The sequence below is a fragment of the Phyllobates terribilis genome, unplaced genomic scaffold, assembly GCF_046119375.1.
Source record: "Phyllobates terribilis strain yellow unplaced genomic scaffold, ASM4611937v1 Scaffold_2__4_contigs__length_985480577, whole genome shotgun sequence".
NCBI classification, from domain to species: domain Eukaryota; kingdom Metazoa; phylum Chordata; class Amphibia; order Anura; family Dendrobatidae; genus Phyllobates; species Phyllobates terribilis.
This window is the reverse complement of record NW_027362762.1, coordinates 565,459,873-565,531,961: the sequence shown is the minus strand read 5'-3', so window position 1 is coordinate 565,531,961 and position 72,089 is coordinate 565,459,873.

The window sequence follows — 72,089 nt, the reverse complement described above, 5'->3', positions numbered from 1 at the left end:
TGCCATCCCACGGTAAAAAATCTCTATTATTCAGCTTTTGGTAGTTTTTTCCGTAAAGAAAAACAATAGTGTCTCCTGACTGTCGTGACACAAAAATATATCTGTTGAAAATAGTCTTGTGTAGGCCCGACATCCCAGTGTGGTTTCGCAGTTCCACGGGTCAAATCGCTGTACTATCCAGTTTTGAGCCTTTGGTATCTAAAAAAAAAGCAGTTTGAGTGAGTCGCTCACTGTTCAGTCGCAAATATCTCTATTTAAAAAAGTGTGGTATACCCCAGTAAACAATAACTGTGGTTTAGCCTCCCACGGTAAAAAATCTCTATTATTCAGCTTTTGGTAGTTTTTTCCGTAAAGAAAAACAGTAGTGTCTCCTGACTGTTGTGACACAAAAATATATCTGTTGAAAATAGTCTTGTGTAGGCCCGATATCACAGTGTGGTTTCGCAGTTCCATGGGTCAAATCGCTGTACTATCCAGTTTTGGGCCTTTGGTATCTAAAAAAAAAGCAGTTTGAGTGTGTCGCTCACTGTTCAGCTGCAAATATCTCTATTTAAAAAAGTGTGGTATACCCCAGTAAACAATAACTGTGGCTTTGCCATCCCACGGTAAAAAATCTCTATTATTCAGCTTTTTGTAGATTTTTCCGTAAAGAAAAACAGTAGTGTCTCCTTACTGTTGTCACACAAAAATATATCTGTTGAAAATAGTCTTGTGTAGGCCCGACATCCCAGTGTGGTTTCGCAGTTCCATGGGTCAAATCGCTGTACTATCTAGTTTTGGGCCTTTAGTATCTAAAAAAAAAGCAGTTTGAGTGTGTCGCTCACGGTTCAGCCGCAAATATCTCTATTTAAAAAAGTGTGGTATACCCCAGTAAACAATAACTGTGGTTTTGCCATCCCACGGTAAAAAATCTCTATTATTCAGCTTTTGGTAGTTTTTTCCGTAAAGAAAAACAGTAGTGTCTCCTGACTGTTGTGACACAAAAATATATCTGTTGAAAATAGTCTTGTGTAGGCCCGATATCCCAGTGTGGTTTCGCAGTTCCATGGGTCAAATCGCTGTACTATCCAGTTTTGGGCCTTTGGTATCTAAAAAAAAAGCAGTTTGAGTGTGTCGCTCACTTTTCAGCCGCAAATATCTCTATTTAAAAAAGTGTGGTATACCCCAGTAAACAATAACTGTGGTTTTGCCATCCCACGGTAAAAAATCTCTATTATTCAGCTTTTGGTAGTTTTTTCCGTAAAGAAAAACAGTAGTGTCTCCTGACTGTCGTGACACAAAAATATATCTGTTGAAAATAGTCTTGTGTAGGCCCGACATCCCAGTGTGGTTATGCAGTTCTACGGGTCAAATCGCTGTACTATCCAGTTTTGAGCCTTTGGTATCTAAAAAAAAAGCAGTTTGAGTGTGTCGCTCACTATTCAGCCGCAATATCTATATTTAAAAAAGTGTGGTATACCCCAGTAAACAATAACTGTGGTTTTGCCATCCCACGGTAAAAAATCTCTATTATTCAGCTTTTGGTTGTTTTTTCCGTAAAGAGAAACAGTAGTGTCTCCTGACTGTTGTGACACAAAAATATATCTGTTGAAAATAGTCTTGTGTAGGCCCGACATCCCAGTGTGGTTTCGCAGTTCCACGGGTCAAATCGCTGTACTATCCAGTTTTGGGCCTTTGATATCTAAAAAAAAAGCAGTTTGAGTGTGTCGCTCACTGTTCAGCCGCAAATATCTCTATTTAAATAACTGTGGTTTTCCTCTTCCACGGTTCTAATCTACTCTTTATTACCCTTTTTCCATTGATAGTGCAAGTGTAAGCAATTTTACTTCATTTACAATGGGCAAGGCGCGTGGCAAGGGACGTGGAAGTGGATGTTCTGGTGATGGTTTGTGCAGAAGACGGGGCCGTGGCCAAGGTGAAAATGTGCCACAACCAACAGCCACATCTTCTCGCTCCCACTTCTTGACCGAATTTCTAGGGAAGCACAGAACAACACCAGTATTGAGAACTGATCAGTGTGAACAGGTTATTAATTGGATAGCAGATAATACTTCCAGTTACCTGGGCACCACCACCTCCGGTCTGTCTTCCACACGGTCAACTCTTAGTAGCCGTGAGTCTCGACCGCATGCTCCTCCTCACCCTGTTGCTCCTTCCTCCCACCATGCCGAGTGTCGTCAGACAGCAAGTGATCCCACACTTGGACACTCTGAAGAGCTGTTCACTGGTCCATTTCCATATTTCGGCCCCTCGCCTGATACGCTTGAAGTGGTGGAAGAGGAGATCCCATGTTGCGATGCCCATATATTTGATCAGTCACGGCCACAGGAAGTCGACGTTGGCAATCTGTCACAAGAGGTGGACGATGACGAGACACACTTGCCAGGAAGTGAGGAGGAGGATCGTGGTGCCCAAGTGGAAGAGGAGGAGGTGGTGGATGATCTAGTAACTGACCCAACGTGGAAGGAGGACATGCAGAGTGAGGCCAGCAGCACACAGGGGGAGGGAGGCAGAGTACCCCAACAGGCAGGAAGAAGCAGTGTGGTGGCTGCAGACAGAAGGCAGGCAACCGTTCCCCGTAACACCAACACGAGGGACGTTGCCAGTACAAGCGGTAGGTCTTCCAGAGTCTGGAATTTTTTTAAAGACTCTGCTGATAACCCCAAAAAGGCCATATGTTCCACCTGCCATGCCAGCATCAGCAGGGGTGACAAAACCACCAGCCTGACCACCACCAGCATGATCAGGCACATGGCTGCAAAGCACCCGACTTTGTGGGGCGAAACCCAGGGTCCACGACCAGTGTCAGCGGGTGTCAACACTGCTTCTTCCACTGTTGTGCGTGCAATAGAACCCCTGTTGTGTGTGCAAGGCAATCCCCTGTCCATACTGCATGTAAAGATGCCCCCTCCTCTCAGTCTTCACTTGTTATGGCAGTTTCTCAAGAAACAGCATCAACGTCCACGTCCACGTCCCACCGCAGCGTTCATTTGTCCATATCCCAGACCTTTGAACAAAAGCGGAAATTCGCAGCTAACGCCCCACAGGCCACAGTCCTAAATTCGCACATTTCACGACTGCTTGCATTGGAAATGCTGCCTTTTAGGCTGGTGGAGACGGAATCCTTCCACAATCTTATGGCGGTGACCGTCCCTCTGTACTCGGTCCCCAGCCGACACTATTTTGCCCGGTGTGCCATCCCCGCACTACAGAATCACGTGTCCCAAAGCATCTGCCATGCCCTCAACAACACAGTTACTGGGAGAGTCCACCTGACAACGGACACGTGGACAAGTGCTTGTGGCCAGGGACGGTACATCTCTCTGACGGCACACTGGGTAAACATAGTGGAAGCCAGGACCCAGTCGGACCTTGGGACGCAACACATCCTCCCCACACCGAGGATTGCGGGCCCTATGTCAGTCAGAGTTGCCCCCACAGTGTACAGCTCCTGCGCATCCTCCTCCTCCTCCTCATGCTCAGCCTCCATCTCAGATATCACCACATCAGTTACAAGCTGGAAGCATTGCAGTACTGCCTCCGCCAAGCGGCAACAGGCTGTGCTGAAACTCATAAGCTTAGGTGATAAACCTCACACTGCTTGTGAGTTGTGGACAGCTGTGAAAGAGCAGGCAGATCTGTGGCTGAGACCGCTGAACCTACATCCCGGAATGGTCGTGTGTGACAATGGCCGTAACCTGGTGGCTGCTCTGAGGCGAGGTGAGATCACACACGTACCATGCCTGGCTCATGTGCTTAACCTCGGGGTTCAGCGGTTTCTTAAATCGTACCCCGAGTTGCCAGATCTGCTCGTGAAAGTACGCCGCCTGTCAGCTCATTTTCGCAAGTGGGCTACAGCTTCCGCCGCCCTTGCTGTGTTGCAGCAGCGTTTGCAGCTTCCGGCACACCGACTGGTGTGTGATGTCCCCACACGTTGGAACTCTACCCTCCACATGTTGCAAAGGATTTGTGAGCAGAAGAGAGCAGTTGTGGAGTACCAGCTGCAACAAGGCCGTCGATGTTCAGGTCAGACTCCACACATAAGACCTCAGGAGTGGACCTGGATGTCTGACATATGTACCATCCTGACAAACTTTGAGGAGGCCACCAAGATGGTGAGTGGCGATGACGCCATCATTAGTGTCAGCATCCCACTTGTCTGTCTCTTGCAACGCTCTCTGCAGAGAATTAAAGAGGAGGCATTGCAGCCAGAGTATGATGAGATGGATCAAGAAGCCGTAGCGGGCAATTACACACAGCCCAGCCTCATCTCATCCCAACGTGCATTGGGGGACAATGAGAGAGAGGAGGAGGAGGAAGAACAGGAGCTGCTATCATGCATTGTAGACGGTAGTACCTGTACAAGTGTCATACCGTCGGTTCAGCGTGGGTGGCCTGAGGACAGGGGGGAGGAGGAAGAGGAGGAGGAGGAGAGCATGGTCAGTCGTCATCTTGGTGAGGACATGGAAGTCTTGCCCGTTACCAGTCTGGCACGCATGGCTGACTTTATGTTACGCTGCCTTAACCGTGACCCTCGCATTGTCAAAATGTTGGGTGACAGTCATTACTGGTTGGTGACACTTGTAGACCCCCGCTACAAGGAGAACTTTCACTCTCTTATTCCTGAGGTGGAGAGGTCTACAAAAATGGGGCAGTACCAGAAGGCCCTTGCTGCAGAACTCTTAAAAAAATTCCCATCTGAACACGCTTGCAGCAGAGGTCACAGTTCGTTGCCCAACCAAGGCGTACAGGCGCGAGAGATGCAACTCCAATCCAGCAGAGGCAGGGGAACACTGTCAACGTTCTGGGACAGTTTTCTGACACCCGCCCAGCTTACAGGCCCTGAGGCGCGGGGTACTCTCACAATGAGTGGAAAGTTTCAAAAGATTGTGAGGGAGTACAATGCTGACCGTACCAGCGTCCTCTGTGATTCCTCTGTGCCTTTTAATTATTGGGTATCCAAGCTGGACACTTGGAATGAACTCGCTCTGTACACCTTGGAGGTCCTGGCCTGCCCTGCCGCTAGCGTGTTATCGGAGCGTGTTTTTAGTGCCGCTGGGGGAATTATAACTGATAAGCGCACTCGCCTGTCAACTGACAATGCTGACCAGATAACCCTTATCAAAATGAACAAGGGCTGGATTGGGCCAGACTTCTCATCACCACCAAATGACAGCAGAGTAACATAAATTCAAATCCACTGTGTTATTTCGGGAGGTGTATTCACATGCACCGCTTCACACCCACACATGGGTATACGCTTCCTCGTTTTGGCTATTTTATATTCTTCTCCATATCCTCAGCCTCCACCACCACTATACCACCAGGGTGCCAGCATTGCAAGTTCCTCCGTCCTTATTTTTGGCAGCTTTTGCTTGCAAGGCATAAGCAAATACTATGGGACACCCACTCCCCAATAATGGGACTTATGTTTGTAATATGCTGTACTGCATGGCTCTTGTAATGGGCATTGCAAGTTGCTCCATCCTAATTTTTGGCAGCTTTTGCTTGCAAGGCATAAGCAAATACTATGGGAGACCCACTCCCCAATAATGGGACTTATGTTTGTAATATGCTGTACTGCATGGCTCTTGTAAGGGGCATTGCAAGTTGCTCCGTCCTAATTTTTGGCAGCTTTTGCTTGGAAAGCATAAGCAAATACTATGGGACACCCACTCCGCAATAATGGGACTTATGTTTGTAATATGCTGTACTGCATGGCTCTTGTAAGGGGCATTGCAAGTTGCTCCGTCCTAATTTTTGGCAGCTTTTGCTTGCAAGGCATAAGCAAATACTATGGGAGACCCACTCCCCAATAATGGGACTTATGTTTGTAATATGCTGTACTGCATGGCTCTTTTAAGGGGCATTGCAAGTTGCTCCGACCTAATTTTTGGCAGCTTTTGCTTGCAAGGCAAATGCAAATACTATGGGAGACCCACTCCCCAATAATGGGACTTATGTTTGTAATATGCTGTACTGCATGGCTCTTGTAAGGGGCATTGCAAGTTGCTCCGTCCTAATTTTTGGCAGCTTTTGCTTGCAAGGCATAAGCAAATACTATGGGAAACCCACTCCCCAATAATGGGACTTATGTTTGTAATATGCTGTACTGCATGGCTCTTGTAAGGGGCATTGCAAGTTGCTCCGTCCTAATTTTTGGCAGCTTTTGCTTGGAAAGCATAAGCAAATACTATGGGAGACCCACTCCCCAATAATGGGACTTATGTTTGTAATATGCTGTACTGCATGGCTCTTGTAAGGGGCATTGCAAGTTGCTCTGTCCTAATTTTTGGCAGCTTTTGCTTGCAAGGCATAAGCAAATACTATGGGAAACCCACTCCCCAATAATGGGACTTATGTTTGTAATATGCTGTACTGCATGGCTCTTGTAAGGGGCATTGCAAGTTGCTCCGTCCTAATTTTTGGCAGCTTTTGCTTGGAAAGCATAAGCAAATACTATGGGAGACCCACTCCCCAATAATGGGACTTATGTTTGTAATATGCTGTACTGCATGGCTCTTGTAAGGGGCATTGCAAGTTGCTCCGTCCTAATTTTTGGCAGCTTTTGCTTGGAAAGCATAAGATAATACTATGGGAGACCCATTCCCCAATAATGGGACTTATGTTTGTAATATGCTGTACTGCATGGCTCTTGTAAGGGGCATTGCAAGTTGCTCCGTCCTAATTTTTGGAAGCTTTTGCTTGCAAGGCATAAGCAAATACTATGGGAGACCCACTCCCCAATAATGGGACTTATGTTTGTAATATGCTGTACTGCATGGCTCTTGTAAGGGGCATTGCAAGTTGCTCCGTCCTAATTTTTGGCAGCTTTTGCTTGGAAAGCATAAGCAAATACTATGGGAGACCCACTCCCCAATAATGGGACTTATGTTTGTAATATGCTGTACTGCATGGCTCTTGTAAGGGGCATTGCAAGTTGCTCCGTCCTAATTTTTGGCAGCTTTTGCTTGGAAAGCATAAGATAATACTATGGGAGACCCATTCCCCAATAATGGGACTTATGTTTGTAATATGCTGTACTGCATGGCTCTTGTAAGGGGCATTGCAAGTTGCTCCGTCCTAATTTTTGGCAGCTTTTGCTTGCAAGGCATAAGCAAATATTATGGGAGACCCACTCCCCAATAATGGGACTTATGTTTGTAATATGCTGTACTGCATGGCTCTTGTAAGGGGCATTGCAAGTTGCTCCGTCCTTATTTTTGGCAGCTTTTGCTTGCAAGGCATAAGCAAATACTATGGGAGACCCACTCCCCAATAATAGGGCTTATGTTAGTAATATGCTGTACTGCATGGCTCTTGTAAGGGGCATTGCAAGTTGTTCAGTCCTAATTTTTGGCAGCTTTTGATTGCAAGGCATACGCAAATACTCTGGGAGACCCACTCCCCAATAATGGGACTTATGTTTGTAACATGCTCTACTGCATGGCTCTTGTAAGGGGCATTGCAAGTTGTTCCGTCCTAATTTTTGGCAGCTTTTGCTTGCAAGGCATAAGCAAATACTATGGGAGACCCACTCCCCATTAATGGGACTTATATTTGTATTATGCTGTACTGCATGGCTCTTGTAAGGGGCATTGCAAGTTGCTCCGTCCTAATATTTGGCAGCTTTTACTTGCAAGGCATCAGCAAATACTATGGGAGACCCACTCCCCAATAATGGGACTTATGTTTGTAATATGCTGTACTGCATGGCTCTTGTAAGGGGCATTGCAATTTGCTCCGTCCTAATTTTTGGAAGCTTTTGCTTGGAAAGCATAAGCAAATACTATGGGACACCCACTCCCCAATAATGGGACTTATGTTTGTAATATGCTGTACTGCATGGCTCTTGTAAGGGGCATTGCAAGTTGCTCCGTCCTAATTTTTGGAAGCTTTTGCTTGGAAAGCATAAGCAAATACTATGGGAGACCCACTCTCCAATAACAGGACCTATGTCTGTAATATGCTGTACTGCATGGCTCTTGTAAGGGGCATTGCAAGTTGCTCAGTCCTAATTTTTGGCAGCTTTTGCTTGCAAGGCATAAGCAAATACTCTGGGAGACCCACTCCCCAATAATGGGGCTTATGTTTGTAATATGCTGTACTGCATGGCTCTTGGAAGGGGAATTGCAAGTTGTTCCGTCCTAATTTTTGGCAGCTTTTGCTTGCAAGGCATAAGCAAATACTATGGGAGACCCACTCCTCAATAATGGGACTTATGTTTGTAATATGCTGTACTGCATGGCTCTTGTAAGGGGCATTGCAAGTTGCTCCGTCCTAATTTTTGGCAGCTTTTGCTTGCAAGGCATAAGCAAATACTATGGGAGACTCACTCTCCAATAATGGGACTTATGTTTGTAATATGCTGTACTGCATGGCTCTTGAAAGGGGCATTGCAAGTTGCTCCGTCCTAATTTTTGGCAGCTTTTGCTTGCAAGGCATAAGCAAATACTATTGGAGACCCACTCCCCAATAATGGGACTTATGTTTGTAATATGCTGTACTGCATGGCTCTTGTAAGGGGCATTGCAAGTTGCTCCGTCCTATTTTTTGGCAGCTTTTGCTTGGAAAGCATAAGCAAATACTATGGGAGACCCACTCCCCAATAATGGGACTTATGTTTGTAATATGCTGTACTGCATGGCTCTTGTAAGGGGCAATGCAAATTGCTCAGTCCTAATTTTTTTCAGCTTTTGCTTGCAAGGCATAAGCAAATACTCTGGGAGACCCATTCCCCAATAATGGGACTTATGTTTGTAACATGCTGTACTGCATGGCTCTTGTAAGGGGCATTGCAAGTTGTTCCGTCCTAATTTTTGGCAGCTTTTGCTTGCAAGGCATAAGCAAATACTATGGGAGACCCACTCCTCAATAATGGGACTTATGTTTGTAATATGCTGTACTGCATGGCTCTTGTAAGGGGCATTGCAAGTTGCTCCGTCCTAATTTTTGGCAGCTTTTACTTGCAAGGCATAAGCAAATACTATGCGAGACCCACTCCCCAATAATGGGACTTATGTTTGTAATATGCTGTACTGCATGGCTCTTGTAAGGGGCATTGCAAGTTGCTCCGTCCTAATTTTTGGCAGCTTTTGCTTGCAAGGCATAAGCAAATACTATGGGAGACTCACTCTCCAATAATGGGACTTATGTTTGTAATATGCTGTACTGCATGGCTCTTGAAAGGGGCATTGCAAGTTGCTCCGTCCTAATTTTTGGCAGCTTTTGCTTGCAAGGCATAAGCAAATACTATTGGAGACCCACTCCCCAATAATGGGACTTATGTTTGTAATATGCTGTACTGCATGGCTCTTGTAAGGGGCATTGCAAGTTGCTCCGTCCTATTTTTTGGCAGCTTTTGCTTGGAAAGCATAAGCAAATACTATGGGAGACCCACTCCCCAATAATGGGACTTATGTTTGTAATATGCTGTACTGCATGGCTCTTGTAAGGGGCAATGCAAATTGCTCAGTCCTAATTTTTTTCAGCTTTTGCTTGCAAGGCATAAGCAAATACTCTGGGAGACCCATTCCCCAATAATGGGACTTATGTTTGTAACATGCTGTACTGCATGGCTCTTGTAAGGGGCATTGCAAGTTGTTCCGTCCTAATTTTTGGCAGTTTTTGCTTGCAAGGCATAAGCAAATACTATGGGAGACCCACTCCCCAATAATGGGACTTATGTTTGTAATATGCTGTACTGCATGGCTCTTGTAAGGGGCATTGCAATTTGCTCCGTCCTAATTTTTGGCAGCTTTTACTTGCAAGGCATAAGCAAATACTATGGGAGACCCACTCCCCAATAATGGGACTTATGTTTGTAATATGCTGTACTGCATGGCTCTTGTTAGGGGCATTGCAAGTTGCTCTGTCCTAATTTTTGGCAGCTTTTGCTTGGAAAGCATAAGCAAATACTATGGGACACCCACTCCCCAATAATGGGACTTATGTTTGTAATAAGCTGTACTGCATGGCTCTTGTAAGGGGCATTGGAAGTTGCTCTGTCCTAATTTTTGGCAGCTTTTGCTTGGAAAGCATAAGCAAATACTATGGGAGACCCACTCCCCAATAATGGGACTTATGTTTGTAATATGCTGTACTGCATGGCTCTTGTAAGGGGCATTGCAAGTTGCTCTGTCCTAATTTTTGGCAGCTTTTGCTTGCAAGGCATAAGCAAATACTTTTGGACACCCACTCCCCAATAATGGGACTTATGTTTGTAATATGCTGTACTGCATGGCTCTTGTAAGGGGCATTGCAAGTGGCTCCGTCCTAATTTTTGGCAGCTTTTGCTTGGAAAGCATAAGCAAATACTATGGGACACCCACTCCCCAATAATGGAACTTATGTTTGTAATATGCTGTACTGCATGTGACGCGCCCCCTGGGACGTGTCTACACGTGTGTGGGATACCCGGTGCCGGGTCTCTTTGGTCTGTAGTCTCCGTGGCGGTGACCCGCTCAGGCTGGTCAAACCAGTGGCAGTCTTTCTTAGGTTTTGAGGTTAATTATCCGACTGCGCCACCCGTGAATTGCGGTCAGGGAGTACCACCGCTGCAAGGCAGACCGCTGAGGCTGGTGCTTTGTGCGCAGCAGAGAATGGGATAACTCCCCACGGGAGGAGTATAGCTCAGGGCAGTGAGTGTGGATGATGGGGGTGATGGTGCACAAGCACAGCAGGAACGACTCAGAGTCTTTGCAGTGCAGTTCAGGGTCTTTACTGATGATTATATGGTAGACCCTCCCGGGAGTACTGGCTAGCATAAGAGGCCTGGTCAGTCTGTGAGCAATCAGGAGTTCCCCGGGCCAGGTGGAGTTGTAGGCCTCCCCGTCTGTCTGCACTCTTCCTGGCTACCTTGCTGTAAGCGGGTAGAAGTAGCCCACGTCCCTGAGTGTACCGTGTAGTTCTTACCCGTATGGCTGGTGACTTGGGGCCTTCTGTTAGCCTGCGCTCCACGACGGCGGTGCTGGTCCCTTGCTTATGACTGAGCTTCCAGGCTTCTATGGCCAGAGGACCTGAAATCCCCTGCCGGCTGGTTTCTGCTGCTGGATATATAAGTCCTCACAGCCTCGGACTCGTGTCCGGTTCCTATTGTCTTCTGCCAGGGCGAGCTCTGCTCAGCTTCCAGTCCCTGGTCTTTAGCTCCTAGCTCCTTCAGAGCTCCTTGCTGTTACTTTCCCTTGCTCTCACTCTGACTCTGACTGTTCTCTGTTCTCTGACTCACTCAACCCCACCCCAGATCCAGTTTATAAGGGCAGAATTCTCCCTTCCCAGGACTGGGGCAGGAGGATGTTGCATGTTTAAGGGATCCTGACCAGGAAACCTCCCACTTGCTCTCTATTACTGTGGTGACCAGCCCCCTGGGATGCCACACATGGCTCTTGTAAGGGGCATTGCAGTTCCTCATAATTTTTGGAAAGCCTTCCATTCACTGCTTAGGCCAACAGTGCACAGGAGACCCAGTTGCTATAAATGGAAAAAAAGGTTGAGTTAACGCCCTCTGACCTCCATGTCATTTCCAAGGGGCATTGGAGTGCCTCGAAATTTTTGGTAGGCATTGCACTCACTGTATGCCCTATAACTGTGTAGCCAAACCGCTCCTTTTGTTACAGAAACATATCCTACAAGACATATCTGGTTGACTGGCCTGATATTGATGTGAATGGTCCCTGTTCCTCCTGCTCTTTCTCCTTTGCCACTACCTCATCCATCATTTATCACCTGAAGCTTTATTTTAACAGGAGTCATAGAACTTGGATAGTAGCAGGAAAACATCCAGCAATCCTCGGAGGAGGTAGGATATGCGCCAAAACTCTGACCACCTCAGGCCTAGCCGCTACTACATACATGCGCTTGCATTACAACAAAACATAGCAGATGCTAACTTCTATCATCCTCATCATGCTCCTCACCTTGGCACTCTCAACTCCCCTGATGGAGAAGCCAGGGCCCACCGGAGGAGTCTGATAGTCCGGTGGGCTCGGCCAATGCTGCCCTAAAGCAGGCCAGGCTAAGAAAAGTGTGGAAAGGTTACCGGGACAAATAGGGGTGGCTGGGGACTGAGTATAGACACCCGGCCACCCCCTGGAGGCTGGGGAGCAAGCGGGGACACCCGGCCACCAGGCGGCTGGGGACTGAGTATGGATACCAGGCCGCCGACACAGCCATGGCGTGGTGGCCAGATTCCGCTTCCACATGCCTAAAAGGCCCAATTTAAAGTGCAAGCAAGCAGTATGGTATTGCAGCCTGGGGGTGGGTGGGTGGCAGGCTGCATACTTGCGCTTGCATTAAAAGAAAACATAGCAGATGCTAACTTCTGTCATCATCATCATGCTCCTCACCTTGGCACTCTCAACTCCACCGATGGAGAAGTCAGGGTCCACCGGAGGAGTCTGGTTCTCTGGTGGGCTCGTCCAATGCTGCCTAAAGCAGGCCGGGATAAGAAAAGTGTGTGGGGGGATGTTCCAAGGAGAAATAGGGGCGGCTGGGGACCGTTTATGGACACCCGGCTGCCCCCAGGCGGCTGGGGACCGTGTGTGGACACCCGGAAGCGGGGCGGCTGTGGACCGAGTATGGACACCCGGCCTCCGGGTGGCTGGGGACTGAGTATGGATTCCATGCCGCCAACACAGCCATGACATGGTGGCCAGATTCCGCCTCCACATGCCTAAAAGGCCCAATTTCAAGTTCAAGCAAGCAAGCAGTATGGTATTGCAGCCTAGGGGTGGGTGGCAGACTGCATACATGCACTTGTATTGCAAGGAATGGGGAAGGTACAATTGAACACTGCCCTGGGACTAGAACTTGCATGGAGATAGTTGCAAGTCTGCATCTTCTGATGCGGCAAGGATCACTTATGATGGGCACACTTTTAGACAGTGACCTGGGAGTCTGAGATGCTTCCAGGTGTCTTCCCCATGCTGTTCCCATGTCATTTCAGCACTTTATGCATGTGTCACACAGCACATGGCCAGATAAGGTTGTAAAATGTTAAAATGACATTTCCCAGTGAATGCATTTGTCATAGTTGAAAGCAATACAAAAGTGCAAAAACGCATAAAAAATGCTACTTGTGAACATAGCCGAAGGTGTGGAGGAGTATTTTTGTTTTTGGTCATTTATTTTAACTTATACACAAGTCTTTTCCCTGGAAAGGATGTTACTTAACATATTTCACAGGAAAAATGTTTCACTTTCGTTTTTGAACGTTTTATTGTGAGCCCGTAAAAGTGGCTTAATACCTCTGACCACGTTGTTGACAGCAGTGACCTGGGGGTCAGAAATGCTTCCTGGGGCGATCCCCATGCTGTCCCCATGTCATTTGAGCACTGTCACTATTGTTTTGGGCACTTGTTAGGCTTTTAAAAGACTGCCGGGGGTGCCACCGCAAAAATGCTCGAGTCTCCCATAGACTAACATTGGGCTCGTTGCTCGGGTCGAGCACCCGAGTATCACGACGAGCTCGGCCCGAGCTTCGAGCACCCGAGCTTTTTAGTGCTCGCTCAACACTAATTATTACCTCATTTAGTGGATATTTTCACAAACAAGTGAAATTTTCAAAAACTCAGAAAATTGGCTGAAAACGACTAAATATCAATGACTCATCGGGCGAATCGCTCTGGAACTGAAATCGGAACGCTCACTGACATTTCCCCTATCTAAAAGTTTGATAAATGCCGGAAAAATGACTAAGTCCAAAAAAAAATTTTTTTCAACTTTTTTCAATTTTACTCCCATAGGATATATATTCTCCGCACGCACATTTGGAACTATCCTGGGGTACCCTCACACATATTATTCCCTCATTCAGTAGATATTTTCACAAAAAAGTGAAATTTTCAAAAATTCAGAAAATTGGCTGAAAACTACTAAATATCAAGGACTTATCGGGCGAATCGCTCTAGAACTGAAATCGGAATGCTCACTGGCATTTCCTCTATCTAAAAGTCTGATAAACGCCGGAAAAATGACTAAGTCCAAAAAAAAATTTTTTCAACTTTTTTCAATTTTACCCCCGTGGGATATATATTCTACCCACATTTGGGACTCTCCTGGGGTACCCTCACACATGTTATTACCTCATTTAGTGGATATTTTCACAAACAAGTGAAATTTTCAAAAATTCAGAAAATTGGCTGAAAATGACTAAATATCAAGGACTCATCGGTAGAGATGAGCGTTGTTCTACTCGAACTGTTCGCCAATCTCAAATTCGAGCTGTTTTGGGCGGTGTTCGAGCCGTTCGGCGAACACGAACAATTTGAGAAAATTCGGCTGTTCGAGGTTATGTTCGATAACTGTTCGTGCACCAAAATCATAACTGGATTTTTTCTCAGTAATGATGAAAATTAATGTTAATACGCAGTTTGAGTGTACAGCGGGGTGGGGGGAGGGGCAGGGGATGGATCTCTGCAGGAACAATGAAGATCTCCATTTTTTTTTCTCTTTCCCGCATTTACAGTGGGGAGGTGCAATCTGTCAGCCTATCAGCAGCGCACACACGGAGCGAAGTGCTTTTTTTCACACAAGCAAGGGCATGTGTCATTAGCAGTGTATGTCACATGTCCTTGCCCTATAAGACCAAGCCATTTTCCCCGTCGCCACCATTTTCTCACTGCTGCAGCTGCGTGTTAGACGGCACCGCTGTTGCTGTGTGCGCTATAGCTTGGGAGTAGGGAATAGTTGTGATTGCAGTCCTTTTAAGGACTAAGTTACAGCATTTCCTACGACTTTTATCAGGCAGGTCTGTGCTGTTAAATAGATAGATTGTGGGAGTAAAGACTAATTGTAATTGGAGTCCTTTTCAGGACTAGGTTACATCAGTTCCTATCAGTTTTTGCCAGGCAGGTCTGTGCCAGTGCTGTGCAAGTTTTTTTCACAGCATTTGGCTGAATCTAGCAAAGCTAATCCTTTTTGGCCTATTGCAGAGTGTGTTAGTCAGTGGAGTAGCCTATCTGTGTTGCAAGATATACCACCTGTGTATAGAATACCAATTTTTTTACTGCACCTAGTGAAGTAAAATCTTTTGGGCATAGCATCATTCTATTAGACCATCTATACTGACCTCCATCAGGTTGCAAATTGAATATAATTTTTTTCTGCATCTAGCTCTGAAAAAATATTGGGCTTCTAGCTGTGTGTGGGACTTGTTGTATTAGTCCATCTATACTGACCTCCATCAGGTTGCAAACTGCATATATTTTTTTCTTCATCTACCTCTGAAAAAATATTGGGCTTCTAGCTGTGTGTGGGACTTGTTGTATTAGTCCATCTATACTGACCTCCATCAGGTTGCAAACTGAATATATTTTTTTCTGCATCTACCTCTGAAAAAATATTGGGCTTCTAGCTGTGTGTGGGACTTGTTCTATTAATCCATCTATACAGACCTCCATCAGGTTGCAAACTGAATATATTTTTTTCTGCATCTACCTCTGAAAAAATATTGGGCTTCTAGCTGTGTGTGGGACTTGTTGTATTAGTCCATCTATACAGACCTCCATCAGGTTGCAAACTGAATATATTTTTTTCTGCATCTACCTCGGAAAAAAATATTGGGCTTCTAGCTGTGTGTGGGACTTTCTCTATTAGTCCATCTATACTGACCTCCATCAGGTTGCAAACTGAATATAATTTTTTTCTGCATCTAGCTCTGAAAAAATATTTGGCCTTCTAGCAGTGTATGGGACTTTCTCTATTAGTCCATCTATACTGACCTCCATCAGGTTGCAAATTAAAAATAATTTTTATCAGCATCTAGCTCTGAAAAAATATTTGGGCTTCTAGCTGTGTGTGGGACTTGTTCTATTACTCCATCTATACTGACCTCCATCAGGTTGCAAATTGAATATAATTTTTTTCTGCATCTAGCTCTGAAAAAATATTGGGCTTCTAGCTGTGTGTGGGACTTGTTGTATTAGTCCATCTATACTGACCTCCATCAGGTTGCAAACTGAATATATTTTTTTCTGCATCTACCTCTGAAAAAATATTGGGCTTCTAGCTGTGTGTGGGACTTGTTCTATTAATCCATCTATACAGACCTCCATCAGGTTGCAAACTGAATATAATTTTTTTCTGCATCTAGCTCTGAAAAAATATTTGGCCTTCTAGCAGTGTGTGGGACTTTCTCTATTAGTCCATCTATACTGACCTCCATCAGGTTGCAAACTGAATATAATTTTTTTCTGCATCTAGCTCTGAAAAAATATTTGGCCTTCTAGCAGTGTGTGGGACTTTTTCTATTAGTCCATCTATACTGACCTCCATCAGGTTGCAAACTGAATATAATTTTTTTCTGCATCTAGCTCTGAAAAAATATTTGGCCTTCTAGCAGTGTGTGGGACTTGTTCTATTAGTCCACCTATACTGACCTCCATCAGGTTGCAAATTCAAAATAATTTTTTGTCTGCATCTAGCTCTGAAAAAATATTTGGCCTTCTAGCAGTGTGTGGGACTTTCTCTATTAGTACATCTATACTGACCTCCATCAGGTTGCAAACTGAATATATTTTTTTCTGCATCTACCTCTGAAAAAATATTTGGGCTTCTAGCTGTGTGTGGGACTTGTTCTATTAGTCCATCTATACTGACCTCCATCAGGTTGCAAATTGAATATAATTTTTTTCTGCATCTAACCCAGCCAATAGTTTTGGCCTAATACCACAGTTTGGCCACTCAGCTCTGCTCGGTTCCCATCCATTGTTTTTTTGTGCAAACAACTCCAGAGTTGTGAATTAGTTAACCACCAAAATGAGTGGAAAAAGGCCTGCTGCTGGTGGAAAGGGGAATAGGCGTGTTGGGAAGAGGAAAAAAGGTTGTGTCCGTGGGGTAGGTGTTAAAGCAACACTAACATCTGCAGAAGAAAGACCGTCTTCCAGCCAAACTAAAATGTCTACTTCTTTTAGCGGACAATGTGATAAGATCCCTTTCTTACGGCCACGCCAATCGCTACAAATTCCAGATGAGGCACAAAAACAGCAGGTGCTTCAACGGATATCAAGTGCTCCTTTAAGTGGGCTCTCCTCCACATCAACTTCAGCATCACAAATACTCCAGTCCTCAAAGGTGTCACCCCAATCGCACTTGCTTCCTCACAGCTCCCAAATCTCCAGCTGCCCGTCTGAGTATGAGGTAGAACAGATGGTTGAGTCTGCAGAGCTGTTTACTCATACTGTAGCCTGGGAATCAGAGGTTGACTCCAACGCTTCTGTGAATCCAGACGAGGAAATGATCTGCACTGATGCCCAGAATCTTTATGAGTCGGATCCAGGACCAGACGCAGAAGGTTCTGACCATAATGTAGACCCTCTTTCCCAAACTGTAACGCCTGTTGGTGGAGACAATGAGGAAGACGATGATAAGACTCAAATACCTGATTGGAGCGACAACTTTAGTTTTTTGTCAGGGCAGGAACAGGTTGGCTCTGAGGACGACGGGTGTGATAACGCACAGGGTGATGATGATGAGGTTGGAGATCCCACTTACTGTCAACCCACAGTCAGCCAAGAGATGAGGTCAGCAGAGGAGGTGGAGGAAGATGCTAGTGACGACGAGGTCAGGTTGCGCCTTCCTGGACAGAGACGTAGTACTGGAAGCACGTCAACAACTGCATCCTCAAACACAACTCTGCCTCTCACCACAAGTCGTGGTGGCTCTTCAGGTCGCATGGGTGCTAAGCCTTGCATAGCCTGGGCATTTTTTCAGATCGATAAAGATGACCCAACTCGTGTTATCTGTAACATTTGTCAGCAAAAGATAAGTAGAGGCCAAAAAATACATAGTTTGAGTACTTCATGCATGAACCGGCACATGGACATGAAGCATAAGTTGCAGTGGGAAGCTCAGTGTGCTACAATGCGGCCTTGCCGGCCGGGCCAACCACCGTCTGCCATATCTTTTGCATCCGCGGCCTCTTCATCCTCTGTGACTGGTGGGACAGCAGTCACACCTGTTTTGGGGCGCAGACCTGCCACCTCTTTACCCGCAACAGCCAGCGTGATTGGCAGGTCATCATTTTCTTTGGAGGTGGTAACACCAGCTGGTGTTGAGCGCTGTCCGACATCGATAGCACCACCTTTGGATCAAGGCAACCTAACATGTCCACCTGCATCTTCCTCACAGACCGGCAGTTTGCCGGGGACACCCTTATCAACCCCGTCTAAGCACAATAGCCAGCCCTCGGTCCCTCAGATGTGGACAAGTAAAAGACCATTTCCTCCTAGCCATGAGAAAGCTAAGAGGTTGAATTTCACCATCTGCAAGTTCTTGGCTACAGAAATGCTGCCTTTCCGCCTGGTGGACACAGAGGATTTTCGAGACCTTATGTCCGTCGCAGTGCCCCAGTACCAGATGCCCAGTCGGCACTACTTCTCAAAAAAAGGTGTGCCTGCGCTCCACCAGCATGTCGCACACAACATCACCGCTTCTTTGAGAAACTCTGTGTGTGACAGGGTGCATTTCACCACAGACACTTGGACGAGTAGGCATGGACAGGGGCGTTACATGTCGCTGACTGGGCACTGGGTAACTATGGTGACAGCAGGACAAGGGGCTGCTGTCCAAGTCTTGCCGTCCCCACGAGTTGTGCATCAATCCTCTTTATGTCAAAGTTCCTCCACTGCTTCTGCCTCCTCAACCTCCTCTCGGTCTTCCACCTGCACCCAAAGCCTGTCTGGTCATGCCACAAGCTTTCTAACTGCGCAGAAGGGATCCTGCACACCTCCTTACTATGCTGGCAGTAGGGCTCAACGTCATCAGGCGGTTTTTACATTGAAATGTCTGGGAAATGTGAGTCACACAGCTGAGGAGTTGTGGTCAGCTCTGGAGAACCAATTTCATGAATGGTTGTCTCCACTGGACCTGAAACCAGGGAAGGCCGTGTGCCACAATGCTGCAAACCTGGGTGCGGCCCTTCGCCAGGGCAATGTCACACACGTGCCTTGTATGGCTCACGTGTTGAACCTGGTTGTCCAGCAATTTTTAGCCCACTATCCCAGACTAGATGGCCTTCTGCAGAGGGCACGGTCGCTGTGTGCTCACTTTCGCCGTTCGCATCCCGCAGCTCAGCGACTTACATCTCTACAGAAGTCGTTGGGCCTGCCACTTCACCGGCTAAAATGCGATGTGCCTACCCGGTGGAATTCAACTCTGCACATGTTGCAGCGACTGTGGCAGCACCGACAAGCCCTGGTGCAATACGTTCTGACGTATAGCCTGGGCCAACGAGATCCAGAGGTGGGGCAAATCACGCTGGAGGAGTGGTCTCAAATCAGGGACCTATGCACCCTTCTGCACAGTTTTGAAATGGCGACGAAGATGTTTAGTGCTGACGATGCCATTATCAGCATGACTATTCCGGTGATTTACATGCTGGAGCACATGTTAAACAGAATTCGGAGTCAGGTGGTGGCACAAGAGGAGGTGGAGGAAGTAGAGGAGGAGGAGTTGTATGCGGAAGGGCTAACATCTGCAAGGTCCAGACGGTCGGCAGCACCAAGGCGGCAGGCATGTGAGGGTGGGGGAGATGGTTTTACCAGGGCGCATGGTAGCAGCCAAACTAGTGAGGAAGGTGCAGGAGCCCAGGAAGAAGTGGAGGACGAACTGATGGAAAGCTCATCAGATGAGGGAGACCTTGATCACATTTCTGTTGTGCGAGGTTGGGGGGAGAGGACAGAGGAAGGAAGCATGATTGTTACCTCGCCACCAACACAACAGGGACTTGGTGCTCCTGGATGCGCAACACACATGAGTGCCTTCTTGCTGCACTACCTGCAACATAACCCTCGAATTGTGAGAATTAGAAATAATCCTGACTACTGGGTTGCCACACTGTTAGATCCCCGGTACAAAAGTAAATTTGCAGAAATTATTCCTGCCATAGAAAGGGATGCACGCATGCAGGAGTATCAGCAGAGACTGTTGCAGAATCTTACATGTGCTTTTCCACAAAATACCAGTGGTGCACGTATTGAATCTCACAGTTCCAACTTGCCAACCGTGGGACCGTCAAGTGTTCAGCACTCAAACCGTAACAGAACCACAGTATCTGCTGGTAACATCAATTTTGCGGAATCATTTCACCACTTTTTTAGCCCATCCTTTGCAAGGCCACAGGAGACAAGAAGTCTAACACATAGTCAACGCCTAGAGACGATGGTACAGGAGTATCTCCAAGTAAACATTGAAGCCACGACTGTGTCACTGGACCCTTGCTCATTTTGGGCTTCCAATCTGGATAAATGGCCGGAGCTAGCCACTTATGCCTTGGAGATCTTGTCATGCCCCGCAGACAGCGTTCTGTCTGAACAAGTGTTCAGCGCTGCTGGTGGTGTGCTGACAGATAAGCGCACGCGGCTCTCCACTGATAATGTAGACAGACTCACGTTCATAAAGATGAACAAATCATGGATCCGAAACGACTTTTCTACCCCTGTGTCATCCTGGGGAGAGTAAAAGCTTGATGATTGGTTAAAATCACTCTACCAACCGTTTTTAGCTTTCAAATTACTAATCATGTTTATCTGTATCTTGGCTGGAAAATAATTTGGGCTTTGTAGCAGTGTGCAGCACTGATTCTATTAGGCCATCTATAATAAGCTCCACCAGATTTAAAATTACTAATCATGTTTATCTGTATCTTGACTGGAAAATAATTTGGGCTTTGTAGCAGTGTGCAGCACTGATCCTATTAGGCCATCTATACTAAAGCTTCACCAGATTTAAAATTAATAATAATTTTTAGCTGCATCTAGCCCGGAAAATAATTTTGGGGCTCCGAGATGCGCAAGACACATAAGTGCCTTCTTGCTGCACTACCTGCAGCATGACCCTCATATTGTCAGAATTCGAAGTAATCATGACTACTGGGTTGCCACACTCTTAGATCCCCCAAACTTTTCGATCAACCTTTTCATTTTAATAAAGACCAAAAAAATGGTCATTTTTGAAATTATAAGCATTAGCAGGTTGTTAGAAACTGAAATCAAACAGTTTTCAACTCAAAACTTTATTCTACGTGATGTTACATTTTCACATAGGACCCCTTGTTCGAAAGGAGCTTCTGAACTCTCTCGTCCATTGAATTTGTCAGGTTTTGGATGGTTTCTGCTTCAATTGTTTTGCATGAGGACAGAATACCCTCCCAGAGCTGTTGCTTAGATGTGAACTGCCTCCCGCCATCATAGACACTCCTTTTAATGATGCTCCAAAGGTTCTGAATGGGGTAGAGGTCAGGGGAGCATGGGGGTCACACCATAAGTTTGTCCCCTTTTATGCCCATATCAGCCAGAGATGCAGATGTTTTATGTGCAGCATGAGATGGTGCATTATCATGCAGAAAAATGATCTTGCTGTGAAATACACGGTTCTTCTTCTTGAACCATGGCAGGAAGTGCTGTTTGAGAAAATCCACATACATTATGGAGTTCATCTTTAGCGCCTTCAGGGATCCTAAAGGGGCCGACAATCTCTCTCCCCATGATTCCAGCCCAAAACATTACTCCTCCTCCTCCTTGTTGGCGCTGTAGCCGTGTTTGCGTGGGGTGTCCATCAACCAGCCATCCTCCACTCCATCCATCTGGACCATCGAGCGCTGCACGGCACTCATCCGTGAACAAAACAGTTTTGAAATCAGTCTTCATGTAATGTTTGGCCCACTGGAGCCATTTCTGCTTGTGTGAAGTGGATAGAGGAGGTCGACAGGATGGCGTATGCACAGCTGCAAACCTCTGAAGGACCCTGCATCTTGTTGTTCGGGGGACGTTGGAGGCACAAGCAGCTTCAAAAACTTGTCTGCTGCTATGACAAGGCTTTTTTGCCGCTGCTCTTTCAACCTGACGTAATTGCCTGTAGGAAAGAGTCCTCAATTTGCCCTTATCAGCACGCACACGTGTGTACTGTGAATCAGCTACATACTTCTTGATTGCCAAGACACTTCATCCTGATCATCGCACAATGTTGATTGTAGTCATGCCTTGACCTAAACACTCCACAATTTGTTGCTTCTCAGCAGCCGACACATCCTTTTTCTTTCCCATTTTGGCAGAAAATGTAGGCTGCTTAATAATGTGAGACAGCCTTCTTAAGTAGTCTTGCCTTTCATTGGACACACCTGCCAAACTAATTAGCACAGGTGTCTGCAATTGCTTACAGTGATATAAAGAGCCCTGACACACATCACCATCAATGAGTTTAACTGACAAACAAACAAATTCTTCCCTTATCACTCCTAAACACTTTTTGCATAATAATTTGGAATACAGTGTACATGTGCTTTTCCACAAAACACCAGTGGTTCACGTAGTGAATCTTACAGTTCTAACTTGCCAACCGTGGTCTGTATGGAGTTGTTCAATAAAGGGCCCAAAATTAAGATAACATAGATGGGAGAGGTCTCTATGAAAAGGAATTCCTAAGTATTTGATACCCTGTGAGGGCCAGGCAAAGGGAAAGTTGGACTGGATGGAATCCTATATGGATTTGGGGAGGGAGACATCGAGGGCCTCAGACTTCGCTGCATTGATTTTAAAATTTGACCATGTAACAAAGTGATCTATTTCAGCCATAACAGCATGGATGGATATATGTGATTGAGAGATATATACTAGGACATCATCAGCAAATAGAGAGCACTTGTACTCGGTGCCTCCCACCTCAATCCACCTAATATTGGGGTTATGGCGAATTGATGAGAGCAGGTGCTCCGTCACTAGGATGTATAAGAGAGGGGACAGAGAACATCCCTGCCTTGTCCCATTGGTGATTGTGAAAGGTGATGAAAATGTTCTGACGCGCCCCCTGGGCCTTGGGACACCCGGAGCCGGACCCTTTTTGGTGAATGCTGGTGGTTGTAGTCTCCGTGGCGGCAACCCGGTTCCGTGGCTCAGGGCAGTCAAACCAGTGGCGGAACTATTTATGTGGTTTTGATGTTTAAATGTCCGACTACGCCACCCGTGGATTGCGGCCAGAGTGAACCGCCGCTCCAGGGCAGACCGCTGAGGCTGGTGTTGTGGGTGCAGCAGAGCGTAGCATAACTCCCCACGGGAGGAGTATAGCCTCAGGGCAGTGTATGCGGAGGATGGGAGTGATGGTGCAGGGCAGCAGCAGTAATGACACGGAGTCAGTGATGCAGTCCAGGGCCTTTACTCACAGTTCTTATTATCCAGACCACGTCTGCAGGTAACGGCTGCCCACGTCGTACTGTGCTCACCAGGTGAGGGGCTCAGACAACTCCCAGATAACTTTGGAGTGCTTCACAGGACCCCCTTTGTGTGTCCTTTGTCTGGCCTTTCTTACCAACCCTTCTGTCCGGCTGCCTCGGGCCTCCTCTTGGTAAACTTGGCGCCAGTTTCCCTGACCCTATGTGGTGCCTTCCTAGTGGGTGTAGCGAGGGGCTGCGCCACATAAAATGTCACAGCCTCCTGTTTCTAGCTGAGGGTCGTTTCCTGCCTCCACTAGTTTCGGGGACCGGTCTCCCCCTTTGGCCTGACCCCTCCACGCAGGTGGATTCGGGCGTGCGGTGGCGACTCGCCCGTCCGCACCCCAGAGATCCCTTCGTTCCTCGTTCCTGGAGCCATCTCCGCTCCTCTTCCTTCCTTCTCCCTCTTCCAGGCCTGGGCCTCTGTTACTAGGCCCGCCTCCGGAGCAAAGCTCATGCAGAGCCCCTGCTCCCTGCCACTTCTGCTCAGACTTCTCTGCACTGAACTAAGATGGTGCCCACCTTTTATACTCCCTTCTCAATGCACCCAGGAACTGCTTCCTCCCTGCTCCTGCACTACAGGGTTCCCCGTCCTCAGTGTTCCCTCCCCCCACTCCAGCCAGGGACAGGGACTGTCGTGCCCATCTCAGGGGCATATTGGTCGCCCTGCCCCACGGCAATGTGGTGTAATGCATGCAGGTGTCGGGTCCTGATCCACACTACATCCTTACCTGAGAGTGAGATATCACACCTCTGGGTGAGGTGCAATACCTCTGTAGCAACCGAGCCCTCAGGGTGCTACAGTTCCATTTATCTTCAGCCTAGGTGACGTATTGCGATACAGGGCCGTGATTTTGGCTATAAAAGGGTCCCCTAGACCCCTACCCCAAGCTTTTTAAGAGAATCATATATGGCGTGCCAGGAGACTCTATGGAATGCTTTCTCAGCATCCAACGAGAGTATCTAATTACAAATTTTTAACTGCATCTAGCCCAGGAAATACTTTGTGCCTAGTAGCAGTGTCTGCTAGTCAGCGGATTATCCCGGCTGTTAAGCAAGCTACACCACCTGTAGTTTGGACACTTAATTTTTTCAAAGGAAATGCTTCGGGACCACGGGATACTCAGTGAAGGAGGCACCCCAAGGCATAGGGGCTGGGACTGGCAGTAGGATGCCTTGCGGTGGACAGCCGAGCTCGATCCTTATAAAAGCTTTTTAACTGCAGCAGCTTTAGTGGACGCTACTGGAGCTGGAATTACGCGGCTGCTGGCATGAGACTTGCCCTCCAATAGATCCTTGTAAATGGATTTAAAGTGTATTCATTCAAATTAGAGAGACAATTTAAATTAAAAAGCTTAGAGCTGCCTCCAGCACAGGGGGGCTCGCTCGACCCACCAGCGGACAGGCACCAGTATTGGGAGAGGGGGGCTGGCCGTCAGGGTTCACCGCGGCTCTCACTTTTTGGATTTTAGAAGGGCATGACATGCCTATATTTGTGTCTCCCCCTCCTTTTACTCCTCCACCTCTTTTCTTTTCGCATGACTATATGTACTTGTCACTTTTCCATGTGTTAGTTGTGTCTTCTGAGCAGTTTGTCAGCTTTTGGACACCTTTGAAGGTGTTTTCTATGTGTTTCTATGTGTTTTTGTTTGCCTGCCATTGGTTTTAATGGTGTTCGAAGGTGTTCGACGAACAGTTCGACGAACAGTTCGGCGAACACACGGGTGTTCGACGAACCAAACTCGAACACTACGGGGGTGGCTCAACACTACTCATCGGGCGAATCGCTCTGGAACTGAAATCGGAACGCTCACTGACATTTCCCCTATCTTAAAGTCTGATAAACGCCGGAAAAATGACTAAGTCCAAAAAAAAAATTTTTTCAACTATTTTCAATTTTACTCCCGTGGGATATATATTCTACCCACGCACATTTGGAACTCTCCTGGGGTACCCTCACACATTTTATTCAATCATTTAGTGGATATTTTCACAAAAAAATGAAATTTTCCAAAATTCTGAAAATTGGCTGAAAATGACTAAATATCAAGGACTCATCCGACGAATCGCTCTGGAACTGAAATTGGAATGCTCACTGACATTTCCCCTATCTGAAAGTCTGATAAACGCAGGAAAAATGACTACGTCCAAAAAAAAATTTTTTTCAACTTTTTTCAATTTTACCCCCGTGGGATATATATTCTACCCACACACATTTGGAACTCTCCTGGGGTACCCACACACATATTATTACCTCATTTAGTGGATATTTTCACAAACAAGTGAAATTTTCAAAAATTCAGAAAATTGGCTGAAAACGACTACATATCAAGGACTCATTGGGAGAATCGCTCTGGAACTGAAATCGGAACGCTCACTGACATTTCCCCTATCTGAAAGTCTGATAAACGGCGAAAAAATGACTAAGTCCAAAAAAAAAATTTTTTTCAACTTTTTTCAATTTTACCCCCGTGGGATATATATTCTACCCACACACATTTGGAACTCTCCTGGGGTACCCACATACATATTATTACTAGAGATGAGCGTTGTTCTACTCGAACTGTTCGCCAATCTCAAATTCGAGCTGTTTTGGGCGGTGTTCGAGCCGGTCGGCGAACACGAACAATTTGAGAAAAATTCGGCTGTTCGAGGTTATGTTCGATAACTGTTCGTGCACCAAAATCATAACTGGATTTTTTCTCAGTAATGATGAAAATTAATGTTAATACGCAGTTTGAGTGTACAGCGGTGCGGGGGGAGGGGCAGGGGATGGATCTCTGTAGGAACAATGAAGATCTCCATTTTTTTTTCTCTTTCCCGCATTTGCAGTGGGGAGGTGCAATCTGTCAGCCTATCAGCAGCGCACACACGGAGCGAAGTGCTTTTTTTCACACAAGCAAGGGCATGTGTGATTGGCAGTGTATGTCACTTGTCCTTGCCCTATAAGACCAAGCCATTTTCCCCGTCGCCACCATTTTCTCACTGCTGCAGCTGCGTGTTAGACGGCACCGCTGTTGCTGTGTGCGCTATACCTTGTTAATTTCAAGCCAATTTTCGCACAAATCTACAGATAGCTTGGGAGTAGGGAATAGTTGTGATTGCAGTCCTTTTAAGGACTAGGTTACAGCATTTCCTACGACTTTTATCAAGCAGGTCTGTGCTCTTAAATAGATAGATTGTGGGAGTAAAGACTAATTGTAATTGGAGTCCTTTTCAGGACTAGGTTACATCAGTTCCTATCAGTTTTTGCCAGGCAGGTCTGTGCCAGTGCTGTGCAAGTTTTTTTCACAGCATTTGGCTGAATCTAGCAAAGCTAATCTTTTTTGGCCTATTGCAGAGTGTGTTAGTCAGTGGAGTAGCCTATCTGTGTTGCAAGATATACCACCTGTGTATAGAATACCAATTTTTTTACTGCACCTAGTGAAGTAAAATCTTTTGGGCATAGCATCATTCTATTAGTCCATCTATACTGACCTCCATCAGGTTGCAAACTGAATATAATTTTTTTCTGCATCTAGCTCTGAAAAAATATTTGGGCTTCTAGCAGTGTGTGGGACTTGGTCTATTAGTCCATCTATACTGACCTCCATCAGGTTGCAAATTAAAAATAATTTTTTTCTTCATTTAGCTCTGAAAAAATATTTAGGCTTCTAGCAGTGTGTGGGACATGTTCTATTAGTCCTTCCATACTGACCTCCAGCAGGTTGCAAATTGAATATAATTTTTTTCTGCATCTAGCTCTGAAAAAATATTTGGGCTTCTAGCGGTGTGTGGGACTTGGTCTATTAGTCCATCTATACTGACCTCCATCAGGTTGCAAATTAAAAATAATTTTTTTCTGCATCTAGCTCTGAAAAAATATTTGGGCTTCTAGCAGTGTGTGGGACTTGGTCTATTAGTCCATCTATACTGACCTCCATCAGGTTGCAAATTGAATAAAAAAAATTTCTGCATCTAGCTCTGAAAAAATATTTGGGCTTCTAGCGGTGTGTGGGACTTGGTCTATTAGTCCATCTATACTGACCTCCATCAGGTTGCAAATTGAATAAAAAAATTTTCTGCATCTAGCTCTGAAAAAATATTTGGGCTTCTAGCGGTGTGTGGGACTTGGTCTATTAGTCCATCTATACTGACCTCCATCAGGTTGCAAACTGAATATAATTTTTTTCTGCATCTAGCTCAGAAAAAATATTTGGGCTTCTAGCAGTGTGTGGGACTTGGTCTATTAGTCCATCTATACTGACCTCCATCAGGTTGCAAATTAAAAATAATTTTTTTCTTCATTTAGCTCTGAAAAAATATTTGGGCTTCTAGCAGTGTGTGGGACTTGTTCTATTAGTCCTTCTATACTGACCTCCAGCAGGTTGCAAATTGAATATAATTTTTTTCTGCATCTAGCTCTGAAAAAATATTTGGGCTTCTAGCGGTGTGTGGGACTTGGTCTATTAGTCCATCTATACTGAACTCCATCAGGTTGCAAATTAAAAATAATTTTTTTCTGCATCTAGCTCTGAAAAAATATTTGGGCTTCTAGCAGCGTGTGGGACTTGGTCTATTAGTCCATCTATACTGACCTCCATCAGGTTGCAAATTGAATAAAAAAAATTTCTGCATCTAGCTCTGAAAAAATATTTGGGCTTCTAGCGGTGTGTGGGACTTGGTCTATTAGTCCATCTATACTGACCTCCATCAGGTTGCAAATTAAAAATAATTTTTTTCTGCATCTAGCTCTGAAAAAATATTTGGGCTTCTAGCAGTGTGTGGGACTTGGTCTATTAGTCCATCTATACTGACCTCCATCAGGTTGCAAATTGAATAAAAAAAATTTCTGCATCTAGCTCTGAAAAAATATTTGGGCTTCTAGCGGTGTGTGGGACTTGGTCTATTAGTCCATCTATACTGACCTCCATCAGGTTGCAAATTAAAAATAATTTTTTTCTTCATTTAGCTCTGAAAAAATATTTGGGCTTCTAGCAGTGTGTGGGACTTGTTCTATTAGTCCTTCTATACTGACCTCCAGCAGGTTGCAAATTGAATATAATTTTTTTCTGCATCTAGCTCTGAAAAAATATTTGGGCTTCTAGCGGTGTGTGGGACTTGGTCTATTAGTCCATCTATACTGACCTCCATCAGGTTGCAAATTAAAAATAATTTTTTTCTGCATCTAGCTCTGAAAAAATATTTGGGCTTCTAGCAGTGTGTGGGACTTGGTCTATTAGTCCATCTATACTGACCTCCATCAGGTTGCAAATTGAATAAAAAAAATTTCTGCATCTAGCTCTGAAAAAATATTTGGGCTTCTAGCGGTGTGTGGGACTTGGTCTATTAGTCCATCTATACTGACCTCCATCAGGTTGCAAATTAAAAATAATTTTTTTCTGCATCTAGCTCTGAAAAAATATTTGGGCTTCTAGCAGTGTGTGGGACTTGGTCTATTAGTCCATCTATACTGACCTCCATCAGGTTGCAAATTGAATAAAAAAATTTTCTGCATCTAGCTCTGAAAAAATATTTGGGCTTCTAGCGGTGTGTTGGACTTGGTCTATTAGTCCATCTATACTGACCTCCATCAGGTTGCAAATTGAATAAAAAAAATGTCTGCATCTAGCTCTGAAAAAATTTTTGGGCTTCTAGCGGTGTGTGGGACTTGGTCTATTAGTCCATCTATACTGACCTCCATCAGGTTGCAAATTGAATAAAAAAATTTTCTGCATCTAGCTCTGAAAAAATATTTGGGCTTCTAGCGGTGTGTGGGACTTGGTCTATTAGTCCATCTATACTGACCTCCATCAGGTTGCAAACTGAATATAATTTTTTTCTGCATCTAGCTCTGAAAAAATATTTGGGCTTCTAGCAGTGTTTGGGACTTGGTCTATTAGTCCATCTATACTGACCTCCATCAGGTTGCAAATTAAAAATAATTTTTTTCTTCATTTAGCTCTGAAAAAATATTTGGGCTTCTAGCAGTGTGTGGGACTTGTTCTATTAGTCCTTCTATACTGACCTCCAGCAGGTTGCAAATTGAATATAATTTTTTTCTGCATCTAGCTCTGAAAAAATATTTGGGCTTCTAGCAGTGTGTGGGACTTGTTCTATTAGTCCTTCTATACTGACCTCCAGCAGGTTGCAAATTGAATATAATTTTTTTCTGCATCTAGCTCTGAAAAAATATTTGGGCTTCTAGCGGTGTGTGGGACTTGGTCTATTAGTCCATCTATACTGACCTCCATCAGGTTGCAAATTGAATAAAAAAATTTTCTGCATCTAGCTCTGAAAAAATATTTGGGCTTCTAGCGGTGTGTGGGACTTGGTCTAATAGTCCATCTATACTGACCTCCATCAGGTTGCAAATTGAATAAAAAATTTTTCTGCATCTAGCTCTGAAAAAATATTTGGGCTTCTAGCGGTGTGTGGGACTTGGACTAATAGTCCATCTATACTGACCTCCATCAGGTTGCAAATTAAAAATAATTTTTTTCTGCATCTAACCCAGCCAATAGTTTTGGCCTAATACCACAGTTTGGCCACTCAGCTCTGCTCGGTTACCATCCATTGTTTTTTTGTGCAAGCAACTCCAGAGTTGTGAATTAGTTAACCACCAAAATGAGTGGAAAAAGGCCTGCTGCTGGTGGAAAGGGGAATAGGCGTGTTGGGAAGGGGAAAAAAGGTTGTGTCCGTGGGGTAGGTGCAGAAGAAAGACCATCTTCCAGCCAAACTAAAATGTCTACTTCTTTTAGCGGACAATGTGATAAGATCCCTTTCTTACGGCCACGCCAATCGCTACAAATTCCAGATGAGGCACAAAAACAGCAGGTGCTTCAGCGGATATCAAGTGCTCCTTTAAGTGGGCTCTCCTCCACATCAACTTCAACATCACAAATACTCCAGTCCTCAAAGGTGTCACCCAAATCGCACTTGCTTCCTCACAGCTCCCAAATCTCCAGCTGCCCGTCTGAGTATGAGGTAGAACAGATGGTTGAGTCTGCAGAGCTGTTTACTCATACTATAGCCTGGGAATCAGAGGTCGACTCCAGCGCTTCTGTGAATCCAGACGAGGAAATGATCTGCACTGATGCCCAGAATCTTTATGAGTCGGATCCAGGACCAGACGCAGAAGGTTCTGACCATAATGTAGACCCTCATTCCCAAACTGTAACTCCTGTTGGTGGAGACAATGAGGAAGACGATGATAAGACTCAAATACCTGATTGGAGCGACAACTTTAGTTTTTTGTCAGGGCAGGAACAGGTTGGCTCTGAGGACGACGGATGTGATAACGCACAGGGTGATGATGATGAGGTCGGAGATCCCACTTACTGTCAACCCACAGTCAGCCAAGAGATGAGGTCAGCAGAGGAGGTGGAGGAAGATGCTAGTGACGACGAGGTCAGGTTGCGATTTCCTGGACAGAGACGTAGTACTGGAAGCACGTCAACAACTGCATCCTCAAACACAACTCTGCCTCTCACCACAAGTCGTGGTGGCTCTTCAGGTCGCATGGGTGCTAAGCCTTGCATAGCCTGGGCATTTTTTCAGATCGATAAAGATGACCCAACTCGTGTTATCTGTAACATTTGTCAGCAAAAGATAAGTAGAGGCCAAAAAATACATAGTTTGAGTACTTCATGCATGAACCGGCACATGGACATGAAGCATAAGTTGCAGTGGGAAGCTCAGTGTGCTACAATGCGGCCTAGCCGGCCGGGCCAACCACCGTCTGCCATATCTTGTGCATCCGCGGCCTCTTCATCCTCTGTGACTGGGGGGACAGCAGTCACACCTGTTTTGGGGCGCAGACCTGCCACCTCTTTACCCGCAACAGCCAGCGTGATTGGCAGGTCATCATTTTCTTTGGAGGTGGTAACACCAGCTGGTCTTGAGCGCTGTCCGACATCGATAGCACCACCTTTGGATCAAGGCAACCTAACATGTCCGCCTGCATCTTCCTCACAGACCGGCAGTTTGCCGGGGACACCCTTATCAACCCCGTCTAAGCACAATAGCCAGCCCTCGGTCCCTCAGATGTGGACAAGTAAAAGACCATTTCCCCCTAGCCATGAGAAAGCTAAGAGGTTGAATTTCACCATCTGCAAGCTCTTGGCTACAGAAATGCTGCCTTTCCGCCTGGTGGACACAGAGGATTTTCGAGACCTTATGTCCGTCGCAGTGCCCCAGTACCAGATGCCCAGTCGGCACTACTTCTCAAAGAAAGGTGTGCCTGCGCTCCACCAGCATGTCGCACACAACATCACCGCTTCTTTGAGAAACTCTGTGTGTGACAGGGTGCATTTCACCACAGACACTTGGACGAGTAGGCATGTACAGGGGCGTTACATGTCGCTGACTGGGCACTGGGTAACTATGGTGACAGCAGGACAAGGGGCTGCTGTCCAAGTCTTGCCGTCCCCACGAGTTGTGCGTCAATCCTCTTTATGTCAAAGTTCCTCCACTGCTTCTGCCTCCTCAACCTCCTCTCGGTCTTCCACCTGCACCCAAAGCCTGTCTGGTCATGCCACAAGCTTTCTAACTGCGCAGAAGGGATCCTGCACACCTCCTTACTATGCTGACAGTAGGGCTCAACGTCATCAGGCGGTTTTTACATTGAAATGTCTGGGAAATGTGAGTCACACAGCTGAGGAGTTGTGGTCAGCTCTGGAGAACCAATTTCATGAATTGTTGTCTCCACTGGACCTGAAACCAGGGAAGGCCGTGTGCGACAATGCTGCAAACCTGGGTGCGGCCCTTCGCCGGGGCAATGTCACACATGTGCCTTGTATGGCTCACGTGTTGAACCTGGTTGTCCAGCAATTTTTAGCCCACTATCCCAGACTAGATGGCCTTCTGCAGAGGGCACGGTCGCTGTGTGCTCACTTCCGCCGTTCGCATCCCGCAGCTCAGCGACTTACATCTCTACAGAAGTCGTTGGGCCTGCCACTTCACCGGCTAAAATGCGATGTGCCTACCCGGTGGAATTCAACTCTGCACATGTTGCAGCGACTGTGGCAGCACCGACAAGCCCTGGTGCAATACGTTCTGACGTATAGCCTGGGCCAACGAGATTCAGAGGTGGGGAAAATCACGCTGGAGGAGTGGTCTCAGATCAGGGACCTATGCACCCTTCTGCACAGTTTTGAAATGGCGACGAAGATGTTTAGTGCTGACGATGCCATTATCAGCATGACTATTCCGGTGATTTACATGCTGGAGCACATGTTAAACAGAATTCGGAGTCAGGTGGTGGCACAAGAGGAGGTGGAGGAAGTAGAGGAGGAGGAGTTGTATGCGGAAGGGCTAACATCTGCAAGGTCCAGACGGTCGGCAGCACCAAGGCGGCAGGCATGTGAGGGTGGGGGAGATGATTTTACCAGGGCGCATGGTAGCAGCCAAACTAGTGAGGAAGGTGCAGGAGCCCAGGAAGAAGTGGAGGACGAACTGATGGAAGACTCATCAGATGAGGGAGACCTTGATCACATTTCTGTTGTGCGAGGTTGGGGGGAGAGGACAGAGGAAGGAAGCATGATTGTTACCTCGCCACCAACACAACAGGGACTTGGTGCTCCTGGATGCGCAACACACATGAGTGCCTTCTTGCTGCACTACCTGCAACATGACCCTCGAATTGTGAGAATTAGAAATAATCCTGACTACTGGGTTGCCACACTGTTAGATCCCCGGTACAAAAGTAAATTTGCAGAAATTATTCCTGCCATAGAAAGGGATGCACGCATGCAGGAGTATCAGCAGAGACTGTTGCAGAATCTTACATGTGCTTTTCCACAAAATACCAGTGGTGCACGTAGTGAATCTCACAGTTCCAACTTGCCAACCGTGGGACCGTCAAGTGTTCAGCACTCAAACCGTAACAGAACCACAGTATCTGCTGGTAACATCAATTTTGCAGAATCATTTCACCACTTTTTTAGCCCATCCTTTGCAAGGCCACAGGAGACAAGAAGTCTGACACATAGTCAACGCCTAGAGAAGATGGTACAGGAGTATCTCCAAGTAAACATTGAAGCCACGACTGTGTCACTGGACCCTTGCTCTTTTTGGGCTTCCAATCTGGATAAATGGCCGGAGCTAGCCACTTACGCCTTGGAGATCTTGTCATGCCCCGCAGCCAGCGTTCTGTCTGAACGTGTGTTCAGCGCTGCTGGTGGTGTGCTGACAGATAAGCGCACGCGGCTCTCCACTGATAATGTAGACAGACTCACGTTCATAAAGATGAACAAATCATGGATCCGAAACGACTTTTCTACCCCTGTGTCATCCTGGGGAGAGTAAAAGCTTGATGATTGGTTAAAATCACCCTACCAACCGTTTTAAGCTTTCAAATTACTAATCATGTTTATCTGTATCTTGACTGGAAAATAATTTGGGCTTTGTAGCAGTGTGCAGCACTGATCCTATTAGGCCATCTATAATAAGCTTCACCAGATTTAAAATTAAAAATAATTTTTAGCTGCATCTAGCCCGGAAAATAATTTTGGGGCTCCGAGATGCGCAAGACACATAAGTGCCTTCTTGCTGCACTACCTGCAGCATGACCCTCATATTGTCAGAATTCGAAGTAATCATGACTACTGGGTTGCCACACTCTTAGATCCCCCAAACTTTTCGATCAACCTTTTCATTTTAATAAAGACCACAAAAATGGTCATTTTTGAAATTATAAGCATTAGCAGGTTGTTAGAAACTGAAATCAAACAGTTTTCAACTCAAAACTTTATTCTAGGTGATGTTACATTTTCACATAGGACCCCTTGTTCGAAAGGAGCTTCTGAACTCTCTCGTCCATTGAATTTGTCAGGTTTTGGATGGTTTCTGCTTCAATTGTTTTGCATGAGGACAGAATACCCTCCCAGAGCTGTTGCTTAGATGTGAACTGCCTCCCGCCATCATAGACACTCCTTTTAATGATGCTCCAAAGGTTCTGAATGGGGTAGAGGTCAGGGGAGCATGGGGGTCACACCATAAGTTTGTCCCCTTTTATGCCCATATCAGCCAGAGATGCAGATGTTTTATGTGCAGCATGAGATGGTGCATTATCATGCAGAAAAATGATCTTGCTGTGAAATACACGGTTCTTCTTCTTGAACCATGGCAGGAAGTGCTGTTTGAGAAAATCCACATACATTATGGAGTTCATCTTTAGCGCCTTAAGGGATCCTAAAGGGGCCGACAATCTCTCTCCCCATGATTCCAGCCCAAAACATTACTCCACCTCCTCCTTGTTGGCGCTGTAGCCGTGTTTGCGTGGGGTGTCCATCAACCAGCCATCCTCCACTCCATTCATCTGGACCATCGAGCGCTGCACGGCACTCATCCGTGAACAAAACAGTTTTGAAATCAGTCTTCATGTAATGTTTGGCCCACTGGAGCCGTTTCTGCTTGTGTGAAGTGGATAGAGGAGGTCGACAGGATGGCGTATGCACAGCTGCAAACCTCTGAAGGACCCTGCATCTTGTTGTTCGGGGGACGTTGGAGGCACAAGCAGCTTCAAAAACTTGTCTGCTGCTATGACAAGGCTTTTTTGCCGCTGCTCTTTCAACCTGACGTAATTGCCTGTAGGAAAGAGTCCTCAATTTGCCCTTATCAGCACGCACACGTGTGTACTGTGAATCAGCTACATACTTCTTGATTGCCAAGACACTTCATCCTGATCATCGCACAATGTTGATTGTAGTCATGCCTTGACCTAAACACTCCACAATTTGTTGCTTCTCAGCAGCCGACACATCCTTTTTCTTTCCCATTTTGGCAGAAAATGTAGGCTGCTTAATAATGTGAGAGAGCCTTCTTAAGTAGTCTTGCCTTTCATTGGACACACCTGCCAAACTAATTAGCACAGGTGTCTGCAATTGCTTACAGTGATATAAAGAGCCCTGACACACATCACCATCAATGAGTTTAACTGACAAACAAACAAATTCTTCCCTTATCACTCCTAAACACTTTTTGCATAATAATTTGGAACGCGGTGTACATGTGTTTTTCCACAAAACACCAGTGGTTCACGTAGTGAATCTTACAGTTCTAACTTGCCAACCGTGGTCTGTATGGAATTGTTCAATAAAGGGCCCAAAATTAAGATAACATAGATGGAAGAGGTCTCTATGAATAGGAATTCCTAAGTATTTGATACCCTGTGAGGGCCAGGCAAAGGGAAAGTTGGACTGGATGGAATCCTATATGGATTTAGGGAGGGAGACATCGAGGGCCTCAGACTTCGCTGCATTGATTTTAAAATTTTACCATGTAACAAAGTGATCTATTTCAGCCATAACAGCAGGGATGGATATATGTGATTGAGTGATATATACTAGGACATCATCAGCAAATAGAGAGCACTTGTACTCGGTGCCTCCCACCTCAATCCACCTAATATTGGGGTTATGGCGAATTGATAAGAGCAGGTGCTCCGTCACTAGGATGTATAAGAGAGGGGACAGAGGACATCCCTGCCTTGTCCCATTGGTGATTGTGAAAGGTGATGAAAATGTTCTGACGCACCCCCTGGGCCTTGGGACACCCGGAGCCGGACCCTTTTTGGTGGATGCTGGTGGTTGTAGTCTTCGTGGCGGCGATCCGGTTCCGTGGCTCAGGGCGGTCAAACCAGTGGCGGAACTATTTATGTGGTTTTGATGTTTAAATGTCCGACTACGCCACCCGTGGATTGCGGTCAGAGTGAACCGCCGCTACAGGGCAGACCGCTAAGGCTGGTGTTGTGGGTGCAGCAGAGCGTAGCATAACTCCCCACGGGAGGAGTATAGCCTCAGGGCAGTGTATGCGGAGGATGGGGGTGATGGTGCAGGGCAGCAGCAGTAACGACACGGAGTCAGTGATGCAGTTCAGGGCCTTTACTCACAGTTCTTATTATGCAGACCACGTCTGCAGGTAACGGCTGCCCACGTCGTACTGTGCTCACCAGGTGAGGGGCTCAGAAAACTCCCAGATAACTTTGGAGCGCTTCACAGGACCCCCTTTGTGTGTCCTTTGTCTGGCCTTTCTTACCAACACTTCTGTCCGGCTGCCTCGGGCCTCCTCTTGGTAAACTTGGCGCCAGTTTCCCTGACCCTATGTGGTGCCTTCCTAGCGGGTGGAGCAAGGGGCTGCGCCACATAAAATGTCAGAGCCTCCGGTTTCTAGCTGAGGGTCGTTTCCTGCCTCCACTAGTTCGGGGACCGGTCTCCCCCTTTGGCCTGACCCCTCCACGCAGGTGGATTCGGGCGTGCGGTGGCGACTCGCCCTTCCGCACCCCTGGGATCCCTTCATTCCTCGTTCCTGGAGCCTTCTCTGCTCCTCTTCCTTCCTTCTCCCTCTTGCAGGCCTGGGCCTCTGTTACTAGGCCCGCCTCCGGAGCAGATCTCATGCAGAGCCCCTGCTCCCTGCCACTTCTGCTCAGACTTCTCTGCACTGAACTAAGATGGTGCCCACCTTTTATACTCCCCTCTCAATGCACCCAGGAACTGCTTCCTCCCTGCTCCTGCACTGCAGGGTTCCCCTTCCTCAGTGTTCCCTCCCCCCACTCCAGCCAGGGACAGGGACTGTCGTGCCCATCTCAGGGGCATATTGGTCGCCCTGCCCCACGGCAATGTGGTGTAATGCATGCAGGTGTCGGGTCCTGATCCACACTCCATCCTTATCTGAGAGTGAGATATCACACCTCTGGGTGAGGTGCAATACGTCTGTAGCAACCGAGCCCTCGGTGCTACAGTTCCATTTATCTTCAGCCTAGGTGACGTATTGTGATACAGGGCCGTGATTTTGGCTATAAAAGGGTCCCCTAGACCCCTACCCCAAGCTTTTTAAGAGAATCATATATGGCGTGCCAGGAGACTCTATGGAATGCTTTCTCAGCATCCAATGAGAGTATCTACTTACAAATTTTTAACTGCATCTAGCCCAGGAAATACTTTGTGCCTAGTAGCAGTGTCTGCTAGTCAGCGGATTATCCCGGCTGTTAAGCAAGCTACACCACCTGTAGTTTGGACACTTAATTTTTTCAAAGGAAATGCTTCGGGACCACGGGATACTCAGTGAAGAGCATCAGGAGGCACCCCAAGGCATAGGGGCTGGGACTGGCACTAGGATGCCTTGCGGTGGACAGCCGAGCTCGATCCTTATAAAAGCTTTTTAACTGCAGCAGCTTTAGTGGACGCTACTGGAGCTGGAATTACGCGGCTGCTGGCATGAGACTTGCCCTCCAATAGATCCTTGTAAATGGATTTAAAGTGTATTCATTCAAATTAGAGGGACAATTTAAATTAAAAAGCTTAGAGCTGCCTCCACCACAGGGGGGCTCTCTCGACCCACCAGCGGACAGGCACCAGTATTGGGAGAGGGGGGCTGGCCATCAGGGTTCACCGCGGCTCTGGCACAAACCCGGCGACACGGAGGTGGCACGGGCAGGAGCGGACTGGCCGTGTCGGCTTCTCACTTTTTGGATTTTAGAAGGGCATGACATGCCTATATCTGTGTCTCCCCCTCCTTTTACTCCTCCACCTCTTTTCTTTTCGCATGACTATATGTACTTGTCACTTTTCCATGTGTTAGTTGTGTCTTCTGAGCAGTTTGTCAGCTTTTGGACACCTTTGAAGGTGTTTTCTATGTGTTTCTATGTGTTTTTGTTTGCATGCCATTGGTTTTAACGGTGTTCGAAGGTGTTCGACGAACAGTTCGACGAACAGTTCGGCGAACACACGGGTGTTCGACGAACCGAACCGAACTCGAACACTACGGGGGTGGCTCAACACTAATTATTACCTAATTTAGTGGATGTTTTCACAAAAAAGTGAAATTTTCAAAAATTCAGAAAATTGGCTGAAAACGACAAAATATCAAGGACTCATTGGGAGAATCGCTCTGGAACTGAAATCGGAACGCTCACTGACATTTCCCCTATCTGAAAGTCTGATAAACGGCAAAAAAATAACTAAGTCCAAAAAAAAATTTTTTTCAACTTTTTTCAATTTTACCCCCCTGGGATATATATTCTACCCACACACATTTGGAACTCTCCTGGGGTACCCACACACATATTACTACCTAATTTAGTGGATATTTTCACAAAAAAGTGACATTTTCAAAAATTCAGAAAATTGGCTGAAAACGACAAAATATCAAGGACTCATTGGGAGAATCGCTCTGGAACTGAAATCGGAACGCTCACTGACATTTCCCCTATCTGAAAGTCTGATAAACGGCGAAAAAATGACTAAGTCCAAAAAAAAAATTTTTTCAACTTTTTTCAATTTAACCCCCGTGGGATTCTACCCACGCACATTTGGAACTCTCCTGGGGTACCCTCACACATTTTATTCCCTCATTTAGTGGATATTTTCACAAAAAAATGAAATTTTCCAAAATTCTGAAAATTGGCTGAAAATGACTAAATATCAAGGACTCATCCGACGAATCGCTCTGGAACTGAAATTGGAATGCTCACTGACATTTCCCCTATCTGAAAGTCTGATAAACGCAGGAAAAATGACTACGTCCAAAAAAAAATTTTTTTCATCTTTTTTCAATTTTACCCCCGTGGGATATATATTCTACCCACACACATTTGGAACTCTCCTAGGGTACCCACACACATATTATTACCTCATTTAGTGTGGATATTTTCACAAACAAGTGAAATTTTCAAAAATTCAGAAAATTGGCTGAAAACGACAAAATATCAAGGACTCATTGGGAGAATCGCTCTGGAACTGAAATCGGAATGCTCACTGACATTTCCCCTATCTGAAAGTCTGATAAACGGCGAAAAAATGACTAAGTCCAAAAAAAAAATTTTTTTCAATTTTACCCCCGTGGGATATATATTCTACCCACAAACATTTGGAACTCTCCTGGGGTACCCACACACATATTATTACCTCATTTAGTGTGGATATTTTCACAAGCAAGTGAAATTTTCAAAAATTCAGAAAATTGGCTGAAAACGACTAAATATCAAGGACTCATCGGACGAATCGCTCTGGAACTGAAATTGGAATGCTCACTGAAATTTCCCCTATCTGAAAGTCTGATAAACGGAGAAAAAATGACTAAGTCCAAAAAAATTATTTTTTCAACTTTTTTCAATTTTACCCCCGTGGGATATATATTCTACCCACACACATTTGGAACTCTCCTGGGGTACCCGCACACATATTATTACCTCATTTAGTGGATATTTTCACAAACAAGTGAAATTTTCAAAAATTCAGAAAATTGGCTGAAAACGACAAAATATCAAGGACTCATTGAGAGAATCGCTCTGGAACTGAAATCGGAACGCTCACTGACATTTCCCCTATCTGAAAGTCTGATAAACGCCGGAAAAATGACTAAGTCCAAAAAAAAATTTTTTTAAACTTTTTTCAATTTTACGCCCGTGGGATATATATTCTACCCACACCCATTTGGAACTCTCCTGGGGTACCCGCACACATATTATTACCTCATTTAGTGGATATTTTCACAAACAAGTGAAATTTTCAAAAATTCAGAAAATTGGCTGAAAACGACTACATATCAAGGACTCATTGGGAGAATCGCTCTGGAACTGAAATCGGAACGCTCACTGACATTTCCCCTATCTGAAAGTCTGATAAACGGCAAAAAAATGAATAAGTCCAAAAAAAAATTTTTTTCAACTTTTTTCAATTTTATCCCCGTGGGATATATATTCTTCCCACAAACATTTGGAACTCTCCTGGGGTACCCACACACATATTATTACCTCATTTAGTGTGGATATTTTCACAAGCAAGTGAAATTTTCAAAAATTCAGAAAATTAGCTGAAAACGACTAAATATCAAGGACTCATCGGGCGAATCGCTCTGGAACTGAAATTGGAATGCTCACTGACATTTCCCCTATCTAAAAGTGTGATAAACGCCGGAAAAATGACTAAGTCCAAAAAAAGATTTTTTCAACTTTTTTCAATTTTACTCCCGTGGGATATATATTCTGCCCACGCACATTTGGAACTCTCCTGGGGTACCCGCACACATATTTTTACCTCATTTAGTGGATATTTTCACAAACAAGTGAAATTTTCAAAAATTCAGAAAATTGTCTGAAAACGAATAAATATCAAGGACTCATCGGGCGAATCACTCTGGAACTGAAATTGGAATGCTCACTGACATTTCCCCTATCTGAAAGTCTGATAAACGCAGGAAAAATGACTAAATCCAAAAAAAAAATTTTTTTCAACTTTTTTCAATTTTACCCCCGTGGGATATATATTCTACCCAAACACATTTGAAACTCTCCTGGGGTGCCCGCACACATATTATTACCTCATTTAGTGGATATTTTCACAAACAAGAGAAATTTTCAAAAATTCAGAAAATTGGCTGAAAACGACTAAATATCAAGGACTCATCGGGCGAATCACTCTGGAACTGAAATTGGAATGCTCACTGACATTTCCCCTATCTGAAAGTCTGATAAACACAGGAAAAATGACTAAGTCCCAAAAAAAAATTTTTTCAACTTTTTTCAATTTTACCCCCGTGGGATATATATTCTACCCACACACATTTGGAACTCTCCTGGGGTACCCTCACACATATTAATCCCTCATTTAGTGGATATTTTCACAAAAAAGCGAAATTTTCAAAAATTCTGAAAATTTGCTGAAAGCGAATAAATATCAAGGACTCATCGTACGAATCGCTCTGGAACTGAAATTGGAATGCTCACTGACATTTCCCCTATCTGAAAGTCTGATAAATGCAGGAAAAATGACTTAGTCCAAAAAAAAAAATTTTTTAAACTTTTTTCAATTTTACACCCCGTGGGATATATATTCTACCCACACACATTTGAAACTCTCCTGAGGTACCCATACACATATTATTACCTCATTTAGTGGATATTTTCACAAACAAGAGAAATTTTCGAAAATTCAGAAAATTGGCTGAAATCAACTAAATATCAAGGACTCATCGGGCGCATCACTCTGGAACTGAAATCGGAATGCTAACTGACATTTCCCCGATCTAAAAGTCTGATAAACGCCAGAAAAATGACTAAGTCCAAAAAAAAATTTTTTTAAACTTTTTTCAATTTTACTCCCGTGGGATATATATTCTACCCACACACATTTGGAACTCTCCTGGGGTACCCGCACACATATTATTACCTCATTTAGTGGATATTTTCACAAACAAGTGAAATTTTCAAAAATTCAGAAAATTGGCTGAAAACGACTAAATATCAAGGACTCATCGGACGTATCGCTCTGGAACAGAAATTGGAATGCTCACTGACATTTCCCCTATCTGAAAGTCTGATAAACGGAGAAAAAATGACAAAGTCCAAAAAAAAAATGTTTTCAACTTTTTTCAATTTTACCCCTGTGGGATATATATTCTACCCACACACATTTGGAACTCTCCTGGGGTACCCGCACACATATTATTACCTCATTTAGTGGATATTTTCACAAACAAGAGAAATTTTCAAAAATTCAGAAAATTGACTGAAATCAACTAAATATCAAGGACTCATCGGGCGAATCGCTCTGGAACTGAAATCCGAACGCTCACTGACATTTCCCCGATCTAAAAGTCTGATAAACGCCAGAAAAATGACTAAGTCCAAAAAAAAATTTTTTAAACTTTTTTCAATTTTACTCCCGTGGGATATATATTCTACCCACACACATTTGGTACTCTCCTGGGGTAACCTCACACATATTATTCCCTCATTTAGTGGATATTTTCACAAACAAGTGAAATTTTCAAAAATTCAGAAAATTGGCTGAAAACGACTAAATATCAAAGACTCATCGTACGAATCGCTCTGGAACTGAAATTGGAATGCTCACTGACATTTCCCCTATCTGAAAGTCTGATAAATGCAGGAAAAATGACTTAATCCAAAAAAAAATTTTTTTAAACTTTTTTCAATTTTACTCCCGTGGGATATATATTCTACCTACGCACATTTGGAACTCTCCTGGGGTACCCTCACACATATTATTCCCTCATTTAGTGGATATTTTCACAAACAAGTGAAATTTTCAAAAATTCAGAAAATGGGCTGAAAACGACTAAATATCAAGGACTCATTGGGAGAATCACTCTGGAACTGAAATCGGAACGCTCACTGACATTTCCCCTATCTGAAAGTCTGATAAATGCAGGAAAAATGACAGTCCCAAAAAAAAAATTTTTCAAATTTTTTCAATTTTACTCCCGTGGGATATATATTCTACCCACGCACATTTGGAACTCTCCTGGGGTACCCTCACACATATTAATCCCTCATTTAGTGGATATTTTCACAAAAAAGTGAAATTTTCAAAAATTCTGAAAATTGGCTGAAAACGACTAAATATCAAGGACTAATCGTACGAATCGCTCTGGAACTGAAATTGGAATGCTCACTGACATTTCCCCTATCTGAAAGTCTGATAAATGCAGGAAAAATGACAGTCCAAAAAAAATTTTTTTTCAACTTTTTTCAATTTTACCCCCGTGGGATATATATTCTACCCATACACATTTGGAACTCTCCTGGGGTACCCTCACACATATTAATCCCTCATTTAGTGGATATTTTCACAAAAAAGCGAAATTTTCAAAAATTCTGAAAATTGGCTGAAAGCGACTAAATATCAAGGACTCATCGTACGAATCGCTCTGGAACTGAAATTGGAATGCTCACTGACATTTCCCCTATCTGAAAGTCTGATAAATGCAGGAAAAATGACAGTCCAAAAAAAAAAATTTTTTAAACTTTTTTCAATTTTACTCCCGTGGGATATATATTCTACCCACGCACATTTGGAACTCTCCTGGGGTACCCTCACACATATTATTCCCTCATTTAGTGGATATTTTCACAAAAAAGTGAAATTTTCAAAAATTCAGAAAATTGGCTGAAAACGACTAAATATCAAGGACTCATCGGGCGAATCGCTCTGGAACTGAAATTGGAATGCTCACTGACATTTCCCCTATCTGAAAGTCTGATAAACACAGGAAAAATGACAAAGTCCAAAAAAAAAATGTTTTCAACTTTTTTCAATTTTACCCCTGTGGGATATATATTCTACCCACACACATTTGGAACTCTCCTGGGGTACCCGCACACATATTATTACCTCATTTAGTGGATATTTTCACAAACAAGAGAAATTTTCAAAAATTCAGAAAATTGGCTGAAATCAACTAAATATCAAGGACTCATCGGGCGAATCGCTCTGGAACTGAAATCCGAACGCTCACTGACATTTCCCCGATCTAAAAGTCTGATAAATGCAGGAAAAATGACTTAATCCAAAAAAAAATTTTTTTAAACTTTTTTCAATTTTACTCCCGTGGGATATATATTCTACCTACGCACATTTGGAATTCTCCTGGGGTACCCTCACACATATTATTCCCTCATTTAGTGGATATTTTCACAAAAAAGTGAAATTTTCAAAAATTCAGAAAATTGGCTGAAAACGACTAAATATCAAGGACTCATTGGGAGAATCACTCTGGAACTGAAATCGGAACGCTCACAGACATTTCCCCTATCTGAAAGTCTGATAAATGCAGGAAAAATGACAGTCCCAAAAAAAAAATTTTTCAAATTTTTTCAATTTTACTCCCGTGGGATATATATTCTACCCACGCACATTTGGAGCTCTCCTGGGGTACCCTCACACATATTAATCCCTCATTTAGTGGATATTTTCACAAAAAAGTGAAATTTTCAAAAATTCTGAAAATTGGCTGAAAACGACTAAATATCAAGGACTAATCGTACGAATCGCTCTGGAACTGAAATTGGAATGCTCACTGACATTTCCCCTATCTGAAAGTCTGATAAATGCAGGAAAAATGACAGTCCAAAAAAAATTTTTTTTAAACTTTTTTCAATTTTACCCCCGTGGGATATATATTCTACCCATACACATTTGGAACTCTCCTGGGGTACCCTCATACATATTAATCCCTCATTTAGTGGATATTTTCACAAAAAAGCGAAATTTTCAAAAATTCTGAAAATTGGCTGAAAGCGACTAAATATCAAGGACTCATCGTACGAATCGCTCTGGAACTGAAATTGGAATGCTCACTGACATTTCCCCTATCTGAAAGTCTGATAAATGCAGGAAAAATGACAGTCCAAAAAAAAAAATTTTTTAAACTTTTTTCAATTTTACTCCCGTGGGATATATATTCTACCCACGCACATTTGGAACTCTCCTGGGGTACCCTCACACATATTATTCCCTCATTTAGTGGATATTTTCACAAAAAAGTGAAATTTTCAAAAATTCAGAAAATTGGCTGAAAACGACTAAATATCAAGGACTCATCGGGCGAATCGCTCTGGAACTGAAATTGGAATGCTCACTGACATTTCCCCTATCTGAAAGTCTGATAAACACAGGAAAAATGACTAAGTCCAAAAAAAAAATTTTTTCAACTTTTTTCAATTTTACCCCCGTGGGATATATATTCTACCCACACACATTTGGAACTCTCCTTGGGGACCCGCACACATATTATTACCTCATTTAGTGGATATTTTCACAAACAAGAGAAATTTTCAAAAATTCTGAAAATTGGCTGAAAACAACTAAATATCAAGGACTCATCGGGCGAATCGCTCTGGAACTGCAATTGGAACGCTCACTGACATTTCCCCTATCTGAAAGTCTGATAAATGCAGGAAAAATGACTTAGTCCAAAAAAAAAAATTTTTCAACTTTTTTCAGTTTTACTCCCGTGGGATATATATTCTACCCACGCACATTTGGAACTCTCCTGGGGTACCCTCACACAAATTAATCCCTCATTTAGTGGATATTTTCACAAAAAAGCGAAATTTTCAAAAATTCTGAAAATTGGCTGAAAGCGACTAAATATCAAGGACTCATCGTACGAATCGCTCTGTAACTGAAATTGGAATGCTCACTGACATTTCCCCTATCTGAAAGTCTGATAAATGCAGGAAAAATGACTTAGTCCAAAAAAAAAAATTTTTTAAACTTTTTTCAATTTTACTCCCGTGGGATATATATTCTACCCACGCACATTTGGAACTCTCCTGGGGTACCCTCACACATATTATTCCCTCATTTAGTGGATATTTTCACAAAAAAGTGAAATTTTCAAAAATTCTGAAAATTGGCTGAAAACGACTAAATATCAAGGACTCATCGGGCCAATCACTCTGGAACTGAAATCGGAACGCTCACTGACATTTCCCCGATCTAAAAGTCTGATAAACGCCAGAAAAATGACTAAGTCCAAAAAAAAATTTTTTAAAACTTTTTCAATTTTACCCCCGTGGGATATAGATTCTACCCACACACATTTGGAACTCTCCTGGGGTACCCGCACACATATTATTACCTCATTTAGTGGATATTTTCACAAACAAGAGAAATTTTCAAAAATTCTGAAAATTGGCTGAAAACAACTAAATATCAAGGTCTCATCGGGCGAATCGCTCTGGAACTGAAATCGGAACGCTCACTGACATTTCCCCTATCTGAAAGTCTGATAAACGGTGAAAAAATGACTAAGTCCCCCAAAAAAAAATTTTTCAACTTTTTTCAGTTTTACTCCCGTGGGATATATATTCTACCCACGCACATTTGGAACTCTCCTGGGGTACCCTCACACAAATTAATCCCTCATTTAGTGGATATTTTCACAAAAAAGCGAAATTTTCAAAAATTCTGAAAATTGGCTGAAAGCGACTAAATATCAAGGACTCATCGTACGAATCGCTCTGTAACTGAAATTGGAATGCTCACTGACATTTCCCCTATCTGAAAGTCTGATAAATGCAGGAAAAATGACTTAGTCCAAAAAAAAAAATTTTTTAAACTTTTTTCAATTTTACTCCCGTGGGATATATATTCTACCCACGCACATTTGGAACTCTCCTGGGGTACCCTCACACATATTATTCCCTCATTTAGTGGATATTTTCACAAAAAAGTGAAATTTTCAAAAATTCTGAAAATTGGCTGAAAACGACTAAATATCAAGGACTCATCGGGCCAATCACTCTGGAACTGAAATCGGAACGCTCACTGACATTTCCCCGATCTAAAAGTCTGATAAACGCCAGAAAAATGACTAAGTCCAAAAAAAAATTTTTTTAAACTTTTTTCAATTTTACCCCCGTGGGATATAGATTCTACCCACACACATTTGGAACTCTCCTGGGGTACCCGCACACATATTATTACCTCATTTAGTGGATATTTTCACAAACAAGAGAAATTTTCAAAAATTCTGAAAATTGGCTGAAAACAACTAAATATCAAGGTCTCATCGGGCGAATCGCTCTGGAACTGAAATCGGAACGCTCACTGACATTTCCCCTATCTGAAAGTCTGATAAACGGCGAAAAAATGACTAAGTCCCCAAAAAATAAATTTTTTCAACTTTTTTCAATTTTACCCCCGTGGGATATATATTCTAACCACACACATTTGGAACTCTCCTGGGGTACCCGCACACATATTATTACCTGATTTAGTGGATATTTTCACAAACAAGTGAAATTTTCAAAAATTCAGAAAATTGGCTGAAAACGACTAAATATCGAGGACTCATCGGACGAATCGCTCTGGAACTGAAATTGGAATGCTCACTGACATTTTCCCTATCTGAAAGTCTGATAAACGGAGAAAAAATGACAAAGTCCAAAAAAAAAATGTTTTCAACTTTTTTCAATTATACCCCTGTGGGATATATATTCTACCCACACACATTTGGAACTCTCCTGGGGTACCCGCACACATATTATTACCTTATTTAGTGGATATTTTCACAAACAAGAGAAATTTTCAAAAATTCAGAAAATTGGCTGAAATCAACTAAATATCAAGGACTCATCGGGCGAATCGCTCTGGAACTGAAATCCGAACGCTCACTGACATTTCCCCGATCTAAAAGTCTGATAAACGCCAGAAAAATGACTAAGTCCAAAAAAAAATGTTTTAAACTTTTTCAATTTTACTCCCGTGGGATATATTTTCTACCCACACACATTTGGAACTCTCCTGGGGTACCCAAACACATATTATTACCTAATTTAGTGGATATTTTCTCAAAAAAGTGAAATTTTCAAAAATTCAGAAAATTGGCTGAAAACGAAAAAATATCAAGGACGCATTGGGGAATCGATCTGGACCTGAAATCGGAACGCTCACTGACATTTCCCCTATCTGAAAGTCTGATAAATGCAGGAAAAATGACTTAATCCAAAAAAAAATTTTTTTAAACTTTTTTCAATTTTACTCCCGTGGGATATATATTCTACCTACGCACATTTGGAACTCTCCTGGGGTACCCTCACACATATTATTCCCTCATTTAGTGGATATTTTCACAAAAAAGTGACATTTTCAAAAATTCAGAAAATTGGCTGAAAACGTCTAAGGCTATGTGCCCACGATGCAGAAATGAAGCAGAAAATTTCTGCAGCATTTCTGCATCTCCCTGGCAGAAAAAAACGCATGCAGATTGTGCATGCGTTTTTCCTGCAGAATACATGCGGATCCACATGCGGGTTCACATGCGTTTCCGCATGCAGATTGACAAGCACTTTCCAGGCGATAGCATCACTTGGAAAGTGCTTGACAACTAGGTCACACTGTATAAATTCATGCAAACAGCATGGATTTATACAGTGTGAACCGTAAAAAGTAAAACAAATAAAGCTATACTCACCCCCGAGGCCCCGGCGTGGCTGCAGCGCTGCTTCCTGGCTGGTTCCCGGCTGCCGGCATATCGCGAGACAGAGCGGTGAAGGGCCTGCGGTCACATGACTGTGACGTCACCGCAGGTCCTTCAGCGCTGCTGGCATTCAGAGAGAAGACGCCGGACAGGTGAGTATAAACTTTATTTGTTATTTTATTCTTTTTTTACAGGTACAGTGGTACCCAGGTCTGGATGAGAGTCTCCTCTCCTCCAGAACTGGGTACCATCCGCACATAGAGACGCATAGAAGCCGCTTGTACAAATGTACAGTCGCGGTTTCTATGCGTCTCAATGCAAGTCAATGGCGGGAGTTCCGCTGCGCTTCCGCAAAATTAAATGACATGCTGCGGATTTTTGTACGTAGCATAAACGCTGCGGAAAAATCCGCAGCATGTGCATAGAACTTGCGGAATCCCATTGGGGACCATGGGGTGCGGATCTACATGCGTTTTTCAAGCGTTTACGCTGCGGAAATTCCGCAGCATATACGCTTGAAAAATGCTACGTGGGCACACAGCCTAAATATCAAGGACTCATTGGAAGAATCACTCTGGAACTGAAATCGGAACGCTCACTGACATTTCCCCTATCTGAAAGTCTGATAAACGGTGAAAAAATGTCTAAGTCCCAAAATAAAATTTTTCAAATTTTTTCAATTTTACTCCCGTGGGATATATATTCTACCCACGCACATTTGGAACTCTCCTGGGGTACCCTCACACATATGAATCCCTCATTTAGTGGATATTTTCACAAAAAAGTGAAATTTTCAAAAATTCTGAAAATTGGCTGAAAACGACTAAATATCAAGGACTCATCGTACGAATCGCTCTGGAACTGAAATTGGAATGCTCACTGACATTTCCCCTATCTGAAAGTCTGATAAATGCCGGAAAAATGACTAAGTCCAAAAAAAAAATGTTTTCCACTTTTTTCAATTTTACCCCTGTGGGATATATATTCTACCCACACACATTTGGAACTCTCCTGGGGTACCCGCACACATATTATTACCTCATTTAGTGGATATTTTCACAAACCAGAGAGATTTTCAAAAATTCAGAAAATTGGCTGAAAACGACTAAATATCAAGGACTCATCGGGTGAATCGCTCTGGAACTGAAATTGGAATGCTCACTGACATTTCCCCGATCTAAACGTCTGATAAACGCCGGAAAAATGACTAAGTCCAAAAAAAAAATGTTTTCAAACTTTTTTCAATATTACCCCCATGGGATATATATTCTACCCACACACATCTTGAAATCTCCTGGGGTACCCGAACACATATTATTACCTCATTTAGTGGATATTTTCACAAACAAGTGAAATTTTCAAAAATTCAGAAAATTGGCTGAAAACGACTAAATATCAGGGACTCATCGAGCGAATCGCTCTGGAACTGAAATCGGAACGCTCACTGACATTTCCCCGATCTAAAAGTCTGATAAATGCTGGAAAAATTACTAAATCCCCAAAAAAATTTTTTTCAACTTTTTTCAATTTTACCCCCATGGGATATATATTCTACCCACACACATTTGGATCTCTCCTGGGGTACCCGCACACATATTATTACCTCATTTAGTGGATATTTTCACAAACAAGAGAGATTTTCAAAAATTCAGAAAATTGGCTGAAAACGACTAAATATCAGGGACTCATCGGGCGAATCGCTCTGGAACTGAAATCGGAATGCTCACTGACATTTCCCCCATCTGAAAGTCAGATAAAAGCAGGAAAAATGACTAAGTCCAAAAAAAAATTTTTTTAAACTTTTTTCAATTTTACTCCCGTGGGATATATATTCTACCCACACACATTTGGAACTCTCCTGGGGTACCCTCACACATATTATTCCCTCATTTAGTGGATATTTTCACAAAAAAGTGAAATTTTCAAAAATTCAGAAAATTGGCTGAAAACGACTAAATATCAAGGACTCATCGGGTGAATCGCTCTGGAACTGAAATTGGAGTGCTCACTGACATTTCCCCGATCTAAACGTCTGATAAACGCCGGAAAAATGACTAAGTCCAAAAAAAAAATGTTTTCAAACTTTTTTCAATATTACCCCCATGGGATATATATTCTACCCACACACATCTTGAAATCTCCTGGGGTACCCGAACACATATTATTACCTCATTTAGTGGATATTTTCACAAACAAGTGAAATTTTCAAAAATTCAGAAAAGTGGCTGAAAAACGACTAAATATCAGGGACTCATCGAGCGAATCGCTCTGGAACTGAAATCGGAACGCTCACTGACATTTCCCCCATCTGAAAGTATGATAAAAGCAGGAAAAATGACTATGTCAAAAAAAAAATGTTTTCAACTTCTTTCAATTTTACTCCCGTGGGATATATATTCTACCCACGCACATTTGGAACTCTCTTGGGGTACTCTCACACATATTATTCCCTCATTTAGTGGATATTTTCACAAAAAAGTGAAATTTTCAAAAATTCAGAAAATTGGCTGAAAACGACTAAATATCAAGGACCCATCGGGCGAATCGTTCTGGAACTGAAATCGGAATGCTCACTCACAGTTCCCCTATCTGAAAGTCTGATAAACGGCAAGAAAATGACTAAGTCCAAAAAAAAATTTTTTTAAACTTTTTTCAATTTTAACCCCGTGGGATATATATTCTACCCACACACATTTGGAACTCTCCTGGGGTACCCGCACACATATCATTACCTCATTTAGTGGATATTTTCACAAACAAATGAAATTTTCAAAAATTCAGAAAATTGGCTGAAAACGAGTAAATATCAAGGACTCATCGGGCGAATCGCTCTGGAACTGAAATCGGAACGCTCACTGACATTTCCCCTATCTAAAAGTCTGATAAACGCCGGAAAATTGACTAAGTCCCAAAAAAAAAATTTTTCAACTTTTTTCAATTTTACTCCCGTGGGATATATATTCTACCCACACACATTTGGAACTCTCCTGGGGTACCCACACACATATTATTCCCTCATTTAGTGGATATTTTCACAAAAAAGTGAAAGTTTCAAAAATTCTGAAAATTGGCTGAAAACGACAAAATATCAAGGTCTCATCAGGCGAATCGCTCTGGAACTGAAATCGGAACGCTCACTGACATTTCCCCTATCTAAAAGTCTGATAAACGCCGGAAAAATGACTAAATCACAAAAAAAATTTTTTTCAACTTTTTTCAATTTTACCCCCGTGGGATATATATTTTACCCACACACATTTAGAACTCTCCTGGGGTACCCGCACACATATTATTACCACATTTAGTGGATACTTTCACAAGCAAGTGAAATTTTCAAAAATTCAGAAAACTGGCTGAAAACGACTAAATATCAAGGACTCATTGGGCAAATCGCTCTGGAACTGAAATCGGAACGCTCACTGCCATTTCCCCTATCTAAAAGTCAGATAAACGCCGGAAAAATGACGAAGTCCAAAAAAAAAATTTTTCAACTTTTTTCAATTTTACTCCCGTGGGATATATATTCTACCCACACACATTTGGAACTCTCCTGGGGTACCCGCACACATATTATTACCTCATTTAGTGGATACTTTCACAAACAAGTGAAATTTTCAAAAATTCAGAAAATTGGCTGAAAACGACTAAATATCAAGGACTCATCGGGCAAATCGCTCTGGAACTGAAATCGGAACGCTCACTGACATTTCCCCTGTCTAAAAGTCTGATAAACGCCGGAAAAATGACTAAGTCCAAAAAAAAAAATTTTTCAACTTTTTTCAATTTTACCCCCGTGGGATATATATTTTACCCACACACTTTTTTAACTCTCCTGGGGTACCCTCACACATATTAATCCCTCATTTAGTGGATATTTTCACAAAAAAGTGAAATTTTCAGAAATTCTGAAAATTGGCTCAAAACGACTAAATATCAAGGACTCATCGGGCGAATCGCTCTGGAACTGAAATCGGAACGCTCACTGAAATTTCCCCTATCTGAAAGTCTGTTAAACGGCGAAAAAATGACTAAGTCCAAAAAAAAAATTTTTTCAACTTTTTTCAATTTTACCCCCGTGGGATATATATTCTACCCACACACATTTGGAAATCTCCTGTGGTACCCGCACACATATTATTACCTCATTTAGTGGATATTTTCACAAACAAGTGAAATTTTCAAAAATTCAGAAAATTGGCTGAAAATGACTAAATATCAAGGACTCATCGGGCAAATCGCTCTGGAACTGAAATCGGAACGCTCACTGCCATTTCCCCTATCTAAAAGTCAGATAAACGCCAGAAAAATGACTAAGTCCAAAAAAAAATTTTTTTCAACTTTTTTCAATATTACCCCCGTGGGATATATATTCTACCCACACACATTTGGAACTCTCCTGGGGTACCCGCACACATATTATTACTTCTTTTAGTGGATATTTTCACAAACAAGTGAAATTTTCAAAAACTCAGGAAATTGGCTGAAAACGAGCAAATATCAAGGACTCATCGGGCGAATCGCTGTGGAACTGAAATCGGAACGCTCACTGACATTTCCCCTATCTAAAAGTCTGATAAACGGCGAAAAAATGACTAAGTCCAAAAAAAAAATTTTTTAAACTTTTTTCAATTTTACCCCGTGGGATATATATTCTACCCACACACATTTGTAACTCTCCTGGGGTACCCTCACACATATTAATCCCTCATTTAGTGGATATTTTCACAAAAAAGTGAAATTTTCAGAAATTCTGAAAATTGGCTGAAAACGACTAAATATCAAGGACTCATAGGGCGAATCGCTCTGGAACTGAAATCGGAACGCTCACTGACATTTCCCCTATCTGAAAGTCTGATAAACGTCGAAATAATGACGAAGTCCAAAAAAAAAATTTTTTCAACTTTTTTAAATTTTACCCCCGTGGGATATATATTCTACCCACACACATTTGTAACTCTCCTGGGGTACCCGCACACATATTATTACCTCTTTTAGTGTTTTTTTTCACAAACAAGTGAAATTTTCAAAAACTCAGGAAATTGGCTGAAAACGAGCAAATATCAAGGACTCATTGGGCGAATCGCTCTGGAACTGAAATCGGAACGCTCACTGACATTTCCCCTATCTGAAAGTCTGATAAACGGCGAAAAAATGACTAAGTCCAAAAAAAAATTTTTTTCAACTTTTTTCAATTTTACCCCCGTGGGATATATATTCTACCCACACACATTTGGAACTCTCCTGGGGTACCCGCACACATATTATTACCTCATTTAGTGGATATTTTCACAAACAAATGAAATTTTCAAAAATTCAGAAAATTGGCTGAAAACGAGTAAATATCAAGGACTCATCGGGCGAATCGCTCTGGAACTGAAATCGGAACGCTCACTGACATTTCCCCTATCTAAAAGTCTGATAAACGCCGGAAAATTGACTAAGTCCCAAAAAAAAAATTTTTCAACTTTTTTCAATTTTACTCCCGTGGGATATATATTCTACCCACACACATTTGGAACTCTCCTGGGGTACCCACACACATATTATTCCCTCATTTAGTGGATATTTTCACAAAAAAGTGAAAGTTTCAAAAATTCTGAAAATTGGCTGAAAACGACAAAATATCAAGGTCTCATCAGGCGAATCGCTCTGGAACTGAAATCGGAACGCTCACTGACATTTCCCCTATCTAAAAGTCTGATAAACGCCGGAAAAATGACTAAATCACAAAAAAAATTTTTTTCAACTTTTTTCAATTTTACCCCCGTGGGATATATATTTTACCCACACACATTTAGAACTCTCCTGGGGTACCCGCACACATATTATTACCACATTTAGTGGATACTTTCACAAGCAAGTGAAATTTTCAAAAATTCAGAAAACTGGCTGAAAACGACTAAATATCAAGGACTCATTGGGCAAATCGCTCTGGAACTGAAATCGGAACGCTCACTGCCATTTCCCCTATCTAAAAGTCAGATAAACGCCGGAAAAATGACGAAGTCCAAAAAAAAAATTTTTCAACTTTTTTCAATTTTACTCCCGTGGGATATATATTCTACCCACACACATTTGGAACTCTCCTGGGGTACCCGCACACATATTATTACCTCATTTAGTGGATACTTTCACAAACAAGTGAAATTTTCAAAAATTCAGAAAATTGGCTGAAAACGACTAAATATCAAGGACTCATCGGGCAAATCGCTCTGGAACTGAAATCGGAACGCTCACTGACATTTCCCCTGTCTAAAAGTCTGATAAACGCCGGAAAAATGACTAAGTCCAAAAAAAAAAATTTTTCAACTTTTTTCAATTTTACCCCCGTGGGATATATATTTTACCCACACACTTTTTTAACTCTCCTGGGGTACCCTCACACATATTAATCCCTCATTTAGTGGATATTTTCACAAAAAAGTGAAATTTTCAGAAATTCTGAAAATTGGCTCAAAACGACTAAATATCAAGGACTCATCGGGCGAATCGCTCTGGAACTGAAATCGGAACGCTCACTGAAATTTCCCCTATCTGAAAGTCTGTTAAACGGCGAAAAAATGACTAAGTCCAAAAAAAAAATTTTTTCAACTTTTTTCAATTTTACCCCCGTGGGATATATATTCTACCCACACACATTTGGAAATCTCCTGTGGTACCCGCACACATATTATTACCTCATTTAGTGGATATTTTCACAAACAAGTGAAATTTTCAAAAATTCAGAAAATTGGCTGAAAATGACTAAATATCAAGGACTCATCGGGCAAATCGCTCTGGAACTGAAATCGGAACGCTCACTGCCATTTCCCCTATCTAAAAGTCAGATAAACGCCAGAAAAATGACTAAGTCCAAAAAAAAATTTTTTTCAACTTTTTTCAATATTACCCCCGTGGGATATATATTTTACCCACACACTTTTTTAACTCTCCTGGGGTACCCTCACACATATTAATCCCTCATTTAGTGGATATTTTCACAAAAAAGTGAAATTTTCAGAAATTCTGAAAATTGGCTGAAAACGACTAAATATCAAGGACTCATAGGGCGAATCGCTCTGGAACTGAAATCGGAACGCTCACTGACATTTCCCCTATCTGAAAGTCTGATAAACGTCGAAATAATGACGAAGTCCAAAAAAAAAATTTTTTCAACTTTTTTAAATTTTACCCCCGTGGGATATATATTCTACCCACACACATTTGTAACTCTCCTGGGGTACCCGCACACATATTATTACCTCTTTTAGTGTTTTTTTTCACAAACAAGTGAAATTTTCAAAAACTCAGGAAATTGGCTGAAAACGAGCAAATATCAAGGACTCATTGGGCGAATCGCTCTGGAACTGAAATCGGAACGCTCACTGACATTTCCCCTATCTGAAAGTCTGATAAACGGCGAAAAAATGACTAAGTCCAAAAAAAAATTTTTTTCAACTTTTTTCAATTTTACCCCCGTGGGATATATATTCTACCCACACACATTTGGAACTCTCCTGGGGTACCCGCACACATATTATTACCTCATTTATTGGATATTTTCACAAACAAGTGAAATGTTCAAAAATTCAGAAAATTGGCTGAAAACGACTAAATATCAAGGACTCATCGGCCGAATCGCTCTGGAACTGAAATCGGAACGCTCACTGACATTTCCCCTATCTAAAAGTCAGATAAACGGCGAAAAATGACTAAGTCCAAAAAAAAAATTTTTTCAACTTTTTTAAATTTTACCCCCGTGGGATATATATTCTACCCACACACATTTGGAAATCTCCTGGGGTACCCGCACACATATTATTACCTCTTTTAGTGGATATTTTCACAAACAAGTGAAATTTTCAAAAACTCAGGAAATTGGCTGAAAACGAGCAAATATCAAGGACTCATCGGGCGAATCGCTCTGGAACTGAAATCGGAACGTTCAGTGACATTTCCCCTATCTATAAGTCTGATAAACGCCGGAAAAATGACTAAGTCCAAAAAAAAAAAATTTTTCTACTTTTTTCAATTTTACCCCCGTGGGATATATATTTTCCCCACACACATTTGGAACTCTCCTGGGGTTCCCGCACACATATTATTACCTCATTTAGTGGATATTTTCACAAACAAGTGAAATTTTCAAAAACTCAGGAAATTGGCTGAAAACGAGTAAATATCAAGGACTCATTGGGCAAATCGCTCTGGAACTGAAATCGGAACGCTCACTGACATTTCCCCTATCTGAAAGTCTGATAAACGGCGAAAAAATGACTAAGTCCAAAAAAAAAATTTTTTCAACTTTTTTCAATTTTACCCCCGTGGGATATATATTCTACCCACACACATTTGGAACTCTCCTGGGGTACCCGCACACATATTATTACTTCTTTTAGTGGATATTTTCACAAACAAGTGAAATTTTGAATAATTCAGAAAATTGGCTGAAAATGAATAAATATCAAGGACTCATCGGGCGAATCGCTCTGGAACTGAAATCGGAACGCTCACTGACATTTCCCCTATCTGAAAGTCTGATAAACGGCGAAAAAATGACTAAGTCCAAAAAAAAAATTTTTTAAACTTTTTTCAATTTTACCCTGTGGGATATATATTCTACCCACACACATTTGTAACTCTCCTGGGGTACCCTCACACATATTAATCCCTCATTTAGTGGACATTTTCACAAAAAAGTGAAATTTTCAAAAATTCTGAAAATTAGCTGAAAACGACTAAATATCAAGGACTCATCGGGCAAATCGCTCTGGAACTGAAATCGGAACGCTCACTGACATTTCCCCTATCTGAAAGTCTGATAAACGTCGAAATAATGACTAAGTCCAAAAAAAAAATTTTTTCAACTTTTTTCAAATTTACCCCGTGGGATATATATTCTACCCACACACATTTGTAACTCTCCTGGGGTACCCGCACACATATTATTACCTCTTTTAGTGGTTTTTTTCACAAACAAGTGAAATTTTCAAAAACTCAGGAAATTGGCTGAAAACGAGCAAATATCAAGGACTCATTGGGCGATTCGCACTGGAACAGAAATCGGAACGCTCACTGATGTTTCCGCTATCTGAAAGTCTGATAAACGCCAGAAAAATGAATAAGTCCAAAAAAAATTTTTTTTTTACTTTTTTCAATTTTACCCCCGTGGGATATATATTCTACCCACACACATTTGGAACTCTCCTGGGGTACCCTCACACATATTATTCCCTCATTTAGTGGATATTTTCACAAAAAAAGTGAAATTTTCAAAATCCAGAAAATTGGTTGAAAACGACGAAATATCAAGGACTCATTGGGCGATTCGCTCTGGAACTGAAATCGGAACACTCACTGATGTTTCCGCTATCTGAAAGTCTGATAAACGCCAGAAAAATGACTAAGTCCAAAAAAAAAAAATGTTTTCAACTTTTTTCAATTTTACCCCCGTAGGATATATATTCTACCCACACACATTTGGAACTCTCCTGGGGTACCCTCACACATATTATTCCCTAATTTAGTGGATATTTTCACAAAAAAGTGAAATTTTCAAAAATCCAGAAAACTGGCTGAAAACGACTAAATATGAAGAACTCATTGGGCGAATCGCTCTGGAACTGAAATCGGAACGCTTACTGGCATTTCCCCTATCTGAAAGTCTGATAAACGCCAGAAAAATGACTAAGTCCAAAAAAAAAAATGTTTTCAACTTTTTTCAATTTTACCCCCGTAGGATATATATTCTACCCACACACATTTGGAACTCTCCTGGGGTTCCCTCACACATTTTATTCCCTCATTTAGTGGATATTTTCACAAAAAAGTGAAATTTTCAAAAATTCAGAAAATTGCCTGAAAACGACAAAATATCAAGGACTCATCCGGCGAATCGCTCTGGAACTGAAATCGGAACGCTCACTGACATTTCCCCTATCTGAAAGTCTGTTAAATGCCGGAAAAATGACTAAGTCCAAAAAAAAAATTTTTTTCAACTTTTTTCAGTTTTACCCACGTGGGATATATATTCTAACCACACACATTTGGAACTCTCCTGGGGTACCCTCACACATATTATTCCCTCATTTAATGAATATTTTCACAAAAAAAGTGAAATTTTCAGAAATCCAGAAAATCGGCTGAAAACGACGAAATTTCAAGGACTCATTGGGCGATTCGCTCTGGAACTGAAATCGGAACACTCATTGATGTTTCCGCTATCTGAAAGTCTGATAAACCCCAGAAAAATGACTAAGTCCAAAAAAAAAAATGTTTTCAACTTTTTTCAATTTTACCCCCGTAGGATATATATTCTACCCACACACATTTGGAACTCTCCTGGGGTTCCCTCACACATATTATTCCTTCATTTAGTGGATATTTTCACAAAAAAGTGAAATTTTCAAAAATTCAGAAAATTGCCTGAAAACGACGAAATATCAAGGACTCATCCGGCGAATCGCTCTGGAACTGAAATCGGAACGCTCACTGACATTTCCCCTATCTGAAAGTCTGTTAAATGCCGGAAAAATGACTAAGTCCAAAAAAAAAATTTTTTTCAACTTTTTTCAGTTTTACCCCCGTGGGATATATATTCTAACCACACACATTTGGAACTCTCCTGGTGTACCCTCACACATAATATTCCCTCATTTAATGAATATTTTCACAAAAAAGTGAAATTTTCAAAAATCCAGAAAATCGGCTGAAAACGACTAAATATCAAGGAATCATTGGGCGATTCGCTCTGGAACTGAAATCGGAACGCTCACTGACGTTTCCGCTATCTGAAAGTCTGATAAACGCCAGAAAAATGACTAAGTCCAAAAAAAAAAATTAAATTTTTCAACTTTTTTCAATTTTACCCCCATAGGATATATATTCTACCCACTCATTTGGAACTCTCCTGGGGGAACCCTCACACATATTATTCCCTCATTTAATGAATATTTTCACAAAAAAGTGAAATTTTCAAAAATCCAGAAAATTGGCTGAAAACGACTAAATATGAAGGACTCATTGGGCGAATCGCTCTGGAACTGAAATCGGAACGCTCACTGGCATTTCCCCTATCTGAAATTCTGATAAACGTCGGAAAAATGATTAAGTACAAAAAAAAAATTTTTTTCAACTTATTTCAATTTTAACCCTGTGGGATATTTATTCTACCCACACACATTTGGAACTCTCCTGGGGTACCCTCACACATATTATTCCCTCATTTCGTGGATATTTTCACAAAAAAGTGAAATTTTCAAAATCCAGAAAATTGGTTGAAAACGACGAAATATCAAGGACTCATTGGGCGAATCGCTCTGGAACTGAAATCGGAACTCTCACTGACATTTCCCCTATCTGAAAGTCTGATAAACGCCGGAAAAATGACTAAGTACAAAAAAAATTTTTTTAAACTTTTTTCAGTTTTAACCCTGTGGGATATTTATTCTACCCACACACATTTGGAACTCTCCTGGGGTACCCTCACACATATTATTCCCTCATTTAATGAATATTTTCACAAAAAAGTGAAGTTTTCAAAAATCCAGAAAATTGGCTGAAATTGACTAAATATGAAGGACTCATTGGGCGATTCGCTCTGGAACTGAAATCGGAACGCTCACTGACGTTTCCGTTATCTGAAAGTCTGATAAACGCCAGAAAAATGACTAAGTCCAAAAAAAAAATTTTTCAACTTTTTTCAATTTTACCCCCGTAGGATATATATTCTACCCACACACATTTGGAACTCTCCTGGGGTACCCTCACACATATTATTCCCTCATTTAGTGGATATTTTCACAAAAAAGTGAAATTTTCAAAAATCCAGAAAATTGGCTGAAAACGACAAAATAACAAGGACTCATTGGGCGAATCGCTCTGGAACTGAAATCGGAACACTCACTGACATTTCCCCTATCTGAAAGTCTGATAAAAGGCGGAAAAATGACTAAGTCCAAAAAAAATTTTTTTTTAACTTTTTTCAATTTTACCCCCGTGGGATATATATTCTACCCACACACATTTGGAACTCTCCTGGGGTACCCTCACACATATTATTACCTCATTTAGTGGATATTTTCACAAAAAAAGTGAAATTTTCAAAATCCAGAAAATTGCCTGAAAACGACGAAATATCAAGGACTCATCTGGCGAATCGCTCTGAAACTGAAATCGGAACGCTCAATGACATTTCCCCTATCTGAAAGTCTGATAAACGCCGGAAAAATGACTAAGTCCAAAAAAAAAAATGTTTTCAACTTTTTTCAGTTTTACCCCCGTGGGATAAATATTCTACCCACACACATTTGGAACTCTCCTGGGGTACCCTCACACATATTATTCCCTCATTTAATGAATATTTTCACAAAAAAGTGAAATTTTCAAAAATCCAGAAAATCGGCTGAAAACGACTAAATATCAAGGACTCATTGGGCGATTCGCTCTGGAACTGAAATCGGAACGCTCACTGACGTTTCCGCTATCTGAAAGTCTGATAAACGCCAGAAAAATGACTAAGACCAAAAAAAAATTTTTTTTCAACTTTTTTCAATTTTAAACCCATGGGATATATATTCTACCCACACACATTTGGAACTCTCCTGGGGTACCCTCACACATATTATTCCCTCATTTAGTGGATATTTTCACAAAAAAGTGAAATTTTCAAAAATCCAGAAAATTGGCTGAAAACGACTAAATATGAAGGACTCATTGGGCGAATCGCTCTGGAACTGAAATCGAAACGGTCACTGGCATTTCCCCTATCTGAAAGTCTGATAAACGCCGGAAAAATGACTAAGTCCAAAAAAAAAAATTTTTCAACTTTTTTCAATTTTACCCCCGTAGGATATATATTCTACCCACACACATTTGGAACTCTCCTGGGGTACCCTCACACATATTATTCCCTCATTTAGTGGATATTTTCACAAAAAAGTGAAATTTTCAAAAATTCAGAAAATTGCCTGAAAACGACGAAATATCAAGGACTCATCCGGCGAATCGCTCTGGAACTGAAATCGGAACGCTCACTGACATTTCCACCATCTGAAAGTCTGATAAATGCCGGAAAAATGACTAAGTCCAAAAAAAAAATTTTTTTCAACATTTTTCAGTTTTACCCCCGAGGGATATATATTCTACCCACACACATTTGGAACTCTCCTGGGGTACCCTCACACATATTATTCCCTCATTTAATGAATATTTTCACAAAAAAGTGAAATTTTCAAAAATCCAGAAAATCGGCTGAAAACGACAAAATATCAAGGACTCATTGGGCGATTCGCTCTGGAACTGAAATCGGAAAGCTCACTGACGTTTCCGCTATCTGAAAGTCTGATAAACGCCAGAAAAATGACTAAGTCCAAAAAAAAAAAATTTTTCAACTTTTTTCAATTTTACCCCCGTAGGATATATATTCTACCCACACACATTTGGAACTCTCCTGGGGTACCCTCACACATATTATTCCCTCATTTAGTGGATATTTTCACAAAAAAGTGAAATTTTCAAAATCCAGAAAATTGGCTGAAAATGACTAAATATCAAGGTGTCATTGGGCGAATCACTCTAGAACTGAAATCGGAACGCTCAATGACATTTCCCCTATCTGAAAGTCTGATAAACACCAGAAAAATGACTAAGTCCAAAAAAAAAAATGTTTTCAACTTTTTTCAATTTTACCCCCGTAGGATATATATTCTACCCACACACATTTGGAACTCTCCTGGGGTACCCTCACACATATTATTCCCTCATTTAGTGGATATTTTCACAAAAAAGTGAAATTTTCAAAAATCCAGAAAATTGGCTGAAAACGACTAAATATGAAGGACTCATTGGGCGAATCGCTCTGGAACTGAAATCGGAACGCTCACTGACATTTCCCCTATCTGAAAGTCTGATAAAAGGCGGAAAAATGACTAAGTCCAAAAAAAATTTTTTTTTAACTTTTTTCAATTTTACCCCCGTGGGATATATATTCTACCCACACACATTTGGAACTCTCCTGGGGTACCCTCACACATATTATTCCCTCATTTAGTGGATATTTTCACAAAAAAAGTGAAATTTTCAAAATCCAGAAAATTGCCTGAAAACGACGAAATATCAAGGACTCATCTGGCGAATCGCTCTGAAACTGAAATCGGAACGCTCAATGACATTTCCCCTATCTGAAAGTCTGATAAACGCTGGAAAAATGACTAAGTCCAAAAAAAAAAATGTTTTCAACTTTTTTCAGTTTTACCCCCGTGGGATAAATATTCTACCCACACACATTTGGAACTCTCCTGGGGTACCCTCACACATATTATTCCCTCATTTAATGAATATTTTCACAAAAAAGTGAAATTTTCAAAAATCCAGAAAATCGGCTGAAAACGACTAAATATCAAGGACTCATTGGGCGATTCGCTCTGGAACTGAAATCGGAACGCTCACTGACGTTTCCGCTATCTGAAAGTCTGATAAACGCCAGAAAAATGACTAAGTCCAAAAAAAAATTTTTTTTCAACTTTTTTCAATTTTAAACCCATGGGATATATATTCTACCCACACACATTTGGAACTCTCCTGGGGTACCCTCACACATATTATTCCCTCATTTAGTGGATATTTTCACAAAAAAGTGAAATTTTCAAAAATCCAGAAAATTGGCTGAAAACGACTAAATATGAAGGACTCATTGGGCGAATCGCTCTGGAACTGAAATCGAAACGGTCACTGGCATTTCCCCTATCTGAAAGTCTGATAAACGCCGGAAAAATGACTAAGTCCAAAAAAAAAAATTTTTCAACTTTTTTCAATTTTACCCCCGTAGGATATATATTCTACCCACACACATTTGGAACTCTCCTGGGGTACCCTCACACATATTATTCCCTCATTTAGTGGATATTTTCACAAAAAAGTGAAATTTTCAAAATCCAGAAAATTGGCTGAAAATGACTAAATATCAAGGTGTCATTGGGCGAATCACTCTAGAACTGAAATCGGAACGCTCAATGACATTTCCCCTATCTGAAAGTCTGATAAACACCAGAAAAATGACTAAGTCCAAAAAAAAAAATGTTTTCAACTTTTTTCAATTTTACCCCCGTAGGATATATATTCTACCCACACACATTTGGAACTCTCCTGGGGTACCCTCACACATATTATTCCCTCATTTAGTGGATATTTTCACAAAAAAGTGAAATTTTCAAAAATTCAGAAAATTGCCTGAAAACGACGAAATATCAAGGACTCATCCGGCGAATCGCTCTGAAACTGAAATCGGAACGCTCACTGACATTTCCCCTATCTGAAAGTCTGATAAAAGGCGGAAAAATGACTAAGTCCAAAAAAAATTTTTTTTTAACTTTTTTCAATTTTACCCCCGTGGGATATATATTCTACCCACACACATTTGGAACTCTCCTGGGGTACCCTCACACATATTATTCCCTCATTTAGTGGATATTTTCACAAAAAAAGTGAAATTTTCAAAATCCAGAAAATTGCCTGAAAACGACGAAATATCAAGGACTCATCTGGCGAATCGCTCTGAAACTGAAATCGGAACGCTCAATGACATTTCCCCTATCTGAAAGTCTGATAAACGCTGGAAAAATGACTAAGTCCAAAAAAAAAAATGTTTTCAACTTTTTTCAGTTTTACCCCCGTGGGATAAATATTCTACCCACACACATTTGGAACTCTCCTGGGGTACCCTCACACATATTATTCCCTCATTTAATGAATATTTTCACAAAAAAGTGAAATTTTCAAAAATCCAGAAAATCGGCTGAAAACGACTAAATATCAAGGACTCATTGGGCGATTCGCTCTGGAACTGAAATCGGAACGCTCACTGACGTTTCCGCTATCTGAAAGTCTGATAAACGCCAGAAAAATGACTAAGTCCAAAAAAAAAAATTTTTCAACTTTTTTCAATTTTACCCCCGTAGGATATATATTCTACCCACACACATTTGGAACTCTCCTGGGGTACCCTCACACATATTATTCCCTCATTTAGTGGATATTTTCACAAAAAAGTGAAATTTTCAAAATCCAGAAAATTGGCTGAAAATGACTAAATATCAAGGTGTCATTGGGCGAATCACTCTAGAACTGAAATCGGAACGCTCAATGACATTTCCCCTATCTGAAAGTCTGATAAACACCAGAAAAATGACTAAGTCCAAAAAAAAAAATGTTTTCAACTTTTTTCAATTTTACCCCCGTAGGATATATATTCTACCCACACACATTTGGAACTCTCCTGGGGTACCCTCACACATATTATTCCCTCATTTAGTGGATATTTTCACAAAAAAGTGAAATTTTCAAAAATTCAGAAAATTGCCTGAAAACGACGAAATATCAAGGACTCATCCGGCGAATCGCTCTGAAACTGAAATCGGAATGCTCACTGACATTTCCCCTATCTGAAAGTCTGTTAAATGCCGGAAAAATGACTAAGTCCAAAAAAAAAAATGTTTTCAACTTTTTTCAGTTTTACCCCCGTGGGATAAATATTCTACCCACACACATTTGGAACTCTCCTGGGGTACCCTCACACATATTATTCCCTCATTTAATGAATATTTTCACAAAAAAGTGAAATTTTCAAAAATCCAGAAAATCGGCTGAAAACGACTAAATATCAAGGACTCATTGGGCGATTCGCTCTGGAACTGAAATCGGAACGCTCACTGACGTTTCCGCTATCTGAAAGTCTGATAAACGCCAGAAAGATGACTAAGTCCAAAAAAAAATTTTTTTTCAACTTTTTTCAATTTTAAACCCATGGGATATATATTCTACCCACACACATTTGGAACTCTCCTGGGGTACCCTCACACATATTATTCCCTCATTTAGTGGATATTGTCACAAAAAAGTGAAATTTTCAAAAATTCAGAAAATTGCCTGAAAACGACGAAATATCAAGGACTCATCCGGCGAATCGCTCTGGAACTGAAATCGGAACGCTCACTGACATTTCCCCTATCTGAAAGTCTGATAAATGCCGGAAAAATGACTAAGTCCAAAAAAAAAATTTTTTTCAACATTTTTCAGTTTTACCCCCGAGGGATATATATTCTACCCACACACATTTGGAACTCTCCTGGGGTACCCTCACACATATTATTCCCTCATTTAATGAATATTTTCACAAAAAAGTGAAATTTTCAAAAATCCAGAAAATCGGCTGAAAACGACAAAATATCAAGGACTCATTGGGCGATTCGCTCTGGAACTGAAATCGGAAAGCTCACTGACGTTTCCGCTATCTGAAAGTCTGATAAACGCCAGAAAAATGACTAAGTCCAAAAAAAAAAATTTTTCAACTTTTTTCAATTTTACCCCCGTAGGATATATATTCTACCCACACACATTTGGAACTCTCCTGGGGTACCCTCACACATATTATTCCCTCATTTAGTGGATATTTTCACAAAAAAGTGAAATTTTCAAAAATCCAGGAAATCGGCTGAAAACGACAAAATATCAAGGACTCATTGGGCGATTCGCTCTGGAACTGAAATCGGAAAGCTCACTGACATTTCCCCTATCTGAAAATCTGATAAACGCCGGAAAAATGACTAAGTAAAAAAAAAAATTTTTCAACCTTTTTCAATTGTAACCCTGTGGGATATATATTCTACCCACACACATTTGGAACTCTCCTGGGGTACCCTCACACATATTATTCCCTCATTTAGTGGATATTTTCACAAAAAAGTGAAATTTTCAAAAATCCAGAAAATTGGCTGAAAACGACTAAATATGAAGGACTCATTGGGCGAATCGCTCTAGAACTGAAATCGGAACGCTCACTGACATTTCCCCTATCCAAAAGTCTGATAAATGCCGTAAAAATGACTAAGTAAAAAAATATATATTTTTTTAACTTTTTCAATTTTACCCCCCGTGGGATATATATTCTACCCAAACACATTTGGAACTCTCCTGGGGTACCCTCACACATATTATTCCCTCATTTAGTGGATATTTTCACAAAAAAGTGAAATTTTCAAAAATCCAGAAAATTGGCTGAAAACGACTAAATATGAAGGACTCATTGGGTGAATCGCTCTAGAACTGAAATCGGAACGCTCACTGACATTTCCCCTATCTGAAAGTCTGATAAATGCCGTAAAAATGACTAAGTAAAAAAAAAAAAAATTTTTAAACTTTTTTCAATTTTACCCCCGTGGGATGTATATTCTACCCACACACATTTGGAACTCTCCTGAGGTACCCTCACACATATTATTCCCTCATTTAGTGGATATTTTCACAAAAAAGTGAAATTTTCAAAAATCCAGAAAATTGGCTGAAAACGACTAAATATGAAGGACTCATTGGGCGAATCGCTCTGGAACTGAAATCGGAACGCTCACTTACATTTCCCCTATCTGAAAGTCTGATAAACGCCGGAAAAATGACTAAGTACAAAAAAAAAATTTTTTCAACCTTTTTCAATTTTAACCCTGTGGGATATATATTCTACCCACACACATTTGGAACTCTCCTGGGGTACCCTCACACATATTATTCCCTCATTTAATGAATATTTTCACAAAAAAGTGAAATTTTCAAAAATCCAGAAAATAGGCTGAAAACGACTAAATATCAAGGACTCATTGGGCGATTCGCTCTGGAACTGAAATCGGAACGCTCACTGACGTTTCCGCTATCTGAAAGTCTGATAAACGCCAGAAAAATGACTAAGTCCAAAAAAAAAAATTTTTCAATTTTTTCAATTTTACCCCCGTAGGATATATATTCTACCCACACAGATTTGGAACTCTCCTGGGGTACCCTCACACATATTATTCCCTCATTTAGTGGATATTTTCACAAAAAAAGTGAAATTTTCAAAAATCCAGAAAATTGGTTGAAAACAACTAAATATGAAGGACTCATTGGGTGAATCGCTCTAGAACTGAAATCGGAACGCTCACTGACATTTCCCCTATCTGAAAGTCTGATAAATGCCGTAAAAATGACTAAGTAAAAAAAAAAAAAATTTTTCAACTTTTTTCAATTTTACCCCCGTGGGATATATATTCTACCCACACACATTTGGAACTCTCCTGAGGTACCCTCACACATATTATTCCCTCATTTAGTGGATATTTTCACAAAAAAGTGAAATTTTCAAAAATCCAGAAAATTGGCTGAAAACGACTAAATATGAAGGACTCATTGGGCGAATCGCTCTGGAACTGAAATCGGAACGGTCACTGGCATTTCCCCTATCTGAAATTCTGATAAACGCCGGAAAAATGACTAAGTCCAAAAAAAATTTTTTTTTAACTTTTTTCAATTTTACCCCCGTGGGATATATATTCTACCCACACACATTTGGAACTCTCCTGGGGTACCCTCACAAATATTATTCCCTCATTTAATGAATATTTTCACAAAAAAGTGAAATTTTCAAAAATTCAGAAAATTGGCTGAAAACGATGAAATATCAAGGACTCATCCGGCGAATCGCTCTGGAACTGAAATCGGAACGCTCACTGACATTTCCCCTATCTGAAAGTCGGATAAACGCCGGAAAAATGACTAAGTACAAAAAAAAAATTTTTTTCAACCTTTATCAATTTTAACCCTGTGGGATATATATTCTACCCACACACATTTGGAACTCTCCTAGGGTACCCTCACACATATTATTCCCTCATTTAGTGGATATTTTCACAAAAAAGTGAAATTTTCAAAAATCCAGAAAATTGGTTGAAAACGACTAAATATGAAGGACTCATTGGGTGAATCGCTCTAGAACTGAAATCAGAATGCTCACTGACATTTCCCCTATCTGAAAGTCTGATAAATGCCGTAAAAATGACTAAGTAAAAAAAAAAAAAAATGTTCAACTTTTTTCAATTTTACCCCCGTGGGATATATATTCCACCCACACACATTTGGAACTCTCCTGGGGTACCCTCACACATATTATTCCCTCATTTAGTGGATATTTTCACAAAAAAGTGAAATTTTCAAAAATCCAGAAAATTGGCTGAAAACGACTAAATATGAAGGACTCATTGGGCGAATCGCTCTGGAACTGAAATCGGAACGCTCACTTACATTTCCCCTATCTGAAAGTCTGATAAACGCCGGAAAAATGACTAAGTACAAAAAAAAAATTTTTTCAACCTTTTTCAATTTTAACCCTGTGGGATATATATTCTACCCACACACATTTGGAACTCTCCTGGGGTACCCTCACACATATTATTCCCTCATTTAATGAATATTTTCACAAAAAAGTGAAATTTTCAAAAATCCAGAAAATAGGCTGAAAACGACTAAATATCAAGGACTCATTGGACGATTCGCTCTGGAACTGAAATCGGAACGCTCACTGACGTTTCCGCTATCTGAAAGTCTGATAAACGCCAGAAAAATGACTAAGTCCAAAAAAAAAAATTTTTCAATTTTTTCAATTTTACCCCCGTAGGATATATATTCTACCCACACAGATTTGGAACTCTCCTGGGGTACCCTCACACATATTATTCCCTCATTTAGTGGATATTTTCACAAAAAAGTGAAATTTTCAAAAATCCAGAAAATTGGCTGAAAACGACTAAATATGAAGGACTCATTGGGCGAATCGCTCTGGAACTGAAATCGGAACGCTCACTTACATTTCCCCTATCTGAAAGTCTGATAAACGCCGGAAAAATGACTAAGTACAAAAAAAAAATTTTTTCAACCTTCTTCAATTTTAACCCTGTGGGATATATATTCTACCCACACACATTTGGAACTCTCCTGGGGTACCCTCACACATATTATTCCCTCATTTAATGAATATTTTCACAAAAAAGTGAAATTTTCAAAAATCCAGAAAATAGGCTGAAAACGACTAAATATGAAGGACTCATTGGGCGAAGCGCTCTAGAACTGAAATCGGAACGCTCAATGACATTTCCCCTATCCGAAAGTCTGATAAACGCTGGAAAAATGACTAAGTCCAAAAAATAATAATTTTTCAACTTTTTTCAATTTTACCCCCGTGGGATATATATTCTACCCACACACATTTGGAACTTTCCTGGGGTACCCTCACACATATTATTCCCTCATTTAATGAATATTTTCACAAAAAAGTGAAATTTTCAAAAATCCAGAAAATCGGCTGAAAACGACGAAATATCAAGGACTCATTGGGCGATTCGCTCTGGAACTGAAATCGGAAAGCTCACTGACTTTTCCGCTATCTGAAAGTCTGATAAACGCCAGAAAAATTACTAAGTCCAAAAAAAAAAATTTTTCAACTTTTTTCAATTTTACCCCCATAGGATATATATTCTACCCACACACATTTGGAACTCTCCTGGGGTACCCTCACACATATTATTCTCTCATTTAGTGGATATTTTCACAAAAAAGTGAAATTTTCCAAATCCAGAAAATTGTCTGAAAACGACTAAATATCAAGGACTCATCCGGCGAATCGCTCTGGAACTGAAATCGGAACACTCACTGACATTTCCCCTATCTGAAAGTCTGATAAACGCCGGAAAAATGACTAAGTACAAAAAAAAAATTTTTTCAACATTTTTCAATTTTAACCCTGTGGGATATATATTCTACCCACACACATTTGGAACTCTCCTAGGGTACCCTCACACATATTATTCCCTCATTTAGTGAATATTTTCACAAAAAAGTGAAATTTTCAAAAATCCAGAAAATTGGCTGAAAACGACTAAATATCAAGGACTCATTGGGCGATTCGCTCTGGAACTGAAATCGGAATGCTCACTGAAGTTTCCACTATCTGAAAGTCTGATAAACGCCAGAAAAATGACTAAGTCCTAAAAAAAAATTTTTTTCAACTTTTTTCAGTTTTACCCCCGTGGGATATATATTCTACCCACACACATTTGGAACTCTCCTGGGGTACCCTCACACATATTATTCCCTCATTTAATGAATATTTTCACAAAAAAGTGAAATTTTCAAAAATCCAGAAAATCGGCTGAAAACGACTAAATATCAAGGACTCATTGGGCGCTTCGCTCTGGAACTGAAATCGGAACGCTCACTGACGTTTCCGCTATCTGAAAGTCTGATAAACGCCAGAAAAATGACTAAGTCCAAAAAAAAAAATTTTTCAATTTTTTCAATTTTACCCCCGTAGGATATATATTCTACCCACACAGATTTGGAACTCTCCTGGGGTACCCTCACACATATTATTCCCTCATTTAGTGGATATTTTCACAAAAAAGTGAAATTTTCAAAAATCCAGAAAATCGGCTGAAAACGACAAAATATCAAAGACTCATTGGGTGATTCACTCTGGAACTGAAATCGGAACGCTCACTGACATTTCCCCTATCTGAAAGTCTGATAAATGCCGTAAAAATGACTAAGTAAAAAAAAAAAAAAATTTTCAACTTTTTTCAATTTTACCCCCGCGGGATATACATTCTACCCACACACATTTGGAACTCTCCTGGGGTACCCTCACACATATTATTCCCTCATTTAATGAATATTTTCACAAAAAGTGAAATTTTCAAAAATCCAGAAAATTCCCTGAAAACGACTAAATATGAAGGACTCATTGGGCTAATCGCTCTGGAACTGAAATCGGAATGCTCACTGACATTTCACCTATCCGAAAGTCTGATAAATGCCGTAAAAATGACTAAGTAAAAAAAAAAATATTTTTTTAACTTTTTCAATTTTACCCCCGTGGGATATATATTCTACCCACACACATTTGGAACTCTCCTGGGGTACCCTCACACATATTATTCCCTCATTTAATGAATATTTTCACAAAAAAGTGAAATTTTCAAATATCCAGAAAATTGGCTGAAATTGACTAAATATCAAGGACTCATCCGTCGAATCGCTCTGGAACTGAAATTGGAATGCTCACTGAAATTTCCCCTATCTGAAAGTCTGATAAATGCCGTAAAAATGACTAAGTAAAAAAAAAAAAAAATTTTCAACTTTTTTCAATTTTACCCCCGTGGGATATATATTCTACCCACACACATTTGGAACTCTCCTGGGGTACCCTCACACATATTATTCCCTCATTTAGTGGATATTTTCACAAAAAAGTGAAATTTTCAAAAATCCAGAAAATTGGCTGAAAACGACTAAATATGAAGGACTCATTGGGCGAATCGCTCTGGAACTGAAATCGGAATGGTCACTGGCATTTCCCCTATCTGAAATTCTGATAAACGCCGGAAAAATGACTAAGTCCAAAAAAAAATTTTTTTCAACCTTTTTCAATTTTAACCCTGTGGGATATATATTCTACCCACACACATTTGGAACTCTCCTAGGGTACCCTCACACATATTATTCCCTCATTTAGTGAATATTTTCACAAAAAAGTGAAATTTTCAAAAATTCAGAAAATTGGCTGAAAACGACTAAATATGAAGGACTCATTGGGCGAATCGCTCTAGAACTGAAATCGGAACGCTCAATGACATTTCCCCTATCCGAAAGTCTGATAAACGCTGGAAAAATGACTAAGTCCAAAAAATAATAATTTTTCAACTTTTTTCAATTTTACCCCCGTGGGATATATATTCTACCCACACACATTTGGAACTCTCCTGGGGTACCCTCACACATATTATTCCCTCATTTAATGAATATTTTCACAAAAAAGTGAAATTTTCAAAAATCCAGAAAATCGGCTGAAAACGACGAAATATCAAGGACTCATTGGGCGATTCGCTCTGGAACTGAAATCGGAACGCTCACTGACATTTCCCCTATCTGAAAGTCTGATAAACGCCGGAAAAATGACTAAGTACAAAAAAAAAATTTTTTCAACCTTTTTCAATTTTAACCCTGTGGGATATATATTCTACCCACACACATTTGGAACTCTCCTAGGGTACCCTTACACATATAATTCCCTCATTTAGTGGATATTTTCACAAAAAAGTGAAATTTTCAAAAATCCAGAAAATTACCTGAAAACGATGAAATATCAAGGACTCACTCATTGGGCGAATCGCTCTGGAACTGAAATCGGAATGCTCACTTACATTTCTCCTATCGGAAAGTCTGATAAATGCCAGAAAAATGACTAAATCAGAAAAAAAAAAAATTCAACTTTTTTCAATTTTACCCCCGTGGGATATATATTCTACCCACACACATTTGGAACTCTCCTGGGGTACCCTCACACATATTA